Genomic DNA, 72,089 nt, shown 5'->3' on the forward strand with positions numbered 1-72,089 from the left:
AGAACACTCCACAAGCCATATGCCTGTTCATACAATATTCCTTCCCTCTCTCCATGTGGAGTCTCTAACCTCTATATAGGCCTCATACATACAATACCATTGGTCATTACCATGGTTCCCTCATACCATCAACTAATACCATGGGCCCATTACATTATTACTAACTACTTGTGGTCCCTTACATGATGTGGGTTAACCACCTTATTTATTACTATGGCCCATCCCATTATTACATTATTTCCTTAGGTACCTCCCTTGGTACCCGATATTATCCCCCCTAGGTATATAACATTCCAGCCCCCTAAGCATGTTTCATCCCCGAAACATGGGAAGAACATAAATAATAATATCTACTCAAAAGAGTAGTCCACTGGTACCATGCACGTGCATCTAGCCATCCAAGAGAAAGGTGAACCCTCGATCTCACTGGTGCTAGGCCTCATACATATAATACCATGGGTCATTACCATGGTTCCCTCATACCATCAACTAATACCATGGGCCCATTAGATTATTACTAACTACTTGTGGTCCCTTACATGATGTGGGTTAACCACCTTATTTATTACTATGGCCCATCCCATTATTACATTATTACCTTGGGTACCTCCCTTGGTACCCCATATTATCCCCCCTAGGTATATATGGGGGGATAATAGAAACCTAGGGGGGATAATACAATACCAAATCTACAACAAAGGGAGGTACCCTACCTGGGAGTTTGTGTTTTTACCATGGACAACAACCCCCGCATGACAGATCGATAGAAGCGAAGATCCACCTACTACACATCCACACAGAAGAGCTACCACGGTCAACTTCCATCTCAAACAGAGCCTTTGATTTGATAATAAGTGTTATTATCAAAACCCTTATGGTAGGGCAACACCATACATTCACTCCTTAAGGAAGGAGAACACTCCACAAGCCATATGCCTGTTCATACAATAATACTTCACTATCTCCATGTGGAGTCTCTAGCCTCTATATAGGCCTCATACATACAATACCATGCGTCATTACCATGGTTCCCTCATACCATCAACTAATACCATGGGCCCATTACATTATTATTAACTACTTGCAGTCCCTTACATGATGTGGGTTAACCACCTTATTTATTACTATGGCCCATCCCATTATTACATTATTACCTTGGTTACCTCCCTTGGTACCCCATATTATCCCCCCTAGGTATATAACATTCCACCCCCCTAAGCATGTTTCGTCCCCGAAGCATGGGAAGAACACAAATAATAGGATCTACTGAAAAGAATAGTCCACTGGTACCATGCACGTGCATCTAGCCATCCAAGAGAAAGGTGAACCCTCGATCTCGCTGGTGCCTCGCTCGCTTGAGATGGAAGTTGACCGTGGTAGCTCTTCTGTGTGGATGTGTAGTAGGTGGATCTTCGCTTCTCTCGATCTGTCATGCGGGGCTTGTTGTCCATATGGCTAATTGGTTTCCATCTTGATGGTTGTCTTATGGGGTGATGTGGGTGATGATATGTTGAAGTTTTAACCCACGATGGCTTTTTCTTTACTTCACCCTGCTGTGGTGGCTGTTGTGGTGTCTTCTTTTTCAATATGACTTCAACCACTGAGCCCTCCTCTGATGTATCATCACCTGTAACCTTTTCTTCTTCAGCCTCTGTTTGTGTTTGATTGTTGATCATCAAAGGCTCATCATCTGATATGTCAGCCCCTGGAACATCTTCTACTTCAGCCTCCATGTGCTCTACCTGTTTATGGATGGAAATATCCTGTAATGTAATTGTTGTAGATCTGATCCAAAGATATTAAGATAATAGAAATAACCCAAGAATAACAAGATAGAAATAGATAGAAATGTTTCTTTATTATCAAAACCGTTATGGTAGGGCAACACCATACATTCACTCCTTAAGGAAGGAGAACACTCCACAAGCCATATGCCTGTTCATACATTAATACTTCACTATCTCCATGTGCAGTCTCTAGCCTCTATATAGGCCTCATACATACAATACCATGCGTCATTACCATGGTTCCCTCATACCATCAACTAATACCATGGGTCAATTTCATTATTACTAACTACTTGTGGTCACTTACATGATGTGGGTTAACCACCTTATTTATTACTATGGCCCATCCCATTATTACATTATTACCTTGGGTACCTCCCTTGGTACCCCATATTATCCCCCCTAGGTATATAACATTCCACCCCCCTAAGCATGTTTCGTCCCTGAAACATGGGAAGAACACAAATAATAAGATCTACTCAAAAGAGTAGTCCACTGGTACCATGCACGTGCATCTAGCCATCCAAGAGAAAGGTGAACCCTCGATCTCGCTGGTGCCTCGCTCGCTTGAGATGGAAGTTGACCGTGGTAGCTCTTCTGTGTGGATGTGTAGTAGGTGGATCTTCGCTTCTCTCGATCCGTCATGTGGGGGTTGTTGTCCATGTGGCTAATTGGTTGCCATCTTGATGGTTGTCTTGCGGGGTGATGTGGGTGATGATATGTTGAAGTTTTAACCCACGATGGCTTTTTCTTTACTTCACCCTACTGTGGTGGCTGTTGTGGTGTCTTCTTTTTCAATATGACTTCAACCACTGAGCCCTCCTCTGATGTATCATCACCTGTAACCTTTTTTTCTTTAGCCTCTGTTTGTGTTTGATTGTTGATCATCAAAGGCTCATCATCTGATATGTCAGCCCCTGGAACATCTTCTGCTTCAGCCTCCATGTGCTCTACCTATTTATGGATGGAAATATCCTGTAATGTAATTTTCTTCTTTTTATACCAGAGCTTCAGGAATTTCTTCTGCACATTAATATTTATAGTACCCACTGATTCCATCCAAGGGTATCCCAAAACAACATCCATGTTATCCATATCTGAAGCATAAAAATCACCATGAAACACATACTTATCCATAGAAAGTTTCAAATCTTTATAAATTTGAACATCCTTATCATCAACCTGTGTATTTTCAATATGTTTTGCTGGGACTTGCAATTTTTTTGCCAAATTAACATTAAGAAAATTATGCTTGCAACTAGGATTTATAGAAACAATGACCTTCTCTTTCTGAATCAATCCATGAACCTGCAATAAGGATATACCAGTAGGAAATAGCCCCACATGTTTCTCTTTATCTTGTTTTCTGGCATGAGACCATCTGTCTAAAAGTAATTTTTCAAATTCTTCATCGGGCAGGTCGGAACACTTCTTTTGGTTAAGTAATCCCCACCATGTGGCTGCCTCATCTTTAAAATTAAACACTATAAAAGTTCTCCAATGAGGTGTCCATAATAACTTGTGTTCTTTTATGCATTCTTCAATAGTAGGACCATTATCTGTTCCTGTAAAACATAGAACCTCCATGAAGAGGGTTTGCGAAAAATTCACTTACTTGGCGAAAATTTGTAATTGTCACAGTTTCGTCAATATTGCTCAGAATCTCTATTATAACCTGTTTTTGGAAATGGAACAACCATTCTGCATCTGCCCATGTGATAGAAATCCTGATCCAGGCACTTGGAATTTCCGATCTGCGCTGCAACTCTCCCGCCGTCACCAAAATTTCTGCAAAAAAGAGCTGATTTTAAATCAGCGATATCTCCCTCATCCGGACTCTGATTCGACTGATTTTTTTTTTTGAAATTGGGTAATTTTTCTCAAACAATTCAGATTTACAATTATATTTTGTAGATCTTGCACCAGGACATCTAGATCTGCGCCGCAAACTCGCTGCCCTGAAAATTGTCTGCAACCCCACTGATTTTTAAATCAGCGATATCTCCTTCATCCGGACTCCGATTCAACTGATTTTTTTTTTGAATTCGACTATTTTTGCACAAAGATTCCAGATCTGTAATTATATTTTACATATCTTGCACCAAAATGTACATATCTGACCTGCAAAGTCGCCACCCTCGAAACCCTGCAAAAATAAAAAAATCTCCACTTTTGTGCCCAAGAAAGAGCTCTGATACCACTTGTTGTAGCTCTGATACCAATTGTTGTAGCTTTAACCCAAAATATTATAGATCTGATATAAAGATATAAAACAATGCAAATAAACCCAGAAATAATATGAAATGATTCTTTATTGATCCAACCCTTATGGTAGGGCAACACCATACATTCACTCCTTAAGGAAGGAGAGCACTCCACAAGCCATATGCCTGTTCATACAATATTTCTTCCCTCTCTCCATGTGGAGTCTCTAGCCTCTATATAGGCCTCATACATACAATACCATGGGTCATTACAATGGTTCCCTCATACCATCAACTAATACCATGGGCCCATTACATTATTACTAACTACTTGTGGTCCCTTACATGATGTGGGTTAACCACCTTATTTATTACTATGGCCCATCCCATTATTACATTATTACCTTGGGTACCTCCCTTGGTACCCCATATTATCCCCCCTAGGTATATAACACCCCCCGTTCACACCAACCGGTGTCATCAACCTCTGCTGATCATGTTGATAATACACCGTCAACTAGTGATAGTGAAGTCCACGGATAGGAAAATAAAGTTAATGTTCCATATGCGTTATGTGAAGGGAACCATATACTTCCCTGTTGTCCCTTTTTGGGTGAGGCCAAAAGAGTCTTGCATAATCGTCCTACTTCATCACAGCGACTTCCACCTAGATACAAGAAACTCTCCCCTAGTCCTTTACTAGTTGAAAATCCAACTGACTTAACTGAACCATTGGTCGAAAAGCCTATCATTGAAAGTGAATCTTCTAAGTCCACATCAGACCAAAGTCAATAGGTCGAAATGTTAGTCGATCCAGTCTTACCTTCAAAAGATCCACCTCCAAATGATATCATTCCCAAAGAGAGTGAGAGCGATACTGTTTAAATTATTTTTGTCACTTCATAGTGCGATGAACTTGGGGGAAATCCACCCGTTCCTTCGCAACAGGAAGAGAATCCCCCAATTCCCGCTACTCAAGGGGTTATTTCACCCATTTATTCAGTACCCCCTCCAAGCAATCTAATCACTTCATTTGATTGGAATCGATTAGCAAGATCTCGCCTTCCTTATAATGTACCATTTCGAATCAGAGTACAAGATCACAAAATGATCGTGTCTGGCACTATCATAGATGAAGGAGCTTCGGTGAGTATCCTTTCCTCAACTGCTTGGAAAGCGCTTGGTTCTCCATCACTTATGCCTATTACACATAAGTTGTCAGGCTTTAATAAAGGAACCACTCGACCATTAGGGATCCTTCCCAAGTTGCCGATAACTTTGAGAAGGAAAACCGTTCACTTGAATGTGATGGTAGTCCAAGGACCGTTAGTTTTCAATCTACTCCTCAGACGTGACTATGTTTACAACATGGAAGCTATTGTTTCAACACTCTTTTGAGTGATGTGTTTCCCGCATGAAGGAAAAAATTTCGCTGTTGACTAGCTTTCGTTCCCCAGTTCAAACACAACTTCAGGTCAAACATCATCTCTAAATGGTCCTTTTACATCAAGAGTGTCTCTTCAACCTTCATTACATCCACCTAATTGCCGCGAGTAGTCTGGTGAATGAAACAATGCTTAGGGGGCATGCACCCTTATCTATTTGGCGGATGAACCCAGCCAAAAAAATGAGTTTCCCTGTGAGTTATGTGATTGGTCTCTGACACCTTTCACCTTTGTCTATTCTACAGACAAAATGCAGGAAGTGTTTTTTCTAACCACTGACATAAAATCATCCTGCTTAACCACAATAAGTTTCCTGGAGACTCTCTTTTTGATGCCTGGGGGCATGCAAACCTTTTTATGCAAGCAAAAAAACGACCAATTTCATTTTTTAGCTTTTTAGTTTTTTAACTTCTTAGGTTAGGTGATTGGTCTAATCCACCACTCACCATTATCTGTGCTGTGGACAAGGCAAAGGAAGGGTTTTGTCTAAGTTGTTGATGAAACCATCCTACCTAACCTCAGTTGTTCCTTAGCTTTTTAGTGTCTTTTAGCTTTTTATTTTAGTCGTTTCTAACCTACATAAAAAGGGCAATGAGCAGTGTTATCATATAGTTCAAGCTAATTAAAAAATAAACCTAACAATGAGCATATGTTCCCCCAAAGTTCAAGCTCGTTAAAAAATGAACCCACCTTCGGTAAATAACCCTTGTGATCGCAAATTATATCAGCCTTTTGAACCTTGGTTGTGTTTCCTCCTTCACTTCCATCCGTTTGTTCGATCATACGCTTCCACTTGATTGTTTACCATTTTGAGGAATAGCTGCAATGAGTGGTCTTGTTAGCCACCCTCTTCACATCACCATGTTTTGCGAAGTTCCAAGATTACCCGGAACCAGTTACTACCCCGGATACCACTCGTTCCTAAAAAAACTAGTCCACTTTAAACCTTTTTCAGGCTCGCTAAATATGAAAAGATTGTCGTGAAATTGGCCTCTCCAGCTCGCTAAAGTGATTGGAAGTGCCATCCCTCCTATGTATTTTAAACTTTTCAGACTTGAGGGATTATCTTATGAAAAAGTTCGAGTGCTTGTCTTTTCAGCTCGCTAAAGTGATCAGAAAAGTCATCCCTTTTGTATTATTTTAATCTTTTTTGGACTTAAGGGATTATGCTACGAAAAACAACTACTGGAGTTCTCTTTTCATCCCTTTTTCAAATTCTCTAAACATGAAAAGGACCGAGTTAACTTTGTCATTAAACTCATTAAAACAATAGTGACAAACTTGTCCACCCAGACAAGAACGAGTTTCACTGTCACTAGACTCGCTAAAACATAGTGACATGTTTTCCCGAAGGGAAAATTATAGAATAAGCATATGTTATCCTCCTCAAGCTTGACAAAAATAAAGAGGTACTGGTCAGCAATGATTGGGGAAAAAGGGAAGAAAACTTAAAGAGTTTTATTGGTAGCAGGTCGCTCTTGAAATGACACTTTCACTCCATCACGATGATTGAGTTAGGCTGGGTTATTCTGTTCACCAATCATATCACCATTGGTCCTCCACACCATCCATCTTTTAGGGTTAATGCTACCAATCCATCTCAGTGTTGTCGATATGTTCAAGAGAATTCATTTAGAGAATTCACCATCTAGTCAATGCCTCATCCACTGCAATACCTTCACCCTCCAAATTTCATGACCACCATTCCTGAACCTTGTATCATTAGATCCTTTTCACCTCCAGAAAAACATTTACTTTGTTTCGTGTCGTATATGTGGGATACATTAAGGCCCTCCTACGACAAGTCACTTCTTGTCAACATCAGCTCATTATCTAGGAAGTTGACTTAGAAACAACCCTTTCAGTACTTTGAAGCTTGCATGCCTCAATGGCAAGTTTCTCACTTCGGATGATAGATTTACATCAATGGCCTTCGACTGAAAGATTTTGCGTGGTGTTCGACATCGGATTATATATTCACACCACATGAATTGTACTATAGTACCTTGAGGGTCATTATCATTATCAGTGATTCCTCTCGCACTTGTTAAAAGCTTACATTATTGGCTGGTAATCAGGTGATGTCTTTCCATGTTCAACTTCAGGACATCTTTTCACATGGATCAACTTGTACATCAGGTGAAGATTAAACGAGTTTTGAAGACCCCAGATCTAGTTTCATCCATCCAGGCTGCGATATATTCAGGAATATAAAGACATCAAATGTACACAGAAGCTGCACGGATAGTCATCTAAGCCATGGAAGATGACTCTTCACATGAAGAATCACCAGTCTGCAACTGCAGACGATTATCTATCCTATGTACATGAAAATGAATTTATAAAGCTAAGCACGGGAATGCCCACCTCAGCTAGATCATGAAAATAATATGATGATGATGTATTGTATTGTATCTTATATAGGTCACCTTCCAGTTCGAATACCTTGGATCCTCATGATAAAGCATTTCACTCGACATCAAAAGATTTAGGACTTCATTCTTTAGGGGGAAGTTGTTATAGACATATTTGGGCACTACAACTCCAATCTTATATGTCGATAAACCAAGGGCTCTTTAACCCCTAAAAGTGTTGTTTCATACCCTAAAGGATCATGGTAAACTGATTACATCATTCCCCAAAAGTTCCACCTGAAAAACCACTCAGAACTAGCCAAAACTGGATCATACTGACTACTCCACTATCAGGGTGCGATGCATATTGACTTCCAAACTAGCCAGGTGTGATGCATAACTAAGAGGCCTTTTGTGGGGTGCGATGAGTGAGGATAGAAAAATTTCCAAGATAGTTTGCTAAGTGGATGCTCATGGAATCTTCCAGAAACTTCTCCTATGACACTTGCCTCTTTGAATTCACCCAGGGATGAGTAAGAGATCAAAGAAATCTCCAAGTGGAACCAAAAATAACAAGTGGAATGACACTAATAAAAAACCCAGGGATGACTCGCACCCTTGCAGAAATATATAAATGGATCCCTCATCTGAGAGATCTAGGTGCTGGAATTTTGTAATTTGTAAGGAAGTGCTGATAGTTTGTCTTTGAGAAAGAGCATTGTATTGTTGGGTGATCTTGCTTTTCATGAGGTGAAAAGGGCTTTGATGTTGGGAGGATGATGCTGGATTAGACAATTGGGTTGTAATTCTCCCTTCTATTATTAATAAAGTTCTTTAAGTTTTCCTCCATACAATTGTGTATTTGTGAATGTTGTTATTTGTGAATGCCATTGTATGATCAATGTATTTTGGATTCTGTATTGTTTATGATATAATAGATTGAGATGCTTTGATAGTGTTTGGTTACTTTGTCTCTACAGGTATTCATTGAGCGGGATAAGTTGGAGAAGAGGTGCAAGCTCTATTAAGGGAGAGAGAAATCAAGCAAGGAGTCAAGCGGAAGATCCAGGTTGGTCCCTTTGCTCCTCTCTTATCTATCATACATAAAGGAAATCGCAAATTGCTTTGATTGTTTGTTTCTATGATAGCTACCAATCCTAGTGGGACTAGAAGATTGAAAAGACATTAGTTTCCCTAAAAACACAAAGGTTTCAAAGGCTAAGGTACAAATCTCCCATTTTTAATGTGAGTTTTAAACCTTCCATTTGAGAATGCTAAAAACAAGGTCGAGATCTTGAAAAGAGGTCCTTGATTTTACCAAAACTCAATATCAATGCTTAAGGAATGTTGTGATTCTTTCTATTTGGGTTTGGCCTTGAACTTTGAGATCTATCTTTGGGTCTAGTTAACAATATGTCGTATCATTTATGTGTTGAGAGGGTCTTAAGGGCTATATGGGATAAGATGGTTATTTTCCAATACCCCTCCCTTGAAACCCTATAAAGAGATGGTGCGCCCCATTTTGTTGTTGTAATATTTCAACCACAAGATCTTCCTATGAGGATGGCCCTAAAGGGTGGGTATGTAAAAGAAGTGAAAAAGAAACAAAATTTATTTGTTATTTAAAGGAGGGTTATAGATTGTAGGTGCATGTAGAGGTCTCGACAAAGGTGAAGAGAAATGGAGTTTACCTCCTATTGCAACACCTCCTATTGCACCATTCGATGTGCTAAAGGGCATTGAATGTAGGGTCATAGGTGGAAGATCACAAAAGTCTTAAAAATGAGAAGGTAAGAGTGATTTATCATAGGATTGATTCTTCAACAATTGAATTTTTGGGTTAGATTTCCTAGTAAATGGAAAAAATTGAAGCCCTACCAGCTACGTATTAAGTAGAGTATGAGAAAATGTTTCCTAATATCCAAAGAGTCTCTCCATATTTTTTCCATGAGATCCATGGGAAGTATGTTTAAGTGTCGATAACTCATGTTAAGATATCAACTTCGATTCAAGGCACTTATACTCCTTGAACTAGTGATGGAGATTCCAACCAATGAGTAGGAAAGGTTGTTCATTTACAAGGTTGGCATCAATCAAGTATTCTCACTCTCTGCTAAAATGTAAGATGAGGAGTGTGTATAATGGACTTATTATTGTAAATAATTGCAAATATTGGATTATCTTTAAGTTCAAGGGTTTGAAGTGGTTTCCTCAACCTACAAATATTTAAAGGAACTATGTGTTTGTCAAATAGACCCTTATGGTTAAGGAGATGCAAAAGAGGAATGCCTTATGGATATTTTTAAGGGGTTGGAAGAGGCTCACCTATGTACTAACTTGTTTTGTCAAATGACAAATGTAACTTTGGTTACTATTACAATAAACTAAATTACTCTCTTCTCAGTTGTGTATTCTTGTGTATTATTGATCCCAGAAAATTAGATCAGGTGATAAGTAACCTCTACTTTAAGGGTTTGTAGCAATTTTTCAATATTGTAAAAGTTTACATTGTTTATCTTTGACTAAATTGCTCATGAACAAGGTCTTTCAAGGTATTCTAAACAAATAACTAGAAAAATCATTGCCAATATTATTTGCTCCCTCTTTATTGACATCCATGGAGGAACATTATTGTTAATAACCAAAGCAGGTCATAACGAGTAATTAAATTTGACCTCTCTAAATTGATTGACACCATGAGATACCAATGAAAGCCTAAGATTATAGAGAAGCCAATGACCCCTAGAAAACTAGTGAAGTGATGGGATAACAAAAAATTCATTCAAGAAATTTAGCTAAGTGTTGTACTCCACATAGAGTGTTAAGTTGGTAGTTTAAAATTCCATGGTCCTAATGAGCATATCATATAAATATGAATACATAAACCATTTCTAAAAGAATTGGATCCTTGTGTTCTATGCAAAACCATCATAAATGAGATGGAGATCATCTCCAACAATTTGGTCCATGCATAGGTAAGTTCAAGAATAATTTCCTTGGTTAATGTTTCAAATTATTTATGTCCTCCTACCTATCAAATTGTTAAGTATGTTCTTTAACACATTCCCTAACATGTCCTTTGGGTTGTATTTAGAATGTATCTTGCAGTCAATGTAATTTGCCAAAATATTTAGAATATTGAGAATATTCGCTGCTATCCAAGGATTCGTAATGAATTTATTTTCCCACTCTATGGCCTATCTTTAATAAGGAGTGCCCTGGGTTCTACCCCACAATTGTGGTTTACTTGGAGTTGATTGGTAATAGATATATAAATAAGAATGGAAGCTACTTACATGCATATAGAGCTACTAAGACTCACTATTCATTTCCAAGTCATGCTTGGATAGGATTTTTTAAAAACAAATAACCTACCATACTACTTTATATGGATTCAAATTACCATGAAGGTAGGGGTAAATAGATAATGCCATGATTATCTTATGTTTTAGCTGCACACACCTTTTGTGATTTTGGTCACATCATAATTATGGTTATAGAGAAAAAATATTATTATCTAGTGTGGACCCATTCACAATGCATGACCTATTCTTGTATCTATTTAGTTTTTTTTTTTTTTTTAAATGTTAATGTTGTTTCTTACATGAATTTGTTGAAATGTTGACATTGCTATAAACAAATTGAATCGATATAAAATTATTCAATGTCTCCCGCATATGCAACAAAGGAGGATTCCATTGCAATAGTTTTGCAACTTGAGAGGAGGGGTCGTGTATGTGGGGTTGGATTTCGAGTCATTCCAACTACATTGTTTGGAAAAGAGTGTGCTTACAAGAAGAAATTGCATAATACAAAATAGAAATTGAGAGAAAAAGAAAAGGAACTTGGAAGATTGAAAGAAACTATTGAAGAATTAATGGAATTGATAGTTGCCACACAGGTGGGAAAATAAAATGGTTGAGTTGATCCAAAACCAATTGACAATGTAAGAATTACATGTATAAGTTATTTATTTTTTTATGTATGCCACCTTTGGAGATTGGGATTTTAAAAGCACAATGCCAATATTTACATGATTGCATTGCTCTAGGATGTGTAATTAATCAAACATTGTTCTTGTAGCTTAACCCTTCATCTTATGATTTCATGGTGTTGGGCCTCGAAAATGTCTTTAAAATGACATCCACTTTCACCTTTATAGCCACCATTTCACTCACATGTCGCAACTCCATAACCATATAATCTTTCATTAGCCACCATTTTCATAAATATATGGGTCAGGATCCTTATTTACCAAAGTTATTTATTTTATGTGTTTAAAGTGAATTTATGATTAAAAACTATGAAATTAACATGGCTTCATGTATCTATATATGTGGCTTGAGTTTCATGACATGTGTAGGTTATTTGGAAGCTTCCAAGGCACCCTTATGTGGCCTCCAATGCTCAAATTAGAATTCCCTTCAAAGGAGATTTCAATAAAGGTCAAATAAGGATATGTGTCCTATTTGGATTGTAACTCTATGAGGTGTCTCATCATTTCTTATTTGGATTAGAACTCTATGAGCCACTTAGGGGATATGTGTCACATTATGAGCTATTTGGTTGTAACTATATGAGATTTTAGTGGATCCTCGTTAAATAGGGTAGCTCTTATGTTTTTGTATAAATAGGAGAGCCTTTTCCTTTGAAGGCATGTGTAAAGTTAGAGAAATTCTCATGTTTTTAATAGAGAATTTGGAGCTTATACTTGGAGATTTGAAGATTTAGTTTTGCTTGCATATGGAGATTCTTCACTTTCCAACCTCATACACTATTGTAATGGCCATCTAATGATTGTGAGATTTAATCACTTTCATAGATTAAAGTTCATTTGCTTTCTTAGTATTAGTTTGAGAATGACTATGTAATATTTGCTTTTCTAAAAACATTTCAATAGGGAAGATTTATGTATTTTCTAATTCGATTAAGTTTGAGGCAAGGGCTCATAGTTATTTAGTTTCCTTTCATGTTTCGTTATTTACTTTCTTAGATCAGACCATCAATTCATTGTATAATTGAATAAAGGATCATGCCAAGAAGGTGACTTCAAATTGGGTGATTGAATGTTCAACCTATGCAATCATTGAGCTTTACTTGTTCATGCTTTTATATTTGCTTTTAAGATCCTCATTTAATTGCATTAGCTGATATTCCTAAAGATCATTGTAAGAAATTGATTTAATCATATTTCAAAATTGAATGGTTGAATATTTGATACATGCAATTACTAAGTTATTTTTTGCACACTTTACTTGCTTTTCGAGGACATTAGAAGTTAAGGTATAAATAGTTGCTTACACATCATCCTAAGAAGGTAACACTTCATAATTGAATGCTGGAGTAACTAAGCATACATTAGTTGTTTTTTGTTTCACAAGATTAGTTGAATTTCAATTTCATTATTTGATTTCATAGATTAGATGAGTTGGTTTTCATTATTTTGTAGTTAGATTGAACTAAGCTGAAAGACAATTCTAGCACATACAATACACGCATGCTTCACAAGTTTACGAAACCACCGGGTTGACAAATTAAATGACAAGGAATCACTTTTCTCCAACATTTTTGCGTCGTTGTTGGGGACGTGTGCATAGGAACTAACTTTTAGTTTATAGTGTATTTTATTTGTTTCTTGTTTTTACTAACCATTTATGGACATAAGATCTAAAATGCAGCCCAAAGACTACATTGAGGAATGGTATCAAGAAGTAGTTATGCCACAATATTCATTAATTCTTCTAGAGATCCTTACGGCAAATCAAAAGGTCAAGTCGATTTCGCATATCCTTACAAACAACCAGGTATATTTTTCAAGTTGGGATGTGAGCATTTCAAAAATTCTAATCCGTAAATGGCTTCATTGGAAGCATGAATATACTTAAAAAATAAAAATAAAAAATAGTTTTTAGACAAATAGGAAAAATAAAAATAATTTTTTATAGTTTTTAGGATAAATTTGATGTTTTATGGTGCAGTAAGAACCACCCATCTACTAACCCTTGGTAGGAAAAATTTGCAATAAAACAAATGGTTAAGAACAAAGAGTGCAAGCAAAGATCACAAATGATCATTTAAGGTATGAGATCAAGTCTTTTCATTTTATTTTTGAAAAATTTACAGAGGAATCAATTGACAAAATATTGACTATGCTATCAAAATAAATCTCTCATGTATGCTCTCCTTCTGCACTTTGTGTGACCTGGAGGATCAGAAAAATAAATTGTTTTCTTAGTATATCATAAAAATTACTTAGCTATTGTAAGACTTGCAAATCCATGTGCAAAAATCCTTACCTCTATAATACAAGAGTTAGATCTTCTCTTTTCCTTTGCTAGAAGACATCCATGCAGCCACAGGCCCAACCTTCAAAACCTACAAATCAAAAATCATGGGAACATTTCTAGAAAACGCAGCAACATAGATACCCAATATTAAAATGAATTTTCTGAGCAAAACAGGGTGAATCTGAAAAAGTTGGGCATGCGTTTTTTTGGGAACGGGATAAATTTAATAACTTAGAAACTGTTTCCTCGTATTCCTAACCATTTGGGAGAAATTTAGGGTTCTTTAGAGCTACAATTTGCAGATTTCGTGAGGGAAAAATGATTTGTTTTGAACTTTTTTAGCATAGCAAGTTGAAAGAAGAAAAATCCAAGTGAATAACAAACTCTGCTCCACATGGCATGTGGTCTAAGAGTCCAATTAGATTTAATAAATTTGATTTTAAAAAAATCCAAGTGAATAACAAACTCTACTCCACATGGCATGAGGTCTAAGAGTCCAATCTGGTTTAATAAAGATGATTTTAGACACATATGTGTCTCATTCGCTATGTGTATCATGATTAAAAACAAAAAAAACAACAAAAACAAACAAAAAAAAAGAAACATTTTCTTTATTATAATTTTTTTTATAAAGACAATTAAAAAAAAACAAAAAAAAATCATTTTCTTTATTATAATTTCTTTTTGATAAAGAAAATTAAAAAAATAATTAAAAAATAATAAATAAATATATAAATTGAAAGAGGCATTGCAATTATCACTGGATTTTGGCTCCAATAAACCACAACATTGTTTCTTGCTCTTTGAATTCATTTTGGTTATTTTCTGACTTGGGTTGTTTGTTTAGGATTTTAGCTACAGAAATTGTGCACATTTTGCAGCTGGAAAACAATTCTGTAGCTATGCAGTTAACTCAATGATTTATTTGCCAAACAATGATTTCTAACCAGAAATTCATGATCAACATGTCATTTCATCTGCTTACATTATCTTTCACTCTAGCATCATGTTCCCATGCCACATTTTACATGACAATTTTCACAGTTTCATAAAAATTTCAAAATAGTCTAACTTTCTCATTTTTTATTCAAGCATCGTTGGAAATATCTCGACGAGATCTACAAAATGAGGAAGCTATTATCAGATTTTGAAATAGTAAAGAATGAAGAAATTGTTGAAAAGAAACAACAGGTAACTTGAGGCACTACTTTCAACACAGGTATAAACTCTTTTGGTTTTCTTTCATGAACTTGTTTAATAATACTGATTCTTATTTTTTTATGTAAATGTCATTAACAGAGAAATTGATCACCTCTCTATTTTGATAACCTTACAATCCATTGGAGAAGAAGTACTAGTTTTTTGCAGGTTCTAGGAGGAAGAACATATGACCATAAGCAAATAGTGTCTCTCAAAGACCACATTTATTTCACAAGAAAATGATCAAAGCAACAACAGAGATGAAACATCAATGCATGAGCACATGCTAATGCATATCAGATCCAACAGTTGCAAACCTTTCAGGTGTCAGTGTTTCCATTGCATCCATACTCCTTTAGTCAATAAAACCTTCATCTCATTTCCTTTGCAGTCGCATTGCATTTCACTTAGTAAGTCAATAAAATTCTCATCTCATTTTCCTTCACTCCTTATTTTTTTCCTGCCTTGCTTTCACCAACTCATAACCCATTTTCATAAAGACTTTCAGCTCGCTTACATGCTGATTTGTCCTTTTACTTTCCATTCACTTGTCATTTTCCTTTTTGTTAAATAAACCTTGATCCACTACAAAATTTTCCATTCATAGTCCTTCAAAATCATTGTTTCATGCTCGCGTTAGATGATGGAGGATTCCTTAAGGCCTTCCTTCTAACAAGCCTTTGCCTATCGACATCGACACATTATCTAGGTCCAAGGCTAGAGTCCTCATTAGTATCTCGAGGCTTGTATGCCTTAATGACAGGCTCTCTCACCAACAATCATGGGAATACATCAATGTCCCTTGATCGTTGGATCTTACAAGTGGCTCGACATTGGCTCATTTATTTGCCCTTCGCAAGATGTACTTAGGTACCTTGGAACTCATTGACATTAATGATGAGTTTGCCTCACATTGGTTAATGACATTCATCAATGATCGGTAATCCAATGATCTCTCTTCATGCTCGACACCAACACATTTATCCGCATGACTAAAGTTGTACCATCAGTTTTATAGCAATTGAAGACTATATCATTTCAGCATTTTGCAGCAGATACAATAGATTTAGCAGCATAAATAAAGAATCCACTTCACAACCTCATCCACCATTTATGCAACCAAGAAGCAGATGAATTCTACATTTCATTCTATGATCCAGAAGCAGCCACACTCTTCAATTTCTATAACTCATGCACATTGAAGGTAAGTGAAGGTATGTGGTTTTCTAATTTTTAGTCATGCAATTCCTTAAAATACTAAAAATGTAACTTTGGGAAATTCCTCATTTCCTCTTTCACATTGTCATATCTTTAGTTGGGGGGAAGGGACATCATTTCATATTCATATATCATACACCATCACACATTTTCATTTCATCCTAACATACTTGTCCTAATCAATTATGATTGCATTATGGTTCAAAAAGTTATATGATTTGCAAATAATGCCTAAATTATGACCACACTATATGGCTGATTTTAAAGATGCATTCTTAAATATGTTAAATGAATCTTGCTGCAATAAAAAGAAACAAGGTATTCAAACACAAGAACCAATACCAATTAGAATTTGGTTCAAACACAAGAACCAACCAAACATGTTGCAATTCAATATATGATAAGGAATACTTTGCAAAAATAAATAAAATTGTCAAATGCAAAGTTTAAGGACATATAATATAAGCCAAGCTTATTCAAAAAGAAAGACTTTGTGATCAAATCAAAGGAATTAATGCAATGGTTGCATGAGGACATGCAATTACTCTAGTTGGGGGGTATGTTGGGCCTCCAAAATATCTTTAAAATGACATCCACTTTCATCTTTATTGCCACCATTTCACTCACATGTCACAACTCCATAACCATATAATCTTTCATTAGCCACCATTTTCATAAATATATGGGTTAGGATCCTTATTTACCAAAGTTATTTATTTTATGTGTTTAAAGTGAATTTATGATTAAAAACTAGGAAATTAACATGGTTTCATATATCTATATATGTGGCTTCAGTTTCATGACATGTGTAGGTTATTTGGAAGCTTCCAAGGCACCCTTATGTGGCCTCCAATGCTCAAAGTCGAATTCCCTTCAAATGATATTTGGATAAAGGTCAAAGAAGGATATGGGTCCTATTTGGATTGTAACTCTATGTGGTGTCTCATCATTTCTTATTTGGATTAGAACTCTATGAGACACTTAAGGGATATGTGTCACATTATGAGCTATTTGGTTGTAACTATATGAGATTTTAGTGGATCCTCATTAAATAGGGTAGCTTCTTATGTTTTTGTATAAATAGGAGAGTCTTTTCCTTTGAAGGCATGTGTAAAGTTGGAGAAATGCTCATGTTTTTAATAGAGAATTTGGAGCTTATACTTGGAGATTTGAAAATTTAGTTTTGCTTGCATATGGAGCTTCTTCACTTTCCATCCTCATACACCATTGGAATGACCATCTAATGATTGTGAGATTTAATTGCTTTTATAGATTAAAGTTCATTTTCTTTCTTAGTATTAGTTTTAGAATGACTATGTAATCTTTGCTTTTCTAAAAACATTTCAGTAGGGAATATTTATGTATTTTCTAATTGGATTAAGTTTGAGGCAAGGGCTCATAGTTATTTAGTTTCCTTTCATGTTCTGTTATTTACTTTCTAAGGTCAAACCATTAATTTATTGTATAATTGAATAAAGGATTAGGCCAAGAAGGTGACTTCAAATTGGGTGATTGAATGTTTAACCTATGCAATCATTGAGCTTTACTTTTTCATGCTTTTATATTTTCTTTTAAGATCCTCGTTTAATTGCATTAACTGATATTCCTAAAGATCATTCTAAGAAATTGATTTAATCATATTTCAAAATTGAATGGTTGAAAATTTGATACATGCAATTACTGAGTTATTTTCTGCACACTTTACTTGCTTTTCTAGGACATTAGAAGTTAAGGTATAGATAGTTGCTTACACATCATCTCAAGAAGGTAACACTTCATAATTGAATGTTGGAGTAACTAAGCATACATTAATTGTATTTGAATTCACAAGATTAGTTGAATTTCAATTTCATTATTTGATTTCATAGATTAGATGAATTGGTTTTCATTATTTTGTAGTTAGATTGAACTAAGCTGAAAGACAATTTCTAGCACACACAGTGCACGCATGCTTCAGAAGTTTACGAAACCCCCGGGTTGACAAATTAAATGATAGGAAATCACTTTGCCCCAACACATGGTATTCATGCAAACTATTTATTTTTTAATAGAGTTCCCTGAGTCCTAGTTAGGCTTCACCAAAACAAACTTCATCGAATTCAAAAAAACATATTCATGACCCAATTAGTGACTCAATAACATAGGTAAGTTCTATGCTTGTTTATTTTCTTATTTAATATTATCTTCTTATTTTGTGGAATCTCACTGGAATTTGTTTATTGGCAAGGTCTACCACAATTATTACCTTCAAGTACAAAGTTGAAGGTAAAAAAATGTTTACTTACATATTTTAATGATCAAGTGAAGGTTTCAAAGGGTTACTTAGAAAGATTGAACCAGTCTTTGTCATGCCCAATGGAGAATAATTAAGAGAAGGATATTATTTTGTGTGTTAATAATCAATTTTGGTTGATCTTGATTATGAAATCAAGATTACGTGTAAAATGCAATAATTTAGTAGATGCATTTAACACTTTTATATGTCGGAAGAGAAATGACAGTCAATTGATCAGTGATTGAGAGAAATGACTTGGGAAATTACTATCCCACCCATTGATTATGATATTAACAACTCTTCTTCAAGAGGAGCAAGGGATGACAAGATCTAAAGTTAAGTTTTAATATTCTTATTAACTATGGATTGAGTTCATTTGTAACTATGATTGAATTGATGGAGTTCATTTAAAACTGTAAAATTGAATTTGTATGGAACATTGAGACTTTGAAAATAATTGCAAGTGTTGAAACCTTAATTTATTCCTATGAACTTAGACGCATTTTTGGACATTATAAGACCATATTGTTTCCCTTTGAAATAAAATACGTGGAGGATATTAGGGGGAATGTGACTTTCCATAAAATTTAGATCAGATTTAGGGACCTTATGGCTCTTTTCCTTGGACCCTAGTAGTGTTTGGAGGCTGTATTTGGAGGTGTTAGAAAAAAAAACCTAATATGACTAAGAAGATTAGTGTTGGAGCACTTATGGGTTGGGAGAAAGGTTTATGGGTTCTAGGAGTTAAGGGGTTTAAGGGTTTATGAGTTAGGGGTAAAGGGTTAGGTCCTAGGGGATTTAGGGGTTAGGGGGTTGAGGCCTAGGGGACTTATGGGTTATAATTTAATAGCTTAGTGGTTAAGGGATTCAAGGGTTAAGGGTTAAGAACTAAGGGCTTAGGGGTCAGACTTAAGTGCTTAAGGGTTATGGGATTTATGCGTCAATAGGTTTAGGGGTTAGGGTCTTAGGGATTTAGGGGTTAGGTGTTAAGGGTTAAGGGTCAGGGTTTAAGAGGATATAGGGTTAAGGCTTAGGGGGATTCAAGGATTCTATGTTAGGGGTTAGGGGTAAAGGGTTCAATGACTTAGGGTTTACGGGATCAAGGGGTTAATTCATTATGGGTTATGTGTATGGTTTAAGGGGTTATGGATTTCGAGTTAAGGGGATATAGAATTTAGTTGTTATGGGTCATGATGAAGGGTCCCCTAATCCCCTTATCACAACTATTGGTAATTCACCTATCAATTTCTCTCGTTTACTTCCCTCTAGAACCCCTCGCCCCTATGGAATGAGGTCCTAAGGCTCCTTCTCATTCTCTAATGCTATGATTATAGATCTCAGTAAACCATGATCGAAACTCTCACTTATGCCCATCCATGCAACCCTCATGTTCCCTTGCTCTGTTAAATACACAAAAATATTATCATCCCAAAAAATTCATGAGAATTGAATAATTGGAGGTGGTTATTTAATAACAACCTCTAAAAGTCTAATTCTAATTACTTTTTCTTGGGGAGTGGGGTTGTCAAAATATGCCTCCAAAAGTTACATTCTCATGACTTTTAAGGGTGGTTAAGAGATTCTAAGTTAGGGGTTAGTGATTAATGGGTTAGTGTCTTAGGGTTTAAGGGATCAAGGGGTTAATGGATTATGAGTGTAGGGGTTAATGGATCATTGCTTGGGGAATAAGGGGACAGGTAATTTAGTGGTTATAGGTTAAGGGGTAACGAGTTGTAATAATAGGTCCCCTAATCCTCTTATCACAACTATTGGGGGTTCCCCTTATCAATTTCCCTTATTTCCTTCCCTTTATTCCCCCTAGCCATTATGCCATGAGGTCCTAAGGCCCCTTCTCATTCTCTAATGCTAGGATTATAGATTTTAGTAAACCATGCCTAAACCTCTTAATTCTACCCATCCATGCTACATTTATGTCTGCTTTCCCCATTCAATACAACAAAAGATTTCCATCCCCAAAATTCATCACAATTGAACATTTAGAGGTGGTCATTTAACAACCACTTATCAAGGTTTAATTATAATCAATTTTGGTGGGTGGTTGTCAAAAAATGCCTCCAAAAGTTATATTGTCGTGTCTTTAAGGGGGTTTGTCAAACAACCCCCTTTAAAAGTCACAATAATTCAAAATTTGGAGGTGGTTTTGGAAACCTCCCATCCCAAAACAAAAATTCTTGAGAAATTAACCTTTAGAAGTAGTCACTAAATGACCACCTCCAAATGTTCAATTCTCATGACTTTTTTTTTAGCATGGTTTTCAAAAACCACATCCAAAAGTCAAATTCTCATGAATTTTAGGGGGGTTGTCAAAAAAACACCATGAAAAATGTATTTTGGCGCAGTTATTTTTAACCCCTTAAAAGCAAAAGTCACGAGAAAAAACTTTTAGAGGCGATTGTAAGAAAACACCTGCCACAAAAAAAGTTAATTTTTCATGATTTTTGGGGTGATCTGAATTGGAAATGGAATCCACCAATGATTTTGAGTTTGTAAAAGGATAGAGGGATCCACCACAATGTCACTATAACTATTTTTCTTTATTTCAGTAGACATTCTTTGGGTGTTTTCTTCTTCTCTCTCCATGTTCAAGTTTCTCAAATTTTAACCCTAAGATCTAGATCAATGGTCTCAAATAAATTCTTTTCTAGTAGACATTCTATCACATCCTGAAATGTGATGAGATCTCAAGTAAAAGATATGAAAAAGTTTCTTCTCACTTATATGGACAATCGTTTTTAGCATCCACTATTGGGCGAACATCTCTCTCAGAAGACCATGGTCAACAACAAACCATAGATTTTTGTGATTACACTACATCACATGGAGTTTCTCAACACATGATATCTACACGGGTCTGAAAGCTCCATTCCCCTCTCCCCTCAGTGGCTGCTTCCAAATATTGGGGAGAATAAATTTTCAACAACTACAGGAAATCCACCTATTAAATACAAACCTAGACATGGCAATCCTAGTTATTTCATAGTTATTTGATTTTGGGGAATGGGGATGAGACTGTTGGTGTAAAGAAGATGAATCAAACTGAAAACCTATGAATGAAGGTCAACAATGTGAAGGGGGTAATAATGATGAATAATAGAGGGGATTCTTAATATTCATTCCCAAATGAATTGTTAGAGCATGTGTTGTTTGTGAATTCGATCAAGGATGGGTGCATGGTTTTGCTAGTATGTAAGGCCTAGAGCTACTAGAAGATCTTCAGTTGAAGCAATTATTCCATCTTGTCAGTGATCTTAGTGAGGAACTTCCATAAGATAACAATAATAACTCTCAAGGGGGATCCACAGTTGTTGAATTTAAACCTCGTTCCTCTCAACTGGGGGCGTAAATTCACCCCTTACTCTTGGTCACACGTACAACCTATCCATGGATTTGGGAGATCAATCTTAAAAGCATGATTGTCATTGATGAAAGCCTTGAGTTCATAATGCATTCTTCTCTCAATTTCCATGCTCTCTCGCTCATGAATTGTGATGGCTTAAACACTGATATCCTAACAGTCATCGCAACCCATTGCAGGAAGATGAAAAAGTTGGACCTACATGAGAGTGAGGTGGTTGTTCAAGGCGATTACTAGCTAAGTTATTTTCTAAAAATTTGTGTTTCTCTACTTTGACTTAATTTTACTTGTATAAAAATGAGGTGAATTTTGATGCCCTTGAGAGGCTGGTGGTTAGATGTACTACTCTAAGGAGTTTGAAACTAAATAAAACTCTTTCTTTAGAACAATTGAAGTGACTTCTTGTAATATCTCCTTAGCTGATGGAGTTGGGTACATACTCATTTTTTCAAGAGTTCAATTGGAAGAATTTATATATTTGGAAGAATCTTTTAACAACTATAAGGAACTTGGAACTTTGTCAAGGATGTGGAAAGTAAAACTTATGTATCTTCCTACTTTGTATTATGTGTGCTCAAACTTGAATTTTTTTAATTGAAGCTATGCTAATATACGAAGTATGGAGGGGGTCTGGCTTGCTTTTAATTGTCATCGCCTATTATGGATTTGGGTTCTTGATATTGCTAGAGACAAGGGATCAGAAACTTTATTATCAAGTTGTAAAAACCTGAGAGAATTATAGGTTTTTCCAATGGATCCATTTGTGTAGGATCGATTTAGTGTCACACAAAAGGCATCCTTGCAATATCTCCAGTGTTGAAAATGGCAACAAGAAATGCTAAAAATAGCACTGTTATAAATAGCAGTTTGGGTACCAGTGTTGGACATAGCAGTAAGGAATGAAAAATGGAAGTGCTAAAAATAGCATTGCTATAAATAGAATTTCAGGATGGATTCCAATTTTAGTTAGTCATTGAACTATAATTGAGAAGTAAAATTCGAATTTGATCTTAGTAGTTGTTTGTAAAATAATTAATTAATTCATCTTGAGTTAATTAGTTGTATAAAATCAAACATGAAGCCTATGTGAAGACATGCAACCGTTTCTCCATTGATTGAGGAATTTATCCCTTAGTTAAAGAGATAAGGATGAGTTGTAATTAGTTAGGTCAGCTAACTGAGTTAAGTCTAGTTAGATTAGTTCAAATAGTTTGTTGAATTAATTGTGAATTCAATTAGTTAATGCTTGCATGCATGTAATTACTGCTCTCTAGATAACTGAATATTCTCTCATAAATAACTCATGCATGTCAGTTCAGTCAGAGACCCGGTTGAGATCAGAGGAAGGGATAGTGTACTATCAATTGGAGGAATTTTCCTATATAGGAAACGCATCCATGCAGAAAGAATTATCTCCTTCAGGATTGCACAGTTACTATTGAGTTTAATGTGTTGTGTGAGAGGTAAATTCACACAGGTGGCAGCATTGGACCTCAATAGAAACTGCGCAAGTAAATAGGAGGCTTGGAGGGCAGAGGAGAAGGTTTGTGAGAAGCCTTTGACTATCTATGAGTAGCAGAGGGATTTTACTGAGAGCTGGATAGCTTGTGAACTAAAGCTTTTTGTAATCCGAACATATTTCCACTTGTATGATAATACAAAGATCGGGGTTTTTAGCTAAGGCTTTCCCCAGAGTATTCTTCTGTGTTCATGTGTGTATGATTTCTTCTTATTTGTTATATGTGTTCTGATTGATCTAGCTCAAATTGATTAAGCTTCCACAAATTTTGATTGTAGAAGTAGATCTAGATTTTGCTTTAGTATATTGCATTATCAGGTGATCTATAGTGGGAATTTCTACATCAAGGATGTCCTAATCATAGTTATGTTTCGTAATTTTGTAGGAAAATGAAAAATGCAACAATTATTATAGTCGCTCAAAATTTCCCTAGGTTAACACATTCCTACCTTTGTATCATGAATCCATACCAGTCATATCATTTGAAAAATGAACCTATGGATGAGGCTTTTGGAGTAATTCTAAACATTTGTAATAAATTACAACGATTAGCACTATCAGGATTTGTTACTAATTAGGATTTTTAGTACATTAGTCTTTATGTAAAGAATTTATTAACCTTGTCTGTGGCATTTGGTGGAAGTAGTGATTTGGGCATGGAATGTGTATTGCGGGGATGTCCAAAGCTTCAAAATATTGAGATAAGAGACAATCCATTTGGAAATGTTTCCCTCTTATCATATCTTGAATGCTATGAAGCCATGCATTCATTATTGATGTCTTCCTGTAAGGTTACAATGAGTAGTTGTAGGTACCTTGTCATAACTAGCCCAATATTAATGTGCCGCTAATAAAGGGAAACAATGAAGATTAAAATGACATAGACAATTTTTTTTTGCATCAAACTAATGAACTTTTCTGATGCAAGTAGTTCATTATGGATGTATTCATTAATCACCGCATCTTCCACATGAGACTCTTTATTTTACAACCATCAGAGGTGGGATTCAAGGATATCTTATTGTTCTACTTGAAGGAGAAGGATGAGCAGGCCATGAATCAATTTCCAATTGATAATGCTATAGAAAAGATAAAATCATCAATTAAGGATGGGAAGTTTGGCAAGAAGTCATCAAATGTTTATGATGGCAATGGAAACAATGGAAATTGTACATAGGAGGTGTATGGTATTTTTTGGGTATTAGGCTCAAAACTTACTAGCATTGCATGTCCACCTAAATCATCCTCCTTAAGCTAACCAACGATAATTGGAATCCTTCGAGCATCATACTTCTTGATACATTATCTTTTTTCAATCGATATCAAGCATGTTGGAGCTTTGTATTGTACCTTTCTAGATAGGCATTTGGTAGCTAGGGGTGCCCATGATGATTGGGCTATCCGTGCTAACTATCTTGAAGCATACTTATGGCTACAACAAAATGTCCCTCTTGATACCAAGGTAATGTCATGGTGGGACTATCAAATCAAAATAATGGGAATCAAAAATTTGAAACTTGAATACTTGGAGGAATCCTTTACAACATCTCATTGGATAGTTAAAAATTGCAAAGATATGCCACTAGATTTCCACCAGGCAGAACAACAAGTGAACTATCTCAAGGTCCATTTGGTATGTCATGTATTTTCAGTCTCATAGTTAGCACACAAGCATTACAGGGTATCTTTATCCTTGGACCCTTTTTTATCATGGCTATGGGTCAACCACATAGTAAACCCATGCCACTGAAGTCCATTCGCTAGGCCGCACATTGTCAACATCACAGTTGGCCCACATGCATTATAGGATATCTCTATCATTAGATCTTCATTCATCATGGTTATGGGTCAACCACACAAAACCCTTGTCTTCAACAACACTTGGTTTGGTTTATCCACAAGCCCATAATTATGGGAAAACCACACAAAACCCTTCTCCTCATTGGCTCATATTCAACAAATGTTTCTGAGGGGGGAGCTTGATGCAATGGGGACCATTACTCCATAAGGGGGCAGGAGTGATATCAATTGGAAGTGGAATCCACCTAGGGTATTTACGCATGCTATCGACCCATGGTATTGTAACTCATGAAGGCTATAAATAATAAGTCTCACTTTGTAAAAGTACAAAGCGATCGACCACAATAAAACTGTAACTATTTTTATTTATTTTAATAAAGAGTTTCTTTGGGTGTTTTGTTCTTTTGTCTTTGCCTTTAATTTTCTTAGATATTGACACTAAGATTTGGGTCACAGGGCATTGGGGGGAGGGGAGGGGGTTTATAAATCACCATGAAAAATATATTTAGGAGAATTCCCCCACATTAACCCCCCCCCCCCGCCTACCCCACCCAAAACAACAAAACTATTATGAGAAAACACTTTTAGAGATGATTGATAGGACCCTGCCCCACTAAAAAAATTAAATTATGAGAAATAACTTTTACATGCAATTGTTAGGACCCCCCTTCCCCCCCACCAAAGTTCACTTTTCATGATTTTTTAGGGTTTTTTCCAAAAAATTCCATGAAAAATATATTTTGGGGAAATAGTTTAAGAAACACCTCCAAAAGTCATCAGAAAATAATTTTAGAGGGAGTTGGTAGAAAACCCCCTAAAAAATTTACATTTTCATGACTTTCAGGGGGGGCGGGGTGGGGGGGGGGGGGGGGGGGTGGGTTTTTTAAAAAAATGCCCCTAAATTCCTAAAAATACTTTTAGAGGCAGTTTTGGCAAGACTACAACAAGGAAAACTAGCCTTAAAGGCCTTTTTTGTAGTAATGTAGGTTCCAATATGTGCCAAGTGCCAAGTGTTAGTGAATTCTAAGTGCCAAATATTCCTTTATTACTTCTCTCCTACTTTTGAATAATTGATCTCAAATAAGTTTAATCTTAAACCATGCAAAATCATACCAGGGAATATTAACACATGCCATACATGGTGACTTATTAAGTGGCAACATGTGCCAAGCACCGATGTGTGTCAGGGAGTGTTATAAATGCTATGGAGTGATAGGACATGTTAAAGAGTGCTAAGGTGTGCCAAGGAGTGCTAATGCATACCAAGGAGTGTCTGGGAGTACCAAGGAGTGTCAACGAGTGTTAGGCATGCCAAGGAGGGAGTGATAAGGTATGTTAGGTAGTGGTAAATCATGATAGGGAATACATGGAATGTTAAGAAGTGCCAGTGTATGTTAGGGAGCTCCAAGGTGTGCTAACATGTGTCAATTAGTGCCAATACATGCTAGGTTCTAAGGAATGCCAGGATGTGTTAGGTGCCAAGGTGTGCCAACATGTGTCAAGGAGTGTCAAGGCAACAAAAAGGAGAATCGAGCTAAAATGCAAGGAAATGAACACATAAGAGGTTTAGTAAGTTAGGAATTTACCTTTTTCAAAAGGGACATGCTAGGAACACTAACAATATGTTCCAATACATGCCAAGTTCCAATGTGTGTCAAGTGCAAATTTATGTCAATGCATGCCAATGTATTCCATGGCATGGTAGGGACTACAAGGCATGTCAACACATGATTGGGGAGTGTTATGTTGTTTTGGGGCATTCCAACATGTGCTTAGGAATCCTAGTCATCGAAAGATGTTCTAGGTACAAAGATGTTCCAGGACATGTGGGGTGCCAAGGAATGTTAGTGTGTTCCAAATCATGTCATGGTGTGCTAGGAGTGTTGAGGAGTGCTAGGTCTCTCTCATTAATAGAATTGACCAATATTTATTATGTATTGAATAATATGGTTCCTTCACACAATACTGGAACTTCATCTAAAGGGAATTTTCTATATAATAAACCTAACAGAGATGAATCATGTGTTGACTCAGGAAAAATATATTCTCATTACTTGAGCGAAATGATAAACACTAATTACTTCTTAACAAATTAATTGACTCTAACCACTGTGGTCTTTGACACATAATGAAAAAGACTCCATAAAATGGTCTTAAATTATTATATTTTAATAAAAAATATAGCAACAGTCACATAGCGTCATCAAAAACTCATTGTAATGATCAATGATCATGAACATTTTTTTACTGTCACCACAAGTAATGAAAAAGAGCATTGGTGAGGGCCAATAAAACATTGTCACTAGAAGTGTCACCAAAGAGAGAACTAGTGATGGGTCTTTAACAACCTTCACCAAAAGTGTCATTGAAAATATCTTGGTGACAAACCTTAAAGGACCATCACTATATGCAATTACAACAATGTTTCTTTAAGGACCCTCAATATATACAACATTGGTGACGAACCTTAAAGGTATTTCATAGGCATGACCATCACCAATGACCTTTCTTTCTGTAGTGTATGTGAGATCAACAACTAGAAACTAAATCAAATTGATTGTTTGAACCAAGTTTTCCTAAACACAATGATTTTCAAATTTATTTCCCATTACATCTTTGCACATAGTAGGGAGAAGCATGCTAAAAATTGATCACACTAAAAATTATTAGGAAATTCAACCATTCTTTCATTGCATCTGTAATGAAATTTGCATTCAATTATTTCCCCCCAGGTAAATTATATTTGCACTGAGTTGACATATGAAAGAGTTCATTGGATCAAAATAAGACTACTTGCATGCTCATTTAGACTGCAATTGTGATTTCTCATAATAGAGGCAACTGCTAATGCCAAAGTGGAGATCTACAAGGATGTTCCCTATCACACCATGTTCACAAACTATATATACATCATATCCTATCATTTTCTGATATAATGCAAGCACTTTGAATTACTTTCTGCATGGCCTAAAAGGTGATCCATCTCCTTAGATTGCTTGGACCAGATAAAAGGATCACTTTTTCACCAATATAAATGTGCTCAAGGGGAAAAACATACCACCATCATACTAGATCAAAAGTAACTCAACTCCTTATACGACTGGTCAATCAAAACAATAATGAAATACACAATTGAACCAAATGAGAACAGATTGGAATCTATATACTCATGTATAAGATCATAAGAAAACATTCAAATAGACTATAACACCTTCATGGAAAACATGAAATGATATAATAGGACCAAGAAAAAACATTTACACTAAGATAGTAAAATGATAAGGAAATATTTCTTTTCTCTCATGAGCTCCCCTTAAACTCATGCATTTTCTACTACTTGCTCCCCCTAAGACTAAGTTGGCTTCAATTTTTCATTGAGGACCCTTGGTGATCCTTCTTCTTCTAAACCCTGATATGTTTCTTTTATGTCTAAAGTTCTCTTTCACACTTTCATTTCAATCTACCCTGAACAAGCTTCTCTTTTTGACTTGATCACTGAAAATAACTAGGCAACTTTCAATATTTGGCCATATGGTCATCATTATCACATGTAAAACATCTTATGTGACCATGGAATTGTGGAAAAGGCTCATCTATTTTGTTGATATTCCTTCTATTATTTTTCTTCTTTGCATAGGTCCTATGTTCAATAGCCTTATGCCCAAAACAATTACATAAGTAATAATAACCATAAAATGAATTTTTATACCTGATCATTCACAATTATCTTCCTTGATTTCTATTTTGAGAAGGCTTCTTTTCGTGTTTCAACTTCAACTGCCTATTCTACTTATAAAAATTGATCATTCTACATTCATGATTAGCTACTATATGTTAAGAACTATGGCTAGTGAAGCACTTGATACCTTCAAACAATGAATTGAAAGGTCTTTTAGCTCAAAATTCATTTCTTCAACTTTTTCTTGGCTAGTAATAAAATTACTAGCCTCCTTTCTTACTCGAGTCAATTTTTTAAAGTCCTTTTGAATGTTTCCTTTAAACAAGATTCTCCTTCTACATGATTATTGTTCTTCTCTAAATCATTTCTCATTTTAAACACCTCAAATTCTAATCTTTCACATTCATTTTACTTTTATTTAAATTGGTTGCTCATTCCTTCTTCAATCCTCATTCCTTATTTTATTCAAGTTTTCAAACTAATACTTTCTTCCTTAAAAGCTTGTTCTCTTTCTTTAAGTATCTGAATAAGCTTATTCAAATCTCTATTTTTTGTTGAGAGCTTTTGTATTTCAGTTAATGCATAACTAAGTTGAGCTTGATCTCAAACTGATATTGCTTCTTAAAAATCAGCCACTTTGATGCTAGGATAACAGATCTCATTTGGATGATCACTTTCCTTCCGAGGGGCATTTTTGTTCTCCTTCCTTTTCTTTTCCTTTTCTCCACTAGTTCTAGTGGTTTCTCCTTCATGTAGGGCCTGCAACTTTTCCCAAATCTCCTTTACAGACTTGATATCCATGACTTTCTCAAGATCCAGATTATGAATATTGTCATAAATTTCAAACTTAGCTTGGGAATTCCCTTGTTGAACTTATTTTGAAGGGGGTTATTCACCATAAAATGAATTTTTATACCTAATCATTCATAATTATCTTCCTTGATTTCTATTTTGAGAAGGCTTCTTTTCTTGCTTCAACTTCAACTGCCTATTCTACTTATAAAAATTGATCATTCTACATTCATGATTAGCTACTATATGTTAAGAACAATGGCTAGTGAAGCACTTGATACCTTCAAACAATGAATTGAAAGGTATTTTAGCTCAGAATTCATTTCTTCAACTTTTTCTTGTCTAGTAATAAAATTACTAACCTCCTTTCTTACTGGAGTCAATTTTTTAAAGTCCTTTTGAATGTTTTCTCTAAACAAGATTCTCCTTCTACATGATCATTATTCTTCTCTAAATCGTTTCTCATTTTAACCACCTCAAATTCTAATCTTTCACATTCATTTTACTTTTATTTAAATTTCTTGCTCATTCCTTCTTCAATCCTCATTCCTTATTTTATTCAAGTTTCCAAACTAATACTTTCTTCCTTAAAAGCTTGTTCTCTTTCTTTAAGTATCTAAATAAGCTTATTCAGATCTCAATTTTTCGTTGAGAGCTTTTGTATTTCAGTTAATGCATAACTAAGTTGAGCTTGATCTCAAACCAATATTGCTTCTTGAAAATCAACCACTTTGATGCTAGGATAGCAGATCTCATTTGGATGATCACTTTCCTTTCGAGGGGCATTTTTTTTCTCCTTCCTTTTCTTTTCCTTTTCTCCACTAGTTCTAGTGGTTTCTCCTTCATGCAGGGCCTGCAACTTTTCCCAAATCTCCTTTACAGACTTGATATCCATGACTTTCTCAAGATCCAGATTATAAATATTGTCATAAATTTCAAACTTAACTTGGGAATTCCCTTATTGAACTTATTTTGAAGGGGGTTACTCACCATAAAATGAATTTTTATACCTGATCATTCACAATTATATTCCTTGATTTCTAGTTTGAGAAGGCTTCTTTTCGTGCTTCAACTTCAATTGCTTATTCTACTTATAGAAATTGATCATTCTACACTCATGATTAGCTACTATATGTTAAGAACAATGGCTAGTGAAGCACTTGATACCTTCAAACAATGAATTGAAAGGTCTTTTAGCTCAGAATTCATTTCTTCAACTTTTTCTTGGCTAATAATAAAATTACTAGCCTCCTTTCTTACTGGAGTCAATTTTTTAAAGTCCTTTTGAATGTTTCCTTTAAACAAGATTCTCCTTTTACATGATTATTATTCTTATCTAAATTGTTTCTCAATTTAACCACCTCAAATTATAATCTTTCACATTCATTTTACTTTTATTTAAATTGCTTGCTCATTCCTTCTTCAATCCTCATTCCTTATTTTATTCAAGTTTTCAAACTAATACTTTCTTCCTTAAAATCTTGTTCTCTTTATTTAAGTATCTAAATAAGCTTATTCAGATCTCTAGTTCTCCACTAGTTCTAGTGGTTTCTCCTTCATGTAGGGCCTGCAACTTTTCCCAAATCTCCTTTATAGACTTGATATCCATGACTTTCTCAAGATCCAGATTATGAATATTGTCATAAATTTCAAACTTAGCTTGGGAATTCCCTTGTTGAACTTATTTTGAAGGGGGTTATTCACCATTACCATTCATAACTACATTCAAACATTCAGATCCAAGTGCAGATAAGTGGGATTTCAACTTCTCTCTCCATTCCTAAAAATTTGCAGGACTAACCAACAACACACTATGATAACCCATGATTCACCCAAATCCATCTTTTAGTTATTAAGCTACAACAAAGGAACTGGCTCTGATAAAAATTGTTGGAAACTTAGTAATATTGAGGGTCAGGGGGGAGGGGGTGGTGAATTAGTATAATGTTGATACAAACAATTTAACAATTTTTCATCAAATCAATTAGTAGATAGAAAACCAACATCATTATACAAAAGAAAAAAAATTTAATATGCGTGCAAATTCAAAAACACAACAGAAGAAACAACACATAAGGACACGAAGATTTTAGGTGGAAATCCTCAACGAGAGAAAAACCGTCGTAGTGATACTATGCTTTTCTTCTTTTATTAATCATCAAGCAATTTTGTTTACATAGATATGATTTCCACAGCCAGATAGGAATCCACAAGTCCCTATATAACAATCCCCAACTTGCTCGAAGCCCCGACCTCCATAAAAACATTTGTTAGCCACAACTAACAAAGAAGCTCCAACTTCCTATCAAGCCAGCCACCACTTTTCAAACCTTCTCAAATATAATGGATAATAGTTTCATTCATTTTCACAATGGATCCCTTTCTACAACAATAACAAAGCAAAAACCTTCGTGCAACCAACACAATTAGTAGCACCAAAACTTACATAACCAAAGTCTACATACAACAGTATAAGCCCTCATTTGGCCATGCAACCCAACCACCTATGGTAGTGTAATACAAGGCAAGATACATAAGATATAACATCTACAATGATGAAATGAACCTCTTGAATATTCACCTCTACTATTTTCACTGCTACAAGTATAATATTAGCTTTATTACACATAGCAGTTAAACTTGATCTCCAACATTAGCATAACATATCTACGTTAATTTCTCCCTCATTTAGATAGACTAAATAAACACATTAATCACTCTGAAATCCCTTTTATGACCATACCAAATACAACCAAATCAAATCACTTAATGTGTTTACTCCTTACTTTTGGTGATCATCAAATATGGTCATATCAATTAATGCATTTACTTCTTACTTTTGGTGATCAAATCAAGGATTGAATGCATTTCATTACTCTTGATGACCAAACAATAATCTCTCTAAAGGTTGACATTAATGCCCACCAAACAACATTGTTTCCAATGTCCCAAACTTTCATGAACATTCTGATGCCATAAATGATGTATTTTATCCATTTGGGGGGTTTGAGATGCTATGGCATACCTTGGCCTAACCGATAGTTTTAATCCTTGAATATTTCTTTTGAGCAAGCTATTATACACCTAAAATAGAGATTGTATACAAAAAAAGCCCCAAAAAGTTGGCCTGCGAGCTGCCTTCGTGCTTGTTTCATCTTTTAGGGTTAGGGTTTTGGACCCTTAAGGTTCTTTTCTTTGTGTTGAAAGACTATTCTTTTAGCTATTTGTAGAAGCTTTTGCTAATGAACATACCGGCCATATCTCTCTTCAAAGATAAGCTACCACCATTATAGCTCTAGCTACTTTCTGTTGTATAATAATATACCATTCTATTTATTAATAGAAGTGCTCTTTAATATATTTATCTATATATGTTCCATTTCCTTTTTTTCCTTTTGATTTTCTTCATGTAATAACAACCCAATGAAATAATTTAACTATAAACCCTAACATGAAAAAAATTCAAAAGTTGCTCCTCATCCATTTAATATCAAAAATCAATTAATCATTATTTATATAAATATATATATATATATATATATATATATATATATATATATATTATATACTTTTAACCATTGTTACGATATTATAAAATTAAGACGATAAACCCATGAAGTGTAATCTAGTTAGTTTATATGAGATTTAATCCCATCAAACCACCATTTGAAAACTCATGAAAAGAGATTAAAAATAAAAACCTGTCACAAAAACTTATTAAAAAAAAACTCAAAAAAGGAATAAAACACAAAAGAAACGTGAATCAACGTGCAAAATAGTCCGAAGACTAGGAGTCCTAGCAAAGAGGTCCATTACCATTGAGCAACAAATAGGTAGATCTCCACGCTTTGAGGTTCATAATTTGTTGGTCAACTATGGACCAAAACTATGATTAAACCACTTACGTGTAAAAAACAAATGTTCGGAATAATTCAAGCGTTTGAAAACAATTACTTAATCAACGCAGGCTAACTACGTTTGAACGATATCTGGTCAATTCTGAGAATCACAAGGTTGAAAAGAAGCACCTATAATTAAGACATTACAAGCAACGCACCCAATCCGCTGGATGCCTTCAGAATGTGATGCACGTACATTAATTGTGAAAGATGCCGAGATCAGGTAGATTTGGGTAAAAATGTGGTGAAAAACAGCGATGTTACTCCATACGTAACCTTTTCTTCTGGTCAACGTGGATATCGTGGTAATGCACAGAGAAGAGGTTTACGCTCATGCTATTCTTGGGGATCATCATACAACGTTTTCTCGACAAGAATGATGTTCCGTCGTAAATTATATGGAAAATTATTGTTTTGAGGCTTCTGCCATCAGTGTTTTGTGTAGTTTTCTTCCGGGTTCTCGCATCTATGATTGTTTATATCGTTGACTGATCATGCAATTATATGTTTTGTGTAGTTTTCTTCCTTGTCTATATCGTTGACTGATCATGCAATTATAGGATAGATTATATGGAAAATGTTACCAAAGCTAACGTACGAACAGGATTTTGTAAAGGCGTTTACAGATGATTATGGAAAACGTTACGGAAGATGACATAGAAAATTGACAGAAAGATCTTTCGACAACTATCATGGCAGGTGACTAATAACTACTCTGCATTCCAGAATTAATACTACAGGGATGGAAGGGTGATTGGCAGCCAAAAAGAATTTCGTCATGATCAAAGGGAGATTAGATTAGATTTGCAGAAACCGTCAAATTTAATAGGTATTTTAGATCTCAAATTCTTACTCTCGCAGAGAATTGGGTATTTTTCATCAGATTCTAATCGTTTTTAACCTGAAGATATATACACATCTCCACCCAACATTTATAACTCTGCCAATAACAATTAGAAAATGTTCATTCAATTCTCATGATCGAAATCCTTGACTGATCATGCAATTATAGTGATAGAAATCCTTGAGTGGAAAAGAAAATGCCGTCGCAAATGGAGGTAATTCTATAGTATGGCCAATCATTAATTTTCATATGACAATGACATCTTTTTTCAAAATGAAAAAATTCGACTCCTTGTTAGGATGAAAAATCTCATACTAACATTATTTGAAGAATTTGTCACAATGGTCGTGTGGGAAGTGGTTTTGAAGTTGAAAATTTGAAAGTGATTGACGGACATTATTAGGGGTTTTGATTTAGAAATGAGATAGATTGATCAACTAATATTGTAGGAATAGTCTAAGTCTAAGTTTAAGGTTAGTCCAGCCAAATACGACTCCTTGTTAGAATGAAAAATCTCATACTAACATTATTTGAAGAATTTGTCACAATTGTCGTGTGGGAAGTGGTTTTGAAGTTGAAAAAGTTGAAAACTTCAAAGTGATTGATTGACATTATTAGGGGTTTCGATTTAGAAATGAGATAGATTGATCAACTAGTCTAAGTAAGGTTAGTCTAACTTTAATGGTTGTATGAGTTTTTTTTTGTAAGCTAAGGAGGGACCATTCTTTTTCCATTACTTCGAATTGAAACCATTACATTTTCATGGTGGCCTCAACCCGCCCTGAGGGGAAACCGGGTCTGTTGGCCACCTTAAGTTTTTGACAGCCATCCAAAAACAAAAAATATTAATTCTTCTTGTCCAGGCTATGTAAACTAAACATTCGAAAAGATTACTACTGCTTCTTGTTTGCATTCTAAACTGAAAATAGAAACGAAACTATCCAACCGCTTTCAAAAAACTATAGACAACATATACATATCTTCAAGTATTAAACCGCCATGACTTCCTGCTGCTCCTCTTCTTTCTTTATGCCCGGGTTGATCTCCTTTATCTGCTGCTGTATCTCTTCCAGTTTTTTATCCTGCATTATCAGAGTGACCTGAATGTTCTGCAATTCTTTCTTCAAATTTGGAATTCCCTGGGACAATTCTGCCATCTCCATGGCCACCTGTTCCATAGCCTTAGCCAACAGCCTTTTCATGACCCAGTATACATGCAAGGCCTGTTTATACAGAGTCATGCATCCTCTCGTGTTCCCTGGATCCGGAAGGAGGTATTCCCAATCTTCCATTTCTGATCCTGATTGACCTTGGGTCGCATCTTCCTCCAGTTGCTGAATTATCCTTCTGATGTCCTTATTGGTGTTCTCACAGTAGGCTTGCTCCGCAAACTGTATCTTCTTCTTCAGTGTTTTCCTGTATTTTCTTGCTGGTGCTGGTTCATGCTCTTCCCGTTTCCCTTCCGACCATCCTCTTCCTCTGCTGCATCGTCCTCATCCCCGTCCTGCTCTTCCTCTGTTCCTGTAATTTCCCCTGCCTCCCCGACTCTTCATGCCCAAGGTGCTTCCGAAGTCACCTCCCTCCTCTCGCCCTTTGCTACTCCTGTCTCCATACTCCCTGTCCTCCTGTGTTTTGTCCTTTGTTGACCCCACGTCCTTCCATATCTTCTTTCGCGGTTGCTCCACTCTATCCTGGTCTGAATCAAACATTTCCACTTCATCTTCAGTATCGTCCTGAACTGTCTGATACTTCTCTGCCGTTTCTCCATCCTCGATTCCTTTCCCTTTCTTTTCCTGGCTTCTCCGTCCTCTGTTGTCTTCATCCCCGTCGCTTCTCATTCTCCTCCTCGTTGCCATTCGATTCTTCCTTCCGGTGTTGCCTGCTTGTTTTCTCAGCCTCCTTTACCTTTCTGTTAACCTACCCAGAGCTTTCGCCACCTTGACTCTTCGCAACTCCTCTACAAATTCATTTAACGTCCTCCTCTCTTTGTCTCGCCTTCCTTCTTTATGATGTCTCCTCCGCCAGTTCTCCTCATCTCTCCTCGCCCGCTTCACTTGCCACCTGCCGATTTCATCACCGCCCACCTCCCTTCGTCCTTCTTCTGTGCACTCATACCCACATCCAATCTCTGCCGCATTACCTCCACCAGCTTCTTCTTTATTACCTCATCGCCATCCCTCCTCGATATGATACCTTTTCTGGTGATCTCTCTATCCACCTTCATCATTACCTGAATACCTTTTGCCTCGTCATCCTTCCTTACCTGATCTGTATTAATTTCCCTGATCGCCGTCATTATCACCCCGATCGGGGGTCTCTGGGTGTCTTTTTTATTGAGTTGCGGATTCATTATGGTCTTGAGTGATTATGGTGGTGAGTTCATCCCATCCCGGTTTATTCCTTATTGTTGGCCAGCTGTTGTCGATCTTTTCCTCCTGTTCTTTACTCCCCCAGTTTGCAAGGTAGTCTGCAACCTTGTTTCCTTTCCTCCTGACGTGATTAATGATTTTGTATTCTATTCTCTTTAATAATTCAGCCAAGTCTTGGACGATCCCAGCCGTCCTCCAGCTTCTAGCTACTTGCTCCCAGTCTTTCCCGTTGTTGAGTTTTCGTAACATTTCTACTGCTATCTGTGAGTCGCCTTCTATTTCCAAATTCGTGTAGCCGTTCCTTACTGCTATCCTTAGACCTTGATAAACAGCCCACAGTTCTGCTTCATTGTTGGTCATTTCGCCTCCTCATTCCCCAAGTGGGGGGAGATTAATGGGTGTATGAGTTTTGGGATAAGGGAATTTTTGTTTTTCAAGGGAGATGTAGATATTTTATTTTCCAAATTTGAGTTAATAATTTATTTGGAGAAAAATTATATATATATTTTTTATAAATTTATTAGATTAATAATTTATTACGAAAGAAAATGTATTTTTAATTATAATTTTAGTATATTTTCTCGAGTGATTACATAAACATATATATTTTTTTTAATGAAAAGTAGGGAAAATAACTTAAAAACCCAAAATAAATAAAGCTATTACAGTGCCAAATAATTTAATGTATTATGATTTTTTTCAGAAATATATGAAATTATGTTTCTCTTATTTATAAAATTATGTTTGTCATAAATATATCTAATTATTTAATTATATATATATATATATATATATATATATATAATCAATTTATTTATTTATGTTTAAATAATTTTATGTATAATATCTATTTATTATTTTTTCAAATAAAAATATTATTTTTAATAATTTTAATACATAAAAAACTCTTTAATATTATTTTAAATAAAAATGTTTATTTTATAGTTTATTTTATATGTTTTTTTCTGTGTAAAGATACTTATTATTATATTAATATATATTACTTTGAAAAATATAATATAACATTTTACTTTATACACATTGAAATTAAAATTAAAATAATTAAAAGTTTAAGTTTAAAAGAGAATATTTAAATTTCAAAAATATAATTTATTATTTAAAATTGTTATATATATATATATATATATATATATATATATAAAAGAAAAGCTTGAAAAAAATTATGCTGATATAAAATTTGAATAACAACAAAAAAAAATCTAGATAACTTTATAAAAATGTCATTTCTCATTAATATAAACATTTTACAATATTTTACAAAATAAATTCCTAATATTATACTTACTTTTTTTAAAATTTATATGTTAAATTTGAAGCTTTATGTGAATGTTTTTTTATTTTATTTTATTAATAATATATTAATATAAAAATTATAAATTTGAGTTTTTAATTGTATTTTTTTCTTATTTTATATTATTTTATTAAGAACATATCTCTGAAAATATTGAAATAGTTAGGATATAAAATGAAATTAAAAAATTGGCAAAATAAAACTTGTATTCAAATATTCCCACATATATTTAAAAAAAACATTTTTTTCAAAAACTTTTTAAATACAAAATAAAATAACAATTAACTTAAATTATAGCTCTTCCATTTCTCTTTAATGTTATATTCTATTTATTAATTGTACTATCCACTATTACTATCTTCCACTTTCTAGTGCACTATTTTCGTTCAAATTTAAGAATAGATCCCCTTAATCTTCTTACATTAAGAGAGGCACACGTCTAATTGAAATATAAGTATTCATCCGTAACAAGGGAAAGTCGTGATCTCAAGTGGCACTCGTAGGGTGGTTACCATGCACCGAACAAGAGGCTGGGAAGCACTGTGGAAAATGTGATTAAAGCTTAAGCAAGGGAGCAAATGTTTTGCACTATCCATATCTATGATAAGGTTCCTCATGTCAACCAAGGTTGATATTAACTATCAATATTGATTGCAAGACTATAATAATTTCAATGAGGGGTATTGAATGTGGTCATTCTCTAGATTTATTCTTTTATTTGAATTTTAATACTTTTGTTATTTTAACTTTTTTTAGAAACTATAATAGCCAATGTACTACTAGTAGAGTGATATTAATATGACTTTCTCATTAATCTATTATGTAATATTTTTATAACGTCTAAATTTGATTAAAGCTTTAAGCAAGGGAGCAAATGTTTTTCACTATCCATATCCATGATAAGGTTCCTCAAGTCAACCAAGATTGCTAGTAACAATCAATATTGATTGCAAGATGATAATAATTTCAATGAGGGTATTGAATGTGGTGATTCTTTAGATTTATGCTTTTACTTGAATTTTAATACTCCAATTATTTTATAGTTGCAAGTGTCATTTCATACACCTTTTGCTAGAAACTACAATAGACAATGTACTATTAGTAGAGTGATATTAATATGACTTTCTCATCAACCCATTATGTAATTTTTTTTATAACGTCTAAATTTGATTAAAGCTTAAGCAAGGGAGCAAATGTTTTGCACTATCCATATCCATGATAAGGTTCCTCAAGTCAACCAAGATTGCTAGTAACCATCAATATTGATTGGAAGATGATAATAATTTCAATGAGGGGTATTGAATGTGGTGACTCTCTATATTTATGCTTTTACTTGAATTTTAATACTCTGGTTATTTTATAGTTGTGAGTGTCATTTCCTACACCTTTTGCTAGAAACTACAATAGCTAATGTACTACTAGTAGAGTGATATTAATATGACTTTCTCATCAACCCATTATGTAATTTTTTCATAACGTCTAAATTTGATTAAAGATTAAGCAAGGGAGAAAATGTTTTGCACTATCCATATCCGTGATAAGGTTCCTCAAGTCAACCAAGATTGCTAGTAACCATCAATATTGATTGCAAGATGATAATAATTTCAATGAGGGGTATTAAATGTGGTGATTCTCTAGATTTATGCTTTTACTTGAATTTTAATACTCCGGTTATTTTACAATTGCGAGTGTCATTTCCTACACCTTTTGCAAGAAAATACAATAGCCAATGTACTACTAGTAGAGTGATATTAATATGAATTTCTCATCAACCCATTATGTAATTTTTTTATAATGTCTACTATTACAATTGAGAAGTAATGTCCAGTGACTTAGTTTGTGGGAACAACTTTAGTCCAAGCTACACCAAAATAAAATTTTTCACATGAGTAAAGAATATATGGTGCATGGTAGAGTTAAATGGTTATTTTCAATCAATTGTGGCCTATGATCATTAAGAAGGTTGTATTCATAATTTCTTGTGTTTGAAATTATTTTTGTTCACCTCTTTATTGTCAAAGTGTTCCATATGATGGTTAAAATTCAATATATGGAAACTCTATCAAATTTCTTCTGCTAGTTTCTATAAAGGCATGCTGAAGGTCATTTTTATTTTTGAGGAGAAGGTGTCATAACAATAGTTGTTGCTAGTTGAATGGACAAATCATCAACTGTAGAAAATTTTATTTATGTGTTTTGATGATGATTTATTTCATGGCAATTCATGTTATACTACTCTTTTTCATTGGAATGAATCATTGCTACATTAATTGTTGTGGTTTCTCATTAATCATATGATACTTTAGCAATAGTACTAGTTAAAGTGAAGCTAGACATTACTAATTGTGAAAATAATGGTGGAGTGACTACAATATTATTTCCAACCTATTCATGTCATAATGAATTTCTTTCCTAGTGAATAACCTCGATACTTAGAGTTTTATTTGCTATTGGATCCCTTGTATAGCCGTAGCTTAACAACAACTTTGAAACTTCTAGTGTAGTGGACATAGCCATATCATCATAAATGTGAGAGAAAAAATAGCATTTCTCTCCAACTCTTGCATACTAGTTTGCATTATAATTGTCTAAAATTCCAATGGTCAATACACTAAGGAAGAGATTCCAAAGATTTATGCAAATAATCAATCTTTATTTAACGATAAAAATTTGCAAATTTTAGTCTTATAATTTCATTTATGATGGTATACTATTTTTATAATTTGATTGTATATTAGTTTCTAATGTTAGTATCTCTTCATTATTACTACCTCTAACATCATATTTAGGATTAAAAAATCATGAGGCGATATTATATTTTTACTATCCAATGTAGAAGACAACATTTTGAGTAAATGACTTCAAATAAGTGGCTATGGATAATATTTGTGATGGTTGTAGGAGTGGTAGGGAAACATCCATCAAAGAAAAAATTGTGACTGTGCTTATCAGATATTGTAGAATGGGGTGCACTAGTGCTAGATCATGTATGGTGGAATGGATGAAGTGGGACACTATGATGTAGATATGATCATGTTTAAAGAAAATTTTGGACTAGACGAAGCCAACATTCTAGAAGAAATCAAAGGTGAAATATCACATATTCTTAAGGGTAACGAGCTATGATGGTCACATAGATGCAAAACAAATATTTTTAGTTGTTTAGAGGGATAATTCCATGAGAATTTAACATATATGAAAGATCATTGAGCGAATCTTCCAAGTGATCTGTGAATCCATAGCATAGGATCCGATTGGGATGCTAAAAATTATGTGTATAGTTGTCGAAAATGTATAAGAGTTTGTAGAAATAGATACAAATGTTACAACAAAATAGTTTGTAAAGTAAATGGCTAGTAAGTGAATATCCTCTTAGATCAAAATGACAAAGTGTTAGAAGAAGATAAAAAATCTTGGAGCTCATAAAATAATGTGCACAACCTGATATGAAGAATAAAATAGATTTATGATATATTTGTTTCGTGTAACTTAGGGGAATGGATTTTTACCATATCATGGATGAGGAAGTTTGTGACAAAGGGGATGGATCTGTCTTGATTTGATCTAATAGCTATGCCATGCTATTTTTTTTTGTCCCCATTGAATCCTTTTCTAAAAAGGAATATGCAGGGTATTGAGTGTTATACACTTATTTTCCACCATAGGCCTTACAAGGAATTTATTGGATGTTACAAGGTTGAATTTCCATAATTGAGTAATTTCTCATAATTATTTCATAATGAAGTAACTATTTTGTTACAATTTCCGATTATTGAATAAGAATTATTTCATGATTGAGAAATACCCATAATTGAGGAGAAAATTTATAGTATATTGGGAAAAAATCATAATTGAGCATGGGACTAGAGTGAAAATATCATAACATAGAAAAATATAATTATAGATTGCAAAAATCCTCATAATTGATCACGAAACATGTGCATGAATTGTAGATTATTGGTTCATGTGTCGTCAACTCTATCAATGACTTGTATCTACCTAATTCACCCGTTGACAAGCCTATCTCCAAACTCTTTTAAATTTATATAAAAAGAGGAAAAATTAGAGGGGATAGTGAGAGTAATAGTTCAATCAAATGTTGGTAAAATTCAAGGAGACTAATTATATACTATGGAATCCTTGCTACTAGCCAAGTATGATTTGAGGCTAAGGAATTAGAAGTGGTATTTTCCATTTCCACTAATAAATAAAACTTGTGATAATTGCCACACATATTATTGTTGATCTTTGTTCGACTTATAATAGATTGGGAGATTTATACTTATGATTTATAAAGACTTGCATATTTTGATGAGATCTTGGGGTTGCTAATTATGTGTAGGTTGTAGGTGTAGTAGAGAGGAGTAAAGACAACAATGGAAGAAGGATCTCCCTCATACATAATCAATTAGGATCATCACAAACTTCATTATAAGCTTGATATTGTTCTTTCCTTCTTCCTTTCCATTACATGCATGTAAGGGAAGTAGGGAATAGGTATAAGGGATAGGATTACAATAGATATAGTCTCTTTGTCTCTCAAATATTGGGAAATATATGTGGAGTTAAACTCTTTAGCCATAGGGGGCAATTCAATCTATCAAAATTGGTCACTCGATATGGTAAGAATCATTTGAATTTCTCCTCAATTTCCAGTTAAACATTATTTACTTTTATTGAATGAGTGTTTAATAGTGTTTCATATCTAATTTACATCATTTTTTTATCTAGATCGACCCATAATTCATCAGGGCTTAGCCCAATTCAATAAAAATAAAATAAAATAGTGAGATTAAGAGGAAAAAATAGGCTATGGATTTTAGGCTATGTAACATTCTATACAAAATTTGAATGAAATAGATCCAAATATAATTTGTCCTCAAAATTTTATCCCAATTTAATATTAATAATAAAAAAATCATCCAAATCAATGTTCGAAAAGAGGAGATATTGTTAATTGTGAATCGTCTATATTTTCTTATTTTCTATGATGGCCACATACATTTGCTTTTATAATATATTTTGATAGGGACCTATAATTTCATAGGAACAAACTCATTTGGTAAGGAATTTTATATGATTTTGTTTGATATATGATACACCATATTTTTCAGTGAAAAGAAAAGTTATCTAGTGCCCTTCAAAAATTATTGTCTCAGTTAATTCTTCAAAGGATTTAATTTTTAATTTTTAATTTCAATTTGATTTTTTACTTCAATTTCATTTCATCATAAAAAATTTCCATTATTTATTTTAAGTGATTTTTAGTTCTAAATTAATTGGTATATTTGGTTTAGAATTGTGAACCTTAGATTATATTTTCATCTCATATATTTTGAGGATTTGAAGTGTTAACTGAGAGAGTGTGAGGTTCCTAAACTATTGTTGAAAATGGAATCACCAAGAGTTACATTGGGAAGAAAAATTTGGTGTTTGTCTCCTTGAGGAAAAACCTAGAGAAGTAATTTTTTTATCCAGTATTAGCTTATCTAGTGAAGAAGCTTCATATATTGTGGATTCTCTTCTTTTGATAGTAATTTGTTATTCTCTGTTATATGGTATCCTCAGGTGGATTATATTTTTTCTTGTAAGTCTCGAAGTATAAATGGAAATCGATGTATCTAGTGGATGAAGGTGGTGTGATATTGTGACATCTTGCCAAACCAAAGACATGGTTTTGTTTCCCTTCCAAAAGGACCTCACCACAAGCACTAGAATTTGGCTCGAGGGCGACAACAGCAAGTGATAAATATATGCTACTTATCTATGATTAGGTGGAGACTTGTTGTCCCTAACTCATTTTCCAAAATCCATATCCAGATGAGCGTTTTTCATATGCATTTCTTGCAATTAATTTCATGTTGAACTATTAAATTAGTGTTGTATTCATTGTATGAATGGTTCATGGTTTACTCATGTTTTAAATGAATAAATCTCTATTGATTGGTACCTTGCGAATGTGATTTTACAATTATTCCCTTTATACATGAAATTAGAAATGTAAATTTTCATGTTAATATTGTTTCCTTGAAGAAACATTGATGTTCCTAAGCTTGAGACTAGTGAAGCTCTGATGAATGGTTCTTGCATTATGGTTGTAGAACCATTTTTTTATAGAGGACTTATATAAGCATTTATGTGAGTGATGTATGCACTTCTAGATATAATTTCACTGTTAACATAGACAATTACTGCACAAGGATATGAGAATCCATGTCTATTTGATTAAAATTTGAGCTTGATCAATGAGCTAAACCTTTGATGGTTCAAATGCCATGATGGCTTGAACGAGAAGCTCGTGTTACCTCCACAACATTGGCATAATTATTGATGCAATTGCCATGATGAGACATTATGTATGTCTAACAAAAATGAATGTGAAAATGTTGGGAAGTTTTGATCCATTCATTCTGATATTAAGAGAGGATATTTTTTCTTCATAAGGCAATAGACTCATATGTAAGCTTTAGGGAATCAAATGTAAAAATGCTTGGAAGTTGAACCATTCGTTTCAGTATACATTTAGGGAAAATTGAATCCACATGCTCATTTCAAAAGAGATATTCGCCCTCATGCCACTGTCAAACCAATTGATGGGATGTGTGTAGTCAATTGAAATGGCCTTGGGGAGTCAATTTTCCTGTGGTCTTGTGCATAATGGTCTCAACTCATGCACAGGTGGAATTATATAAACAATAAACACTCATTTTATTTCAAATCATATATATATATATATATATATATATATATATATATATATATATATATATATATATATATATATATATATATATATATATATATATATATATATATCCCAAGGATCTTGGGCGTTGAAATTTACCGTTGGTAAATGAAATGTCCAATGGTAGGAGTTTTAAGCACATGGGTCAAGTCACATAACCCATGTAACCACATGTCATGATCATGGATAGAGGTGTATGCATGAATGGATGAAAAGGATAGTCAGATGAGATCGACGAATATGGTGGACTATGTTACCGTTAGAGAGATTTTGAGTTGTAAAATGGGCCTCCTAATGAATATTATAAAATAATAGTGGAAGCAATAAAATAATATTAGATTACATCATTAAATTTTAGCAGGAAAAAAGAAAAAACAACTTTTCAACTCATATTTTCAACTTATCTCCCTATGGTTTTACTCAAACTTCAAGTGGGAGCACTTGTTGGACTTGGAATTTGATTCTTGATCCAAAGAGTACCTATGTTGGATACTTTTGATGGACACTCCTACACAAAAAATGAGAAATATATGAATACTAGTCTTGCATATGACAATGATACTAGTGGGTATATATATATATATATATATATATCACAACACTTGTATGAGTATTAGTGTGGAGTAATTCAGGGTGGTATAGTTGTGACTGTCATCTGCACAATTAGTTTTTATACACATATTGGGGCTATTGTATACTACTATGCATAGTACATTTCCAACACACACAAACACACGTGTGTGTGTGTATTCTCACATATGGTATTGACCCTGAGAGTAAGTCACGGTTATATGATGGGTTATCACACTTCAAGGACATTAATAAACAAAGCTCGGCAACATATATATACAGATATGTGTCGAATTAAGTCTGCATACACAAGATTATACATGTATCTGCTTATGCACAAGTACCTTATCGTGTATGACAAAAAAACATGTGTCCTAGTAACTTGAGGGACTCTTTCAAATGACAACAGGTTGTTACACCATGTGACCACCACGTGGAGTCCATGTGGTAGAGAGGAAAGTGATGAATTTAAAAAAAGAAAAAATAGGAATCTTAAAAGGGTATAAATTAATATCCAAAAGTCCAAATTAGACAAAATTTTCTATCACTAAAAAAGTCTCATCGAGACGAGTGTGATGGTAGCATTTATTTTTAGTTTTGAAAACTCGAAAGAAAGACAAAAAATAATATCATCCCACTTCTCTAATTGTACCTGAGTAGTTGGATTAGTAAGTGTACATTTCATTGAGGTTAAGGTGGGGCATTTACAGGTGGTATCAGAGCATCAAGGTTCAACACCTAGAATGGATGGGATCTATCATGAGAAAGTAACTCCATAATTTCCACAAGGGGGTATCATAATGATTCTTAGAAAATTAATAGAACAAATGTTTAGGTGTTAAATTCCATTTTGCGATTCACTGATTACATGAATCATTAATATGCTTGCATTGTGATTAATTATGATGCATGGACTAATGATTGATATGATTTTTTCATCAATTGTGTGCATTAACATTTTGTGCTTGCTGATATATGTTATTGACTATGCATAAATACATTGAGGCTAATGATTTCATGTGCTACATGATTTATTTTGTGACACCCAATTACATTAGCAACTCCACAAAAATCAAGTTCATGGTCACAATTATATTTATTTATTTATGTCATATTGGATCTAATAGTTTTTTGTGAATGAAATCACATCACAAGAAGTAGAGGAAAACAACAAACAAAGGATGAGGATAGAAATGGTGCAATATAGATCCGACCAATCCGAATATGGTTATGAAGGAGCAAGGGAAATTGAAGTAGAAATATTAGTTGACCAAGGGGGAGGGGTGAGTTCTCCTGAATTAATACATAACTTTAGGGTCCTAAATGCCGAGATTAGGAGTTCTAAGGCCGATAATGAAAGGCTCAAGAGGGCCCAAGGAAATCAATTTGTGGTGAATGCAGTCATATTGCAAATACTTCTTGACTTATAGTGACATAGGTAGTATGACCTTAGGGCTAGCCAAAGGGACAAGCAAAGTCCTTTGAAATCAAAAGAGAGAACAAATGGGGAATATGGTAGTAGGTCCAACAATAGACGCGGAAGGGAAATTGATGACACCATAAGAGGGAATTCACCATTGAGTACCCCATAGAGAAGGAGAAATGCCCATGGGGATCATTCTGACAGACATTCTAGCCTTTTTGCCAAAAGACACAATCATCATCATGATCAGAGAAGAAGAGAAGGGGACTATATGATCAAGGAGTTATAGAAAGCCAAACCAACCACATTTGATGGAGAGATGAATAGATTTGAAGATGAGGAAACTTGGTTTCTTGGAATGAAGAAGTCCTTCATAATCCATAACTACTCTGAGAACATGAAGAAAAAGATAGCCACCCATATTTTGAAAGGGAAGGAATACATATGGTGGGAATATTTGAAGAATTTCAAGGACATAAGAAAAGAGGAGATGACTTGGAGAGAATTCGAAGCACTCTTTAGAAATAAACATTTATCATACCAATATTATGACAACAAAGCAAAAGAATTATATGACATGAAAATGGGAGAAATTGTCACCAGGTACCTGGAATTGCTAAGATATGTGCCATATCTCAATGATGAGAAAGGAAAGGTCCAAATATTAATTAGTGAGTTGTCACTATCATTTAAGGGTTGAATTGAAATTTTGGAACTTGAGACATTGGAAGATTTCATCAAGAAACTAAAACACTATTATGATCAATCAAAACATAGGCCAGAGCTCAAGATTGATTTGAAGGCAAAGGATAGTTTTGAACTGAGAGGAAAAAAGCACATAAATCAAAAGCAATAGTCAAAAAAGAAGACAAGAAGTTTCCCCACCAATAGAGGTGAGGCTCAATAGAGGTTTAATGTTGCTAATAAATACCGACCTACTTATGTGGCAAGAGAAGAACCCAAAAATTATAGAAAAGTACCCTTCAAGTGTTGGACTTGTGGGGAGAATCACCTGAAAAAAGAATGCCCACAACGTAGGAATAATGGTTCAAGGTTGTATCACGTTCAGGAAGATGGGGAAGTTCACCATGTGGCTCTCAAGGTGCCTAGAATTTGCGCAGTTATGGAATATAGGCAAGAGGGTCATTTGGCCTCAACTAGTGAGAGGGATGGTTAAATGTGGCAACATTGTTATCCCATCGCTAGGGGAAGTCAAGTGAATAATTTTAGAGAAGTCTAATTAGATTGTTGGGACTCAGTTGCTATAATTGTTGAAAGTTTTGTGCATTTTATGTTTTCAGACTATTTTTACTATTTAGCCACATGGTTTATTAATTCTTTTGATTGATTCAAGTCTATCATTTTCGCTTCATTGTTGAATGATGCATGTCCTTGCTACGTTATTTATGTTCTATGTCATTTTAAAAGCTATGATGAATGTTTTAATGATACAAATAATGGAAACTAGGACACTAATTAGAGGATGGGGTGAATCAGTATTGTAGCCAAATTATATAATTCTTCACAAATTATACTTTTCAATCACTTTAGCAATTATTCATGGATCAACTGCGCAACTCAATCATGTAAATCATAACATAATCATCATCAAGCATATAAGAAACATATATACAAGACACCAAACTTCCTTTTATTGTCATCATCAAGCACATAAGAAACATATACACAAGACACCAAACTTGATTACATCACTGCCCCACAAGCTAATACGTGTAGGTTTATCTACTACTGAAAGGAACTCCTATCTTTCTCATTTATTAGTATTGACTAAAAGGGACTATTTCCCTTGCTCATTTATGAGCCTCTATTGAAAGGGACTCTTTCCCCTACTCGTTTTTCATCCACTATTGTAAGGGACTCTTGCCCCTGCTCATTTACCAACGCCTACTGGAAGGAGCTATAGCCCCTAATCTAGAAGTTGCCACTTACTATCCCTCTTGATTCATCGTTCATCCATTTTCAAACTAGAACCAATAGACCACTTACCTCATAAACAACCAAATTTTCTCACAGCAATTGCTTGTCAAGACAACCTTACAAATACCTTCAACAATCTTTGATTACTCATAAAATCACCATCAAAATTGCCTTCGGTAATTTCTTATTACGGAACACACCAAACTATACCTACAACATCAATCCATCCAGCAATCACTAATACACTCCTTGCATCCAAGAAACACCTTTAAAATACCAAATCTAATCATTCATGCAGCCTTAATGCATACCATCACTATGCATCTAGTTGCACTAACAACCTGCCATCTATCTAAACTCTGCTCCTCGAATTTTGCCTATAAAATTTTTCATTGATTATTTTTAGCATGATATTTTAGTTAACTCCACTTTGAATATTTCTATGAATCAATTATTTTTTCCTTTGTCCTATTCAAATAAGTCTTCTAAACCTATTCTCCAAGTCTTCATTTACTCCTCACTTGTTACATCAAGAAATTCTGAGTTAAACTGTCGTTTTCCTCAATTCTTGTGAGTTACAAGTTTTAGTAGTGCTTTTCTATTTTTAGCTAATCTCTAACTTTAGAAAAACTACCAATTCTACCTGTTATTATGTCCATGCCACTAAATGATTCCACTAGCCTCATTCATGTTTGCTTTTAGAAATTTGGTATAACTACCAGACTCAAAGTTGTCGAATCATTCATTTGAACTACCACATATAGATTCTGAATTGTTTCATGCCAAAGCCCGAAGTCTTTCAATTAATAGTTCTACCAAATATATAGTAACTTAATTGACTTTGTTTCTCCTTTAAGCCCCAAGTGCTTAATTTCCTTCGCAACTACCTTTTCATGGGACCAAATATTGTTTCTTGGCTCCTCACACCCTTATCATGGTGCTTATATGTTGTGTCTCTTAATAATCTTCCAGGACCTATTGAGCGGGATAAGCTGTCAGTGGGGTCCGCCAACTCCACTTCCCATTAGTCGTTGGTTGTTTGTTGTGGGTGGTCACATTTCCTCACTCTATTCTCCCAACCCTTTCGTTTTGCGCACTCTTTAATGACTTTCTGAGGTTTTCCTTACGTGATTAACTATCCTAGTGATCGTCCCAACCCCTCCTTGCCCAATCACTTCATGCCCGAGCTCACTTGGCACTGACTATGACCCTATCAGCCTCATGCCAAGTCAGCCCAATGCTTCCCTTTCGTGATGGCTTCAAAACCTTCCGAGGTCCTGCCAACGGCATAACATCATGCTTACATCACCTCCGCTATATGGCGCTCAGTCTGTGGTCGACATGTCATCGGAAATGACCCACTTTGATATCTAAAACCCCAAAAACACTTACCATCTGTCCACATTCTATTGGGCCACATCATTTTTGACGTCATCATCCACCTATGCACTTTCATTATCCCTACAATCCAATCAAATTTTACCATGTAGCCTGCCAATTTCATCTCAGCACTTAAATTTTTTGTGCGCGTGCAAACCTCCAGGATTATCCCAGCAGGACGAGCTATCATGGGCTCGACAATCTGGCCAATAATGTGTTCCCATGTGTCTTCTTTTAGAGGAGAGAGAAAAGGGGTTCACGAGAGCCAGTTTTACACCATTTTCTTTTATAAATTTGTAACAGTACTGGGCCGCCTCTCTTACTTTAGCCACATTGTGCGACCCATTAGAAAACTGCTTCTCCTCATATATCTGGTCAATTCTGAGCATATTAAGAATCACGAGGTTGAAAAGAAGCACCTATATTGAATACCAACTGCAAGCAACACAACCAATCGTCCGGATGCCTTCACAATGTGATGCATGTGCAGGAATGGTGAAGCACGCCGTATCAGGTAGCTTTGGGCACACAAGTGTGAAAAACACCGACGTAACGCAATGCATAACCCTTTCTTCTGGTCAATGTTGCTATAGTGCGAACGCACATGGGAATTCTACTCTTCCAAACAACTTTTTCTTAGCGAGAATGTTGGTAGCTGATTATGGAAATTTTTTTATTTCCGCTTTCTTACCCAGAACGATGTTATCTGATTACGGGAAATTTGGATTTTTGATCATATATGTATAAATAGATTCAGCCTTTTGAAAAGTGAGAAGTGTATAGTTCAAATTTTTGATTCAAATTCATGTGGAATTCTCAATAAATTACATCAGAAAATATATTGAGAAACTGTCCAAAACATATATTGAATAAACTACTAAAAAAATATGCTGAAAATCAATAAAGGAACTTGTAAAGCCGTCCTCAGATGATTATGGAAAGCGTTACAGAAGATGACAGAAAATTTACAGAAAGATCTTTATACAACTATCATGGCAGGTGAGTAACAAGTACTCTGAATTGCAATATTAAATACTGCCAGGAATGATGTATATACACGACAACAGTTTTAAATGTGAAGATATATACACAAATCCACGCAACATTTATAATTCTGCAAATTACAATAAACGATGATGCAATTGTGATGATCGGAATCCTTGACTGACCATGCAATTCTCATGATCAAAATCGTTGACTGGAAAAGGAAAGCTTGTTGCAACGTGGGGAGGAAAATGGAAGTAATTATATAGTATGGTCAATCATGACGGCCTCCTCTAATACTAACTTTATTTGAATTAATACCTCACAATATGGAATTTGTCACAATTGTCGTGTGAACAGTGGTTTTGAGGTTGAAAATTTGAGAGTGATGATTGATATTATAAAATGTTTTGATTTAAAAATTAGATGAATTGATCAACTCATATTGTAGGAATAGTTTAATTTTAGGTTAGTTCAGCCAAATATTAAATGGGCGGGCGTATGAGTTTTACGATAAGGGATATCCTTTGTTTTAGGTTGATGCGGTTTTTATATATTACAAAATTGATCTCATATAATAAATTATTTTATCTATCTATCTATATATAATTATTATATCTCTATAAATATATATTTTGATTATGTTAAAATAATTTTAATTTTAATATTTATTTATTATTTTTTTAAATTTTAGGATTTTTTTATTGGGCTAGATTGTGGTTTAAATGGTTTTTTTAATATTTTTATTTGGATTTAATTAAAAAATAATAAAAAGTTAAAAATAATATAGAACTTAGTATAAGAGAGATATTGTAATGTTAATAAGGAAGCGTTTAAATGTTAACTCAATTAATAATAAAATGTTAAATGTAATAAAAAATAAAATTCAATTTGTTATATTCTTATTTTAGTTTTAAGATCCATTTTATCATACAAATTAAAATAATGATTTTGTAATATTATTTAACTTAAATTAATAAGCACATAAAAACTTAATATTTAAGATATATTCTTAATCATGGATATTCACCTTACTTTACCATAGATATCATGGCTTATTAATACTACATGTCCAAAAATATAAGTCATTTCACAATCAAAATATATTTTTTGATTTAATTTAATAACATATTTTTAATTAAATTGAAAAGCAATAAATTATAATTACTTTTGAAATATATCTAAACTCATTATCTCATTATTACTAAAAATATTTTTTGAATATTTCACAAGATTAAATCAAAGTTTTCATTATATATATATATATATATATATTATATATATATAAATAATATTATTATTAAGAATTAACATAAAAGCATTTTAACTAAATATTTGTTAAACATTGGGAGGAACCAAATCCCTTCACATTTAAATATTTTTTCATATTTTACATTTAAAAAAATTATATCTTACAAAATTTAATCCATTTGACATTTAATAGATCCCAAATTAAAATAATATTGATTTTTAATAATTTCAATATATAAAAAAAAAATTATATTTATAATTTTCTAAATATATTAATATATATTACTTTGAAAAATATTGTATTTCAATTTTTTATTATATATAATTAATTTAAATTTAATTTAATAGATCAGAAATTAAAATAACATTGATTTTTAATAATTTCAATATATATAAAACAAAATAAAAATAATTATATTTATAATTTTCTAAATATTTTTTCCTTATAAAAAAATTATTATATTAATATATATTACTTTGAAAAATATTGTATCTCACTTTATTATTATATATATAATTAATTTAAATTTCAAAATTATATATAACTTATTATTTAAGATTACTGCATTATATATATAATTAAGTGGAAAGCTTGAAAATATATATATAAGGTTGGAATAAAAGATAAAATAAAAATCTAAATAAAATTATAATAGTGCCATTTTAAAGTTAAATTTGAAGCTCTAACCTCTATATAGATGTTTCTTTATACTTGTAAAATAAAATGAAATAGAAAATTAACAAAATATAGCTTATATTTAAATATTTAAGCATTTATTTTATGGAAGCAATTTTATAAAGACTTTAAATACAGAATAAAGTAATAATCAACTTTATTATAATTTTTTAGTCTATTTTTAGTATTATATTTATTTAGCTATCTTCAATTTTTGGTGATTTGTTTATTTTAATTTTTCCTCTTCAAATTTAAATTTAAATGTATAGGGTTTTTGTATTTTTCTATGGAGAGAAGCACAAGGAAAATTGAAATTTGGGTATTAAATATTTAATTTGGGTATTAAATTTGAGTATTTATTTTAGTTAGGAAAATTGGAATTTGAGTATTCGTCTTAATAAATGGTAATAAGGGAAAGTTATAATCCGAATTGAATTTGTAGGGTTGTAATCTTTTTTGAATCAGGATAAGTGTGATGCCCAGAAGAAATGTAAATATTTAATTTTACTGCGATAAGAGACAAACTGAATATGACAATATTAATTGTTTGGAATTTAATGATACTTTTAATATTTTTAAATAAAATAAATAAAGTAAGAAATGTTTTTTGTAGGGTTGTAATCTTCTTTGAATCAGGATAACTGTGATGCCCGGAAGAAATGTAAATATTTAATTTTACTGCGATAAGAGACAAACTGAATATGACAATATTAATTGTTTGGAATTTAATGATACTTTTAATATTTTTAAATAAAATAAATAAAGTAAGAAATGTTTTCTTGATGTGCTGGCAACTTCTTGAGGAGGAAGTTGGGCAAAAGCAGTTGCTATGCTTGCAACCCTAACTACCTCCCCTAACTGGAAGGGCTTCTAGGGAAAAGGGAGGAGGTGGAGGAAAATCTGTGCTGACAGGAAGAGAGAAAAAAAAAAAGAAAAAGGAGAGGCTAAGTCTGGTGAGGACCAGATAGCCAAGCACCTTGTGCGAGCGTTCTTGCTGCGGATTGTGATCCTGCAAGACAGCTAGGGGGGAGATTTGGTCTCAAAAGACAATCTCACGGTCGGGTGGAATGACTAGCTACACCTAGAGGTGATCTCTTTCTGTGAAGATACTTAATTAAAGCAACCAGGTATGAAATACTCTGTTATTTGCTGACTGTGAATTATTGATATTATGTTTTTGTGGATGTGATGGTGCCGACAAAAGGTTCTACTAGTAGGGCACCATAAAATATTATACTGTTATAGGAACCCAGGTGTGTATTTATTTTAGGAAAATCAATAATTCCTATGTTCAGGGAATAATGACTACGGAAACTAAATTTGTCTGTAGAGGAACAATCTAACTGTGGTTAGACTACTGTACAGTTGAATCTTTTATTTATTATTGTGTTCCTGAATATCTTTACATGAATTTGATTCCTTTTAGAAAGGAAGAACTCGGTTCTGGTCATTTTAAATTTAATAGGAATTGAAACCAGGCTAGTGTCGCCAAACTACTATATACAGAGGAAAACGTGAAAAACATACACATTCTGTTTCAATCTTTCTTCCAAAAAAAAAATTAGATATCGGAAAAAACCCGAAGCTATGCACAGTGTCATATCATATCAAAGAATAGAAAATCTATACATAATGTTGTACCATTCAATAGAAGGACAATCTGAATGTAGAAGAGTTTTAAAGGAGAACTTATATAACAGTAGCATATATGAAGGTGATAATAGAAAAACATTATATATGAAGACTGTACCATTCCTTTCAAAATGAAGATTATTCGAACGCGCTGGAGAGTTGTAAAGGTAGGTAATATCACCATCATAGTATATATGCAGGAAAAAAAAAACAGGAATAGGTATATATTACTGCACCATTCTTGTAGATAAATGGAATACACGCAAACCAACCAAATTGTGTGGGGAATAAATAGTAAGCCGAGAACCAAACCATACAACTCTTGTTTGTCGGAGAGGTACAGGAAAATGGGAATAATACACCACTGCCGAAAACCCTATATCAGAACTGCTAAAACTGAAAAGAGTAAGCGTGTGTGTGTAGAGTCGTATTTATAAGGAATTAAAAACCTTCGCCTCGTCCAGGTCACCTTGAATAAGAACCCTGAGGGAATCCACAGGAATGACCAAGACTGAATGCTTAAAATAGACCCTACCTCGCCAATCTAGAATCTCCAGAGGTGGAAACCTCCAAGTAAGTTCCAGAGAATTGGCGGCGTGAATAACTTCGCAGTAAGACTTGCGAACAAAGGCCTAACCAGAATAAATCCCAAATCTATGGTAAGGTTTCACTCCATTAGGTATAAAAACGAACGTTGTATAATGTCACAGCAGAGAAAAGTTCTGAGTAGGGTTAATGAGGAATTATTAATATGATAGGAAGCTCATCAATGACCCGAAAAGGGCTCAAGTCCACATTTACAAATAGCCATAACTCTCCGCACATATACATCATAATCCAGAGAATAAACAGCAGAGCAAAAATTAGGAGAACAGTAAATTCGATTAAACTCATATATGTAAAATTCATAAATGTCAATGCACAGAAGATTTAGCCAAGCGAGCAATGGCACCGTTGCACAAACAATGAAACTATAACTGTGAATTATACACAGACATACAGCCGATAAATGTTCAGATACACATAAAATAGGAAAGGGTTTGTTCTGATTAGGAACGACGACACCTCCATGGGTGAAAAGTCATAAAACCCAACATATACAGAGAATTCAGAGGGTGACTCTGGGTATCAGAGTGACTACCCTCCAAACCCTCTGGGCGTTAACGCCTATACAAAAAAACAACAACTTAAGGCATGACTGGAAAGAGCGAGGGTCTTTTCATTAAATAGAACTGAAGAAATTCCAGCTAGAAGCGTTCATGCCATGGTGGATCTTACCCAGGAGAAATGTCAAGTTGAGGTTGTAGGTGCTCCTCTCTTCCCAAATCAACCAAGGTAAGTACCCATTTACCCTGCGAGACATAGGAAAACGCCAGAGGAAAACCCAATTAAAATTACAGTAAACGACTCTATGATCAGCAAATAAATTGAAACAATAAGAACAGAAGCTCAAGTTCACCTGTAGGTTCTTTGTTGGCAAATTCTGGGAACGAGGCGAAATACCAATAGCAACCAGGCTCTATGCACCAACAACATCGAGCTACCAAGGAAACAGTCGGTCTGGAGCAGGTTTGCCGGAGGTTTTCCTCCAAATGAATTTCTGCCCATAGAAAAACACGGAAGAGGCAACCCCGAGGAGACTATCGTCGTTGGATCATGGAGGGAAAGGAGCACCGTTGATCTGGGTGGGATCCCCAAACCGATAAATGAGATAGGACAGTCGTGCTCAGGCCACGTACCAAACAGAGCAGATAATTCAATAAAAAAAACTGCAGAAGTATTGTAAACCACGTGATGGCAGCAGGGTAACAAATACAGGTAAGCGAATGGGCACTGCGTGGACCTCCAGGTGATAAATAAAACCATAGCATTAAAAATGACTATCAATACACTGATGTGTTCCTTGGAATTGCAACTGCGTAATATCACAAGTGGTGAATAGGTTAAGTTTGCGGTAAAAAAAAATTAATGGAGACGTTACAATTGGTATCAAAGCCCAGTTACAGAACTGAGGCCTCTGGGAATTGAACATTAAAATTGAAATTTAAAACTGGAATTGACAGTGACATTGGAATTAAAATAGAGATTTAGAATTGAAAATTGAAAGTTGAAACAGAAAGTAGCATATACCATTATTTGTCCCTATTTGAGCAGGTTAAAGAAAAGAAATAGTAAAGTGTTGATTTATTTATTTATTTATTTTTCCATGTTAAAGACAAGAAACCGGAAGGTTGACAGTATGAGAAGAGGGGACAGTGCATCACGCAGATATGCGATGGGTCAGGGACCTGTACCTAGCCCTGAGGGTAATCCCGAGCTATGGGTACAGCTTGGGGAGGAAGCCCACAATACTTGAACCAAGCTATTTTTGAGATGGTGCAGGAACTGAAAAAATGAAATGGCCCGGTTACGTGAAGATAATGCATAATTGACGATGGAACAAGAAAGAATTCTAAAAAAGCTTATCTGACAGATAGAACCAGCCGCCAGCTAATCCCAGTGCGAAATAGCAGAGAATGTCGGAGGAACAAGACCATCATACGAAACCTAAGAAAGGGAGGAATGATCAGATAATGCATTTGAACAACAAACCTCAAAAAGGCAACGAATAGAGTTGCAAGGGGAATTCTGAAAGATTAAACCGCCACACTTCGATGGAGAACAGGAGGAAGCAGCTGAAGCATGGTTGATAAATATGAACAAATACTTCCAGCTATATGAATACGATCATAACCTGAAGGCACGATTGGCCATCTTTCAATTACAGGGAAAAGCGACCCTGTGGTGGGAAGAAGTTAAGATCGTAAAGGGAGTAAGCAAACAGACCATAACTTGGGAGAAATTTCAAAGGTACTTCAAAGAGAGATACCTGACCGAACGTTTCTATGATGAAAAGGCAAGCGAATTCCATGATTTGCGGTTGGGGCAGCAAACCATGGACAAATTTATCACCCGTTTCACTTCCTTGCTTCGTTATGTGCCTTATATTAGGGAAGAAAAAGCTAAGGTGCAAAGATTTGTTAGCAGTTTACCCCTGTATATGCGAGAAAGGATTGAGTTTGATAATCCAAAGACCATGGACGAAGTTATTCGTAAAGCCAGGATTTGTTACCAGCAGAGTAAACAGAAAGGAGAAGTTTCAGGCAAAAGATGGAATGAGAAAAGAGGTAATAAGTCAGCTGGAAACAGTAAAGGAAATCACAGTGGTGGAAGCAAGGGTATCAGCAAGGGGCAGAACAACAGAACTATGTAGAAAAACTCATACAAATCCAAGCCAACCAGTGAGTCCAGAGTCGGCGAACAGCCTGCAAGATTGGACAGTGAAGGGACAGCAAGACCCCCAGTACAGTGTTGGGGTTGTGGAGGGCCTCACTACGTCAAAAATTGTCCGCAGCGAAAGGGAACTGAGCAGTTATCCCAAATCCATGAAGCATCGACAGTTGGAAATGTAGGACGTAGCATACCAAGGATAAATGCAGCCCTGGATGATCGTTAGGCAGAGTACTAGCTAACCATGGTGGAATTTGAAGGTAAAATTTCTGACCTTACCATAGCTATTTCAATTGACCCTGGAGCCACATTAACTTATATTAGTCCAAAAATAGTAGAACATTGTAAACTGAAAACTGTTAAATTCAAGAACCCATGGTTAGTATAGCTGGCTGCAAGTTCCAAGAGGCGAGTGTTGGCAAAAGTCAATAGCTGCCCTTTAACAATAGCAGGTCAACCAGTAATGGCTGATTTAAATGTGCTTCCCCTTGGTTCATATGATGTTTTGATCGGTATGGACTGGTTGGAAAAGCACTGGTCATTAGTTGACTGCAAAACGAAGATTATTTATTATTGGGATGAACATGGAGCTAGGAAAGAGATGCAAGGAATCAAGTGGCCAGTGCAGGTTCGGCCAATAACTGCATCCCAGTTAGCAAAATGCATTAGGAAGGGGTGTCAGATTTACGCCATCCAAGTGGGCTATGCTGACTCAAAGGATAAAACAACCACGTTGGATAACATCCCTGTAATACAAGAGTTTGCGGATGTGTTTCCAGAAGAGATTCCCGTACTGCCGCCTAAAAGGGATATAGATTTTACCATCGAATTGATACCGGGGGCAGCACCGGTATCTCGAGCACCCTATAGGATGAGTGTACCTGAGTTAACAGAGTTAAAAATGCAGCTACAGGAGCTATTAGACAAAAACTATATCCGCCCCAGTGTGTCTCTGTGGGGAGCTCCAGTGTTATTCGTTAAGAAAAAGGACGGGACCCTCCGCATGTGTATAGATTACCGACAGCTGAACAAACTGACAGTCAAAAACAAGTATCCTTTACCTCAGATCGATGAACTTTTCGATCAAGTAAAGGGTGCAACAGTATTCTCCAAGATCGATTTGCGATCAGGTTACCACCAGATCAGAATTAAGGAGGAAGACATAGCTAAAACAGCCTTTAGAACAAGGTATGGGCATTACGAGTTTGTGGTTCTACCCTTTGGGTTAACCAACGCCCTTGCAACTTTCATGTGCTTAATGAACAGTGTATTTCATTGATATTTGGATAGATTTGTGCTGATATTTATCGATGATATACTGATATACTCCCATACCATGGAAGAACACAAGGAGCACCTTAGGTTGGTGCTATAAACCCTCTGAGAACACCAGTTATATGCTAAGATCAGCAAGTGTGACTTCTTCAAGGAAGAAATACAGTATTTAGGCCATATAATCACAAAGGAAGGGATCGCAGTGGACCCTGAAAAGATAAGGACCATAATGGAATGGCCCGTACCGAAGGATGTAGCAGACATCAGGTCCTTTATGGGGTTAGCCGGATATTATAGACGCTTTGTAGAAGGCTTCTCAAGAGTAGCATATCCTATCACTTCCCTTCAGAAAAAGGGAAGAGCATTCAAATGGACCCCGGAATGTCAAAGAAGTTTTGAGCAGCTTAAATATCTGCTCACCACCGCACCCATTTTGAGCATAGCCGATCCTAATAAGGATTATGTGGTGTTCGCTGAAGCAAGCAAGGAGGGTGTGGGAGGTGTGTTGATGCAAGAAGGGAAAGTAATAGCTTATGAGTCAAGGAAATTAAAAGAGCATGAGCAGAAATATTCTGCCTATGACCTAGAGCTGGCAGCTGTCATACACGCCTTGAAGATGTGGCGACACTATCTCATGGGGAGGAAATTTTTATTACTGACAGACCACCACAGTCTGACCAATTATTTTAGCCAGCCCACTTTAAATGCGAGACAAGCACGGTGGGTAGATTTCCTAAGTGGTTTTGACTTCGAAATCAAACATTTGAAGGGAAAAGAAAACCAGGTGGTGGATGCCTTAAGTCGGAAAGTACAATGTTTGTACAAAATTTCCTTCAGCGAATGGAAAAGCCCCTTCGAGGAAATGATAAAAAAGGCTGCAGAACAAGATGCTGAATACCAGCAAATAAAACAGTAAGCACAACAGTCTACCAGTGAGAAGAATCAGCAAGGATATGAGGCAGATGATGCTGGAATGTTGTATTATAGAATGAGGCTATATGTACCTAGTCAAAACAGTCTTAAAAATCCGATTTTGGATGAATTTCACATCAGTCACTATGCTGGACACCCAGGATATCAGAAAATTGTCACTGTGCTTTGAAAAGAATACTATTGGCCAGGTATGAAGAAGAATGTAGCTGAGTATTTAGCATGATGCTTGGAGTGTCAACAGATTAAGGCGGAGCACCAACATCCAGTGGGGTTACTGCAACCACTACCCATTCCAGAATGGAAGTGGGAAACCATTTCCATGGATTTTATAACAGGGCTACCTAAGACAAAGAAGAATAACGATTCTATTATGGTGGTGGTAGACAAGTTGAGTAAAGCAGCACATTTTATACCTGTGCAATCCACCTATAGAGCTGTACAGATTGCCCATATCTTCATGCAGAATGTGTTTAGATTGCATGGACTTCCAAAGATGATAATTTCAAACCGTGACGTGAAATTCATGTTAGCCTTTTGGAAGACATTATTTATAGAATTGGGGACACAACTGAACTTCAGTACAGCATACCACCCCCGGACCGATGAACAAACAAAGCAAGTGAACCAGGTGGTAGAAGACATGTTAAGAGCTTATGTAATGTAGCAGCCGACATAGTGGGAGGAGTATTTTCACTTAGTTGAATTTGCATACAACAACGGGTACCATACCTCATTACAAATGAGCCCCTTTGAGGTCCTGTACAGGCGGAAATGCCACACACCCTCAAGTTGGGGTGGACTTGAAGACAAATTAAGGTTAGGACCGGAAATGCTTAAGGAAATGGAGGATATGGTAAAAAGGGTACGCTCTAACTTAAAAGCTGCTCAGGATAGACAAAAGAGTTTTGCTGATCGGAAGAGGAGGTTCAAGGAATATCAATCGGTGACCATGTTTATGTGAGGATCCAAGCTAGGAAAAGTTCACTGCAGTGGAGCGGTTGTGCCAAGTTGGCACCCCGATATTGTGGACCATTCCAAGTCTTGGCAAGAATTGGGCCAGTGGCTTACCAACTCGCCCTACCAAGTCACATCTGGGTCCATAATGTCTTCCATGTTTCTTTGTTAAAAAAATACGTCTATGACCCTAAACATGTGATCTGATGGCAGGACATACAGGTAAGGATTATTTCCAGTAGACCAGTCTAAAGGTTTTCTTTAAAAGAAACTGATTTAGAATATTGCATGTGTAGGTCGAACCGGAAGGAGAAGTCTTAGTCGAGCCGCTGAGCATTCTCGACCGGAGAGAAGTACAGCTGCGGAAGTGAGTTATTACCCAAGTTAAAGTGCAGTGGCATCACTTTGGGCCTGATGAGGCCACCTGGGAGGATGAAGAGCTTATGAAACAAGCTTACCCGAGGCTGTTTATGGTTAAAAGACATCGGGACGATGTCCAATCTCAGGAGGGGGAGATGTGATGCCCCGAGGAAATGTAAATATTTAATTTTACTACGATAAGAGACAAACTGAATATGAAAGTATTAATCATTTGAAATTTAATAATCCTTTTATAATTTTTAAATAAAATAAATAAAGTAAGAAATGTTTCCTTGATGTGTTGGCAACTTCTTGAGGAGGAAGTTGGGCAAAAGAAGTTGCTATGCTTACAACCCTAACTACCTCCCCTAACTGGAAGGGCTTTCGGGGAAAAGGGAGGAGGTGGAGGAAAATATGTGCTGTAGTGACAGGCAGAGAGAAAAAAAAAAAGGAAAAAGGAGAGACTAAGTCTGGTGAGGACCAGATAGCGAAGCACCTTGTGCGAGCATTCTTGCTACGGATTGTGATCTTGCAAGATAGCTAGGGGGGTGATTTGGTCTCGAAAGACAATCTCACGGTTGGGTGGAATGACTAGCTACACCTAAAGGTGATCTCTTTCTGTGAAGATACTTAATTAAAGCAACCAGGTATGAAATACTCTGTTATTTGCTGACTGTGAATTATTGATATTATGTTTTTGCAGATGTGATGGTGCCGGCAGAAGGTTCTACTAGTAGGGCACCATAAAATATTATACCATTGTAGGAACCCAGGTGTGTATTTATTTTAGGAAAATCAATAATTCTTATGCTCAGGGAATAATGACTACGCAAACTAAATTTGTCTGTAGAGGAACAATATAAATGTGGTTAGACTACTGTATAGTTGAATATTTTATTTATTCTTGTGTTCCTAAATATCTTTACATGAATTTGATTCCTTTTAGAAAGGAAGAACTCGGTTCTGGTCATTTTAAATTTAATAGGAATTGAAACCAGGCTAGTGTCACCAAACTACTATATACAGAGGACAATGTGAAAAACATACATATTTTGTTTCAATCTTTCTTCCAAAAAAAAAAATATAGATATCGAAAAAAACCCAAAGCTATGCACAGTGTCATATCATATCAAAGAATAGAAAATCTATACATAATGTTGTACCATTCAATAGAAGGACAATCTGAACGTAGAAGAGTTTCAAAGGAGAACTTATATAACAGTAGCATATATGAAGGTGATAATAGAAAAACATTATATATGAAGACTGTACCACTCCTTTCAAAAATGAAGACTATACGAACGCGCTGGAGAGTTGTAAAGGTAGGTAATATCACCATCATAGTATATATGCAGGAAAAAAAAATAGGAATATGTATATATTACTGCACCATTCTTGTAGATAAATGGAATACACAGAAACCAACCAAATTGTGTAGGGAATAAATAGTAAGCCAAGAACCAAACCATACAACTCTTGTTTGCCGGAGAGGTACAGGCAAATGGGAATAATACACCACTGTCGAAAACCCTATATCAGAACTGCTAAAACTGAAAAGAGTAATTGCGTGTGTGTGTAGGGTCATATTTACAAGGAATTAAAAACCTTGGCCTCGTCCAGGTCACCTGGAATAAGAACCCTCAAGGAATCCACAGGAATGACCGAGACTGAATGCTTAAAATAGACCCTACCTCGCCAATCTAGAATCTCCAGAGGTGGAAACCTCTAAGTAAGTTCTAGAGAATTGGCGGTGTGAATAAATTCGCAGTAAGACTTGCGAATAAAGGCCTAACCAGAATAAATCCCAAACCTGTGGTAAGGTTTCAATCCATTAGGTATAAAAACGAACCCTGTACAATGTCACGACAGAGAAAAGTTCTGAGCAGGGTTAATGAGGAATTCTTAATATGATAGGAAGCTCATCAATGACCCGAAAAAGGGCTCAAGTCCACATTTACAAATAGCCATAACTCTCTGCACATATACATCATAATCCACAGAATAAACAGCGGAGCAAAAATTAGGAGAACAGTAAATTCGATTAAACTCATATACGTAAAATTCATAAATTTCGATGCATAGAAGATTTAGCCAAGCGAGCAATGGCACCGTTGCACAGACAACAAAACTATAACTGTGAATTATACATAGGCATACAGCCGATAAATGTCCATATACACATAAAATAAGAAAGGGTTTGTTTTGATTAGGAACGGCGACACCTCCATGGGTGAAAAGTCATAAAACCCAGAATATACAGAGAATTCCAAGGGCGACTCTGGGTATTAGAGTGACTACCCTCCAAACCCTCTGGGTGTTAATGCCTATACAAACAAACAACAACTTAAGGCATGATCGATAAGAGCCAGGGTCTTTTCATTAAATAGAACTAAAGAAATTCCAGCTAGAAGCGATGCTGCCATGGTGCATCTTACCCAGGAGAAATGTCAAGCTGAGGCTGTAAGTGCTCCTCTCTTCCCAAATCAACCAAGGTATGTACCCATTTACCCTATGAGACATAGGAAAATGCCAGAGGAAAACCTGATTAAAATTACAGTAAACGACTCTATGATCAACAAATAAATTGAAACAATAAGAACAGAAGCTCAAGTTCACCTGTAGGTTCTTTGCTGGCAAATGCTGGGAATGAGGTGAAACACCAGTAGCAACCAGGCTCTGTGCACCAACAACATTGAGCTACCAAGGAAATAGTCGGTCTAGAGCAGGTTTGCTGGAGATTTTCCTCCAAATGAATTTCCGCCCATAGCAAAACACGAAAGAGGCAACCCCGAGGAGATTGTCGTCGTTGGATCGTGGAGGGAAAGGAGCACCATTGATCTGGGCGGGATCCCTAAACTGATAAATGAGATAGGACAGCCGTGCTCATGCCACATACCGAACGGAGTAGATAAGTCAATAAAAAAAAACTGCAGAAGTATTGTAAACCACGTGATGGCAGCAGGGTAACAAATATAGGTAAGCGAATGGGCACCGCGTGGACCTCCAGGTGATAAATAAAACCATAGCATTAAAAACGACTATCAATACACTAATGTGTTCCTTGGAATTGCAACTGCGTAATATCACAAGTGGTGAATAGGTTATGTTGCGGTAAATTTTTTTTAATTGAGACGTTACAATGACACAATGTAAAATAAATTAATTCAATATTAATTAGAAAAACGCATAGGTTTGTAGTGATTATGAGCTGTGGAAGAAAACCATAAACTAATTAATAGTGTTGGAAGGGTTTGGGAAAATGTGTTCAAGGCTTGAGCAAGGGGAAAATGTTTTGCATTACCATATTTATGATGGAGTTTCTTAAGTTAAGCAATATTTCTAGTCACCATTAGTATTGGTTGCAAGATGGTAATAATTGCAATGAGGGGAATTAAATGTGATCATTCTCTACATCTATGCTCCTAATTGATCTAGATTTATGAAGGAACGAACATAAATATAGATATAAACAAAAACACAAAGATACAGTGGAAACAAAACTTAAATTCATTAATAACAATATACTGAAAATTGGTTACATGCAAAATGTAAATAAACTAGCTCAGGGGATGGTATCTTATCTCTAAGAAGAGATGTGGCAATGACATGCATTGTGAAGTGCGCTACAATGAGGCTTGAAGGCATATTTATTATTGAGAAATAATAGAAAACCCTAAACATCTAGAAACCTAAACTTACGAGATGAAATGCTAAGAGTTTGTGTGCCCTACTGGGGTAAATTGGTATATCAAATTCTAGGGGTCGTAACTTTGGCATACAATCTCTGTTTGAAACATATGATACATAATTAGAAATATCTATATGAGGACTTCAATGTTTGACTGCAAACTCTTGACATACAGTAAAAATTTACCCATTTTCTAAAAAAAACATCGTTTAGGTCCTCAAAACAACTATGGAAGTTCAAGACCTGAAAAAATGCCAAAAATAGTAAATTATGCTACAATTAAGGAAAATGAAAGAGACAATGGTGGGGGTGCAAGGGGAATAGGAATGTTGCCACCAATATCCACCCTGATCAGTCCTCCCCCTTAGGAAGCAATGGTCCCCATTGCATTGAGTGCCTCCATGAGATCGAGAAACTTATACTGAACTCAATCCATGTTGAGCCACTTGCCCCAGTGTAAGATTTGGTAATATTTAAGAACTCGATATATTTGGGTCCTTTGTTTGTGAGTGCTCCTGATTTGTGTGTCTATTATCTGATCAGTTTTTTCCTATTCAATGCAGTTTGGTTTGAGCCTTGTTGTTGTCAACTTCTCAGCAACGTCTCATTTGTCCAACAATGCTGGAAAGTATGGTTGAAGACAATCCACATTGAAAATGGGGTGTAGGCCAAGGAATGGGGAATACTGATCTCGGAAACATTGTCTCCCACAAACTTAGTGATGGTGTAAGGCCCATATGAGAGTGGTCGAATTTTATGATAAGCTCCCATGAGGGGCTCTTTTTGCAGATGTAACCAAACTTTGTTGCCCCCTTGAAACTTATGGGGCATATGATGCTAATCATTCCATTGTCTGTATTTGGAATTGAATTTCTCTAAGATTTCTTTAACATGTTGGTGGATGTGTTAAATGTGTGTAATTAACCTAGTGGCTTTACTAGCTTCGTACTAAAAATGGGAATATTCTTCCTGTGTAGTTGCAAAAGGAAATGCAACAATAAGGGGACATAATGTTTGAAATATTAGACCCACTTCAATGGGGTTGTGTCCACTCGAGATATGGAGAGATTTGTTGTAGATGTGTTTTTCATAGGGAAGACTTTCATCCCATGTTCGTGGATTCTTAGAGTTATACATGCGTAGGATGTGCACAATCGTCATGTTGAAAACCATTGTCTGAGCATTAGTCTAGGGGTGGTATGCAGTCGACTTGGTGAGCTTAGTGTCCACAAATGACCAAAGCCTTAACCAAAATGTGATTAGAAACCTATTATCCTAATCTAATATAATGATTCACGGGATCCCAAAATGTACCCACATTCATTCAAATAAGAGTCTGGTAGTGGTCTCTTCTATGATACCTTTCTTGCAGGCAACACTTATGGCCATCTTAAAAAATATATCGATTGCCATAAGTACACAATCATTGTCATTCTTGGTAAAAGGAAGACTAGACATATAGTCCATGGGGATCGATTCCCAGGGTCTGTTAGGCATAGGAAGAGGAGTATACAAGCCTTGCTTCTTAATAATTGTCTTCATAATGGAATAAACAATGTAGGATCTGATGTGTTTTCCAACATCATGTCAAATATTTGGCCAATAAAAATAGTTTTGTAGCATAGCAAAAATTTTCTCCACACCAAAGTGTCCTGCAAACCGACTTTAGTTGACCTCCAAAATTAGCTTGGCATACATGATTAAAGGAACACAAAGTTGGCACACGTAACATGATAATGCATCATGGAGGTGAAAGTTTGGAACTTTCTTTCCAACCACTAGCATCTGGTATGTGTTGGTGAACTCTAGATCATTTTTATATAGTTGAGGTCATCCATAGGTTTCGTGGCCACAAAAGGTGAGAACAGTGGTAAGTGTTGCAATTGGTGGCTGACTGAGGAAATAAACAACATGATTGGTGTCACCCTTCCTATATTTGATATTCAAATGGAATTTTTGTAGATATGTGGAACACTTTTGATGATGATTGTTTTGCAACTTTCCTTGTGTTTGTATAAATTATAGGGGCCGGTGATCTGCGTGGATGACCATCTCTTTCCCCATAATGTAACGCTTACATTTTCGGCAAGCCTACATGATGGAGTACATCTCCTTATCATAGATGGGGTATTTTTTAGTGGTGTTGGAAAGTGTTTCACTTTGATAGGCCACTGGATGCCCTTGTTGGGTGAGAACTGATCTAATAGCATAGTCATAGCTGTTTGTCTCAATTTTAAATGGTTGTTGAAGGTTTTTCAATGTGAGTACTGGTGCAAAGTAGATGCAGTGCTTTACCTCAATAAACACCTTCTATTGGGAATCGAACAAGAAAAACTTTCGCTCCGACCTTAGTAACTTGACTCAAAGGCCAAGTGATATGAAAGAATCCCAACATGAACCTTCGATAGAAAATTTTAAGGCCCAAAAAGATTTGAAGCTCTATTAGAGCGGTCGGGGCTAGCCAATCCTAAATGACTTGGATCCCACCTGAATTCATGCTCACACATTTCTCATCAATGGTGTAGCTTAGATATTGGAACTAGCCCATGCCAAATGTGCATTTCTCTAGGTTGTCACACAATTTGTGCTTCCATAGGATTTAAAGAACCTACAGAATGTGTTGCAAGTGCTCTTCCAAGCTCTTTCTAAAGATAAGGAACACATCCAGATAAGCAATCATGAATGAGTTGGTGAAGGGCCGCAATATGTCATCCATCAGCATCATAAAACTAGAAAGAGCATTTTTCAACTTGAAGGGCATGACCAAGCATTCAAAAATACCTTTTGTTGCCTACTTGGGGCCTGACCCAGGTTTAGTAGTGAGTTTAGCCAAGCAAATACCGGTACTACCGGCCCTTACGGCAATAGTCCACGGTGCACGGACTGAGGTCTCATCTGAGGTGGTATGGGAGGGTACTGGAACCAAGTTTCCCCACCCTAGGGATGTCATGAAGTCTGAGAAGTTCACGAACCAATCTGCACACTTGCACTGCTCCACACAACCATCTGTCCTTTGCGACTTGTGCAACTGCTTCCGCGTAGCTCTATAACGGGCATGAAGAGATGCTGTCTAGATCCTTTATCCCTACTATGTTTTTATTATAGATATTAACTTAATTATGTGGGTCCAATACTCTTGTTAATCATTCAACATTTATAACCAATGCACGCAATCATAAACTGTAAAGAGATGCATAAATATCACAGAAGCAATAAACACATAGTATTGCAGAATCAACTTATCTTTTATTAATCCTTTGCTCAAGTACAATCCCAATGCCGCCTTGCACACTCAGCTGCAGGGGTCCGTGCACATAGCTGCGGACTCAACCAGGCATCTGTGCATATAGCTGCAGAGCCTCTCACTACTACTATGACCCAAGACTCGGACTTACAGACTTAGAGCGAATTCCTCCCTTAAAAACCCATAAGACTTCCCAAAGCTAAGACTAAGGCTCACTTTCCACTTAGAGCCTCACTCTATTTATACAATCCCATGGCCTGCAAATCATGGGTAGGCCGACACATTCTATATTTAATTACATTATTTTAGGTAAGACAACCCTAGACTCTCGCATTCCATGCCCGCATTTTGTAGGGTCTTTACATTACATTGACAAAAACTTGGGCTTTAAGCCCCAAAAACATGCTATGGGGGGGTCCACTGCCTAATAGGCCCATAACACAATCATCATGACTCATCTCGAGTCACTCGGCTGGTGCAGTGATCTTTGCTCAGAGTCCATCCAACAACATTTGCACTTCGCTTACATCCACAACACATTCTTCCGCTGTGCACTGTACCAATTGTGTGCATATCTTTGATGCGTTGTTGTCAGTGTTAGCTCTGCCATATCACAGTGATTTGCCGAAGTCGGAAGCATCTTTTGTCGATGGTCACATTTAAAGGAGCAACTATGGTGGTTGCCCTCACATTCTCCTCTAGCCCCCTCACCCCCCATTGGTCTTTATTTCTCGTGTTTTCGTCGAAAATCATATTAAAATCCCTTTCTGAGTCCCGGGTGTTAATGCACACAAAACCTTATGAAACCCATGCCTACACGCTCGCTCGCCTTCATAAAGCTGCCCTGTAACCCCATCTGTTGATCTCCGCCACCTTGATCTAACGGCTCCCGTCGCAGAAACTTGCGCAACCATTCGCCACCATCTGATCATCTTCCCTCGCGATCGGATAGCAGTTGCTTTCCTCGCACCTTCAAACCAACCACCCATTAACTCATGATTAAAGCGGTTTTCATCATGTCCTGTCTACCATGTGTCATGTGTTGATTGGAATAGTGCACCTTTGTATGATTATTGCCCAACCCCCCATGGCGGTGCGATCAATACCACCCACTGCCGAGATTGCTTTCCTCGGCCATTAACCTCCGCATGCCTTCGACGCCTGATGACCGTTGGATCTTCTCGCCTGAGATCCAACGGCCTGTTTCCACTCCACTTCTATATTTCCTGATACCTCCCGCCAAGCCATATCTGCCATCCATCTGTTCAATCTGACGATCAATCTTGTTCCTTTGCCCTAGTCGTACATCCGCCATGCAGTCCACTCATCCTGATCATGCCGTGCACCTGAAGGACGAAGGTGATCATCTACTAGTACCTAGCGCATTTCATCTTCAACAACTGCATTTGAGAAATAGTATGGCCGAGGAGAAAAAGACAGAACTCGAGCAGGTGAATGCATTTAATAGTTATGGAATTCTATCCTCTACGACACTCCACCTACCTGAGAAGGACAACAGAGCGTAGGAAAAGATCAAATCCATCCACTACAATAAAGAAATCACACTCAAAAAGCCCTTCAGTTAGTTAAAGCGGTTGGTGGTCAATTATGACCCCTCCATACTCAGAATGGTTGAGTGCCTTTGTAATTAAAACTCTATATATACCCAGAAAATAGATGTAATCAATGTTGATGGTTGTTGTTTTGATGTAAGGTTCAACTTCTGGAGACTGTAACTGCTTTGATACTTGCAACGTCTCGTCTTCATTTTCAGCTAATACAAGCTTCTTTTGCTGTTAATTGCTCACTTTCCATCTCTTTTCTGTTCTAGGTTGTGCTTGATATGCATTCTTCCTTAACTCTTGATGTATAGCATTAGAGGAGTTGTCATCCTACCTCTATGTTTGAATCTTGCATGTATCAGTGAATCTGTTAATCAGGTTTCTTTTCACTTAGTGATAGAGATCTGTCATCCTGTTTGTGCACTAGGGAATTAGATTTGCAGGCCTTTTTACTGGGTGCAGTCGGCCATCACAGGGTCCTATGCATCTGCTGGTGTGGTCAGTATTCTCCATATTCACCCAACCCTTAAGCTGTGAGTAATTGGTGGTCTACAGCCTTGTAGTCTGGGGGTGTTCATGCATGTCTGGAGTCAAGCAAAGTAGGAGTGGTTATCTAGCTTGAACAAGCATCATTCCTTCCATTCATCCATGTCCAACATTGAGTTGAGTTTGTAATGTTCCCGAGCATCTCCGAGCTACAACCTAGGAGAGTTTCTTGGGGTGATAACATTGATTGGCGCCATTTTCGTGGAGAGGAGATTGAAGCTCAACTTCCCTGGGAGAACGACACAACTCCATGCTTTGATGATAGACAAGGTCTGGACACATTTCTGGTTGTAATCATCTATCTAGTGACTCTACTAGAGAACCTACCTGGTGGCGACTCCACATTTCAGTTTTGGCTTAGTTTGTGAGGCATACCCGAAGAAATCCTCAGAAATTACTAGCTAACCCAGTGCCTGACCCTGAGAAGATTACTAAGTAGAAGAAAACATCACAGAAAGGAGCATCAGGATAAGTAAGCCTAAGAAAACTTATGCATCTCTGAAAGATAAGGTTATAGCTGAGGATATACAGTTTGAACATTTAGAGCCCAGCATTGTTAGTGAGAACTACCTTCAGAGATTCATAGATCTCCTTGTTCAGTCAGTTTCCCTTTGGATCTCAGTCCAAAGAAAGCCTCCCATATAGTTCATCATTTTTCTTTGTGGCTGTCATCTATTTCATTACTTCCTACCATTCAATCTGCTAGTATCCTTCCACATATCTCAGTCATGGCAGGTCAACAAGCTCCCACGAAGATGGAAAGAATCATAGCTGCTAGGTATGGACCCCTAGTCTTGCCTCTTCCTTTGAATGCTATGCCTGCAGGAGAATATCAGAAATATATGCCCAAATTCACTGGTACAGAGGGGGTAATAGCTGAAGAACACCTTGAATCTTTCTATAGTTATGTTGATAACCTTGATATCAGTGAAGATGATGTGTGGATGAGAATATTTGTCCAGGGCCTTAATGGAGAGTCTAGAAAGTGGTTCAAAGAACTGCTCCATAGGTCAATAGCAGACATTGAAGCATTGGATGACGCATTCCTGAAGCAATGGGGAGATAGAAAAGACCTGCTCTACTACCATACAGAGTTTGGAAACCTAAAGAGGGAGAATGGGGAATCTTTTCCTGATTTTAATAAAAGATTTAACCGTATGTATAGTAAGATACCAGCTAAAGTAAAGCCTACCCCCACCTCTGCCAAACTCACTTATGCCAATGCTTTTGACTCAGATTTCTGCTTTCTTTTGAGAGAAAGAAGATGTGCCACTCTAGCTGATATGCAAGATGCAGCA

The 72,089-nt window shown here is 35.6% G+C and overlaps 1 protein-coding gene and 1 pseudogene across 1 annotated transcript; one reads left to right on the forward strand and one right to left on the reverse strand.

The window, feature by feature from the left end:
• Positions 1-21,871: 21,871 nt before the first annotated feature.
• On the forward strand, positions 21,872-24,587 carry LOC149241286 (protein TRANSPORT INHIBITOR RESPONSE 1 pseudogene; annotated as a pseudogene).
• Positions 24,588-37,009: 12,422 nt separating this feature from the next.
• Positions 37,010-37,408, reverse strand: LOC149241287 (uncharacterized). The gene has a single exon (XM_089370494.1). It carries the CDS (start codon positions 37,406-37,408, stop codon positions 37,010-37,012), a length of 399 nt encoding a protein of 132 aa, XP_089226620.1.
• Between the last annotated feature and the right edge of the window lie 34,681 nt (positions 37,409-72,089).

This window comes from Pinus tabuliformis, chromosome 8, assembly GCF_031772625.1.
Source record: "Pinus tabuliformis cultivar Carrire ecotype Pingquan chromosome 8, CPIR1, whole genome shotgun sequence".
Taxonomy (NCBI): Eukaryota; Viridiplantae; Streptophyta; class Pinopsida; order Pinales; family Pinaceae; genus Pinus; species Pinus tabuliformis.

What these genes read in the sequence shown, in the direction of transcription:
- LOC149241287 (XM_089370494.1), bottom strand. Translation starts at nt 37,408, where the DNA reads ATGACCAACAATGAAGCAGAACTGTGGGCTGTTTATCAAGGTCTAAGG.